Genomic DNA, 72,089 nt, shown 5'->3' with positions numbered 1-72,089 from the left:
GTAGGCTAGCTGGCAGTGGCTGCGTTGTTGACACTACACTAATCAAGTCGTTCCGTCGAGTGTAATAGTTTCTACAGTGCGGCTCTGATCCACCGTGGGGCTCTGATCCACAGTGGGGCTCTGATCCACCGCGGGGCTCTGATCCACAGTGGGGCTCTGATCCACCGTTGGGCTCTGATCCACCGTGGGGCTCTGATCCACCGTGGGGCTCTGATCAACAGTGGGGCTCTGATCCACAGTGGGGCTCTGATCTACCGTGGGGCTCTGATTCACCCCGGGGCTCTGATTCACCCCGGGGCTCTGATCCACAGTGGGGCTCTGATCCACCATGGGGCTCTGATCCACAGTGGGGCTATGATCCACCGTTGGGCTCTGATTCACCGTGGGGCTCTGATCCACCGTGGGGCTCTGGTCCACAGTGGGGCTCTGATCCACAGTGGGGCTCTGATCTACCGTGGGGCTCTGATTCACGCAGGGGCTCTGATTCACCCCGGGGCTCTGATCCACAGTGGGGCTCTGATCCACCACGGGGCTCTGATCCACAGTGGGGCTCTGATCTACCGTGGGGCTCTGATTCACCCAGGGGCTCTGATTCACCCCGGGGCTCTGATCCACAGTGGGGCTCTGATCCACCACCGGGCTCTGATCCACAGTGGGGCTCTGATCCACCGTGGGGCTCTGATCCACAGTGGGGCTCTGATCCACTGCGGGGCTCTGATCCACAGCGGGGCTCTGATCTACCGTGGGGCTCTGATTCACCCAGGGGCTCTGATTCACCCCGGGGCTCTGATCCACAGTGGGGCTCTGATCCACCACGGGGCTCTGATCCACAGTGGGGCTCTGATCCACCGTGGGGCTCTGATCCACAGTGGGGCTCTGATCCACTGCGGGGCTCTGATCCACAGCGGGGCTCTGATCCACAGTGGGGCTCTGATCCACTGTGGGGCTCTGATTCACCGTGGGGCTCTGATCCACAGTGGGGCTCTGGTCCACCGCGGGGCTCTGGTCCACCGCGGGGCTCTGATCCACAGAGGGGCTCTGATCCACCGTGGGGCTCTGATCCACCGCGGGGCTCTGATCCACAGAGGGGCTCTGATCCACCGTTGGGTTCTGATCCACAATGGGGCTCTGGTCCACAGTGGGGCTCTGATCCACAGTGGGGCTCTGATCCACAGTGGGGATCTGATCTACCGTGGGGCTCTGATTCACCCAGGGGCTCTGATTCACCCCGGGGCTCTGATCCACAGTGGGGCTCTGATCCACAGTGGGGCTCTGATCCACAGTGGGGCTCTGATCTACCGTGGGGCTCTGATTCACCCAGGGGCTCTGATTCACCCCGGGGCTCTGATCCACAGTGGGGCTCTGATCCACCACGGGGCTCTGATCCACCGTTGGGCTCTGATCCACAATGGGGCTCTGATCCACAGTGGGGCTCTGATCTACCGTGGGGCTCTGATTCACCCAGGGGCTCTGATTCACCCCGGGGCTCTGATCCACAGTGGGGCTCTGATCCACAGTGGGGCTCTGATCCACAGTGGGGCTCTGATCTACTGTGGGGCTCTGATTCACCCAGGGGCTCTGATTCACCCCGGGGCTCTGATCCACAGTGGGGCTCTGATCCACCACGGGGCTCTGACCCACAGTGGGGCTCTGATCCACCGTGGGGCTCTGATCCACAGTGGGGCTCTGATCCACCGCGGGGCTCTGATCCACAGTTGGTCTCTGCTCCACCGTTGGGCTCTGATCTACCGTGGGGCTCTGATCCACCGTGGGGCTCTGGTCCACAGTGGGGCTCTGATCCACCGCGGGGCTCTGATCCACTGCGGGGCTCTGATCCACAGTGGGGCTCTGATCCACAATGGGGCTCTGATCCACCGCAGGGCTCTGATTCACAGTGGGGCTCTGATCCACAGTGGGGCTCTGATCCACAATGGGGCTCTGGTCCACAGTGGGGCCCTGATCCACCACGGGGCTCTGATCCACAGTGGGGCTCTGATCCACCGCAGGGCTCTGATTCACAGTGGGGCTCTGATCCACAGTGGGGCTCTGATCCACAATGGGGCTCTGGTCCACAGTGGGGCCCTGATCCACCACGGGGCTCTGATCCACAGTGGGGCTCTGATCCACCGCAGGGCTCTGATCCACAGTGGGGCTCTGATCCACTGTGGGGCTCTGATCCACAGTGGGGCTCTGATTCACCCCGGGGCTCTGATCCACAGTGGGGCTCTGGTCCACAGTGGGGCTCTGATCCACCGCGGGGCTCTTATCCACAGCGGGGCTCTGATCCACCGTTGGGCTCTGATCACAGTGGGGCTCTGATCCACAGTGGGGCTCTGATTCACCCCGGGGCTCTGATCCACAGTGGGGCTCTGATCCACAGTGGGGCTCTGATCCACAGTGGGGCTCTGGTCCACAATGGGCCTCTGCCTCCTCAGTCATACTGTGGTGCGATGAAAGAAACATACAGGAACTCAAATCCTTCTGTTCACCTGATTTAGAATTCCTCACAATCAAATGTAGATTGCATTATCTACCATTATCTACCAAGATAATTCTCTTCGATTATAATCACAGCCGTATATATCCCCCCCAAGCAGACACATTGATGGCTCTGAACGAACTTTATTTAACTCTTTGCAAACTGGAAACCATTTATCCGGAGGCTGCATTCATTGTTGCTGGGGATTTTAACAAGGCTAATCTGAAAACAAGACTCCCTAAATTTTATCAGCATATCGATTGCGCAACCAGGGGTGGAAAAACCTTAGATCACTGTTACTCTAACTTCCGCGACGCATATAAGGCCCTGCCCCGCCCCCCTTTCGGAAAAGCTGACCACGACTCCATTTTGCTGATGACTGCCTACAGACAAAAACTAAAACAAGAAGCTCCCACGCTGAGGTCTGTCCAACGCTGGTCCGACCAAGCTGACTCCACACTCCAAGACTGCTTCCATCACGTGGACTGGGACATGTTTCGTATTGCGTCAGATAACAACATTGACGAATACGCTGATTCGGTGTGCGAGTTCATTAGAACGTGCGTTGAAGATGTTGTTCCCATAGCAACGATTAAAACATTCCCTAACCAGACACCGTGGATTGATGGCAGCATTCGCGTGAAACTGAAAACGCGAACCACTGCTTTTAATCAGGGCAAGGTGTCTGGTAACATGACCGAGTACAAACAGTTCAGCTATTTCCTCCGCAAGGCTATCAAACAAGCTAAGCGTCAGTACAGAGACAAAGTAGAATCTCAATTCAACGGCTCAGACACAAGAGGCATGTGGCAGGGTCTACAGTCAATCACGGACTACAGGAAGAAAACCAGCCCAGTCACGGACCAGGATGTCTTGCTCCCAGGCAGACTAAATAACCTTTTTGCCCGCTTTGAGGACAATACAGTGCCACTGACAAGGCCTGCAACGTAAACATGCGGTCTCTCCTTCACTGCAGCCGAGGTGAGTAAAACATTTAAACGTGTTAACCCTCGCAAGGCTGCAGGCCCAGACGGCATCCCCAGCCGCGCCCTCAGAGCATGCGCAGACCAGTTGGCTGGTGTGTTTACGGACATATTCAATCAATCCCTATACCAGTCTGCTGTTCCCACATGCTTCAAGAGGGCCACCATTGTTCCTGTTCCCAAGAAAGCTAAGGTAACTGAGCTAAACGACTACCGCCCCGTAGCACTGACTTCCGTCATCATGAAGTGCTTTGAGAGACTAGTCAAGGACCATATCACCTCCACCCTACCTGACACCCTAGATCCACTCCAATTTGCTTCCCGCCCAAATAGGTCCACAGACAATGCAATCTCAACCACACTGCACACTGCCCTAACCCATCTGGACAAGAGGAATACCTATGTGAGAATGATGTTCATCGACTACAGCTCGGCATTCAACACCATAGTACCCTCCAAGCTCGTCATCAAGCTCGAGACCTTGGGTCTCGACCCCGCCCTGTGCAACTGGGTACTGGACTTCCTGACGGGCCGCCCCCAGGTGGTGAGGGTAGGTAACAACATCTCCTCCCCGCTGATCCTCAACACTGGGGCCCCACAAGGGTGCGTTCTGAGCCCTCTCCTGTACTCCCTGTTCACCCACGACTGCGTGGCCACGCACGCCTCCAACTCAATCATCAAGTTTGCGGACGACACAACAGTGGTAGGCTTGATTACCAACAACGACGAGACGGCCTACAGGGAGGAGGTGAGGGCCCTCGGAGTGTGGTGTCAGGAAAATAACCTCACACTCAACGTCAACAAAACTAAGGAGATGATTGTGGACTTCAGGAAACAGCAGAGGGAACACCCCCTATCCACATCGATGGAACAGTAGTGGAGAGAGTAGCAAGTTTTAAGTTCCTCGGCATACACATCACAGACAAACTGAATTGGTCCACTCACACAGACAGCATCGTGAAGAAGGCGCAGCAGCGCCTCTTCAACCTCAGGAGGCTGAAGAAATTTGGCTTGTCACCAAAAGCACTCACAAACTTCTACAGATGCACAATCGAGAGCATCCTGGCGGGCTGTATCACCGCCTGGTACGGCAACTGCTCCGCCCTCAACCGTAAGGCTCTCCAGAGGGTAGTGAGGTCTGCACAACGCATCACCGGGGGCAAACTACCTGCCCTCTAGGACACCTACACCACCCGATGTTACATGAAGGCCATAAAGATCATCAAGGACACCAACCACCCGAGCCACTGCCTGTTCACCCCGCTATCATCCAGAAGGCGAGGTCAGTACAGGTGCATCAAAGCTGGGACCGAGAGACTGAAAAACAGCTTCTATCTCAAGGCCATCAGACTGTTAAACAGCCACCACTAACATTGAGTGGCTGCTGCCAACACACTGACACTGACTCAACTCCAGCCACTTTAAGAATGGGAATTGATGGGAAATTATGTAAATATATCACTAGCCACTTTAAACAATGCTACCTTATATAATGTTACTTACCCTACATTATTCATCTCATATGCATACGTATATACTGTACTCTATATCATCGACTGCATCCTTATTTAATACATGTATCACTAGCCACTTTAACTATGCCACTTTGTTTACATACTCATCTCATATGTATATACTGTACTCGATACCATCTACTGTATCTTGCCTATGCTGCTCTGTACCATAACTCATTCATATATCCTTATGTACATATTCTTTATCCCCTTACACTGTGTATAAGACAGTAGTTTAGGAATTGTTAGTTAGATTACTTGTTGGTTATTACTGCATTGTCGGAACTAGAAGCACAAGCATTTCGCTACACCAGTCAGTGTGTGGGTAGAGTCCAGTCAGTGTGGGTAGAGTCCAGTCAGTGTGTGGGTAGAGTCCAGTCAGCGTGTGGTTAGAGTCCAGTCAGTGTGTGGGTAGAGTCCAGTCAGTGTGGTTAGAGTCCAGTCAGTGTGTGTGTAGAGTCCAGTCAGTGTGTGGGTAGAGTCCAGTCAGTGTGGGTAGAGTCCAGTCAGTGTGGGTAGAGTCCAGTCAGTGTGGGTAGAGTCCAGTCAGTGTGTGGGTAGAGTCCAGTCAGTGTGTGGGTAGAGTCCAGTCAGTGTGTGGGTAGAGTCCAGTCAGTGTGTGAGTAGAGTCCAGTCAGTGTGTGGGTAGAGTCCAGTCAGTGTGGGTAGAGTCCAGTCAGTGTGTGAGTAGAGTCCAGTTAGTGTGGGTAGAGTCCAGTCAGTGTGGGTAGAGTCCAGTCAGTCTGTGGGTAGAGTCCAGTCAGTGTGTGGGGAGAGTCCAGTCAGTGTGTGGGTAGAGTGCAGTCAGTGTGGGTAGAGTCCAGTCAGTGTGGGTAGAGTCCAGTCAGTGTGTGGGTAGAGTCCAGTCAGTGTGTGGGTAGAGTCCAGTCAGTGTGGGTAGAGTCCAGTCAGTGTGGGTAGAGTCCAGTCGGTGTGGGTAGAGTCCAGTCAGTGTGTGGGTAGAGTCCAGTCAGTGTGTGGGTAGAGTCCAGTCAGTGTGGGTAGAGTCCAGTCAGTGTGTGGGTAGAGTCCAGTCAGTGTGTGGGTAGAGTCCAGTCAGTGTGTGGGTAGAGTCCAGTCAGTGTGTGGGTAGAGTCCAGTCAGTGTGGGTAGAGTCCAGTCAGTGTGGGTAGAGTCCAGTCAGTGTGGGTAGAGTCCAGTCAGTGTGTGGGTAGAGTCCAGTCAGTCAGTGTGTGGATAGAGTCCAGTCAGTGTGTGGGTAGAGTCCAGTCAGTGTGTGGGTAGAGTCCAGTTAGCGTGTGGGTAGAGTCCAGTCAGTGTGGGTAGAGTCCAGTCAGTGTGGGTAGAGTCCAGTCAGCGTGTGGGTAGAGTCCAGTCAGCGTGTGGGTAGAGTCCAGTCAGTGTGTGGGTAGAGTCCAGTCAGTGTGGGTAGAGTCCAGTCAGCGTGTGGGTAGAGTCCAGTCAGTGTGTGGGTAGAGTCCAGTCAGTGTGTGGGTAGAGTCCAGTCAGTGTGGGTAGAGTCCAGTCAGTGTGGGTAGAGTCCAGTCAGTGTGGGTAGAGTCCAGTCAGTGTGGGTAGAGTCCAGTCAGTGTGGGTAGAGTCCAGTCAGCGTGTGGGTAGAGTCCAGTCAGCGTGTGGGCATAGAGCCTGAGCAAATAAAAAGGTTATTAATGTAAATAGAGGGATGGTAAGTCTTATGGCTCCTGAAGGTAGAAGCTGTTCCTGGACCTTTTGGTCCCTGACTTGATGCTCCGGTACCGCTTGCCGTGAGGTTATAGAGAGAACAGTCTATGGTTTGGGTGGCTGGAGTCTATGACAATTTGTCAGGCCTAATTTTTTATGAAACTAACAGTTTGATTTAAATGATTTATGTTGAGTTAAATATGAGTGAACTGCCTGGGGTTGTAGCAGATGCTTTGGGGAACCGGGTACTCTTGCCAGACTGAGCTTTCTCCTGTCCTCTCGCTGTCTCTTTTCGGTTGAATTAAATCTGCCTAATTAGCATAACTGGGACTAGATATAACAGTACAACAGTAGTAGTAGGACGGTGAAACTTGATTCCATAAAGCAAATCCTCTCTCTCTCTCTCTCTCTCTCTCTCTCTCTGTCTCTCTCTCTGTCTCTGTCTCTCTCTCTGTCTCTCTCTCTCTCTCTCTCTCTCTCTCTCTCTCTCTCTCTCTCTCTCTCTCTCTCTCTCTCTCTCTCTATAGGTGTATAGCTCATCTCTTGGCAGTAGTACTGTAGACTACTTTATCACTGACCTCAACCCAGAGTCTCTCAGAGCGTTCACAGTCAGCCCACTGACACCCCTATCAGACCACAACAAAATCACAGTCTACTTAAACAGAGCAATACTCAATCATGAGGCATCAAAGCCAAAGGAACTGAGTAACATTAAGAAATGCTATAGATGGAATGAATGCAGTTTGGAAACCTACCAAAAAACAATTAGGCAACAACAAATTCAATCCCCTTTTGACAATTTCCTTGGTAAAACGTTCCACTGTAATAGTGAAGGTGTAAACTTGGCAGTAGAAAATCTTAACAGTATATTTGACCTCTCAGCTTTCCTATCAAATCTAAAAATCTCAAATCGAAAACCGAAGAAAATTAACAACAATGACAAATGGTTTGATGAAGAATGCAAAAATCTAAGAAAGAAATTGAGAAACCTGTCCAACCAAAAACATAGAGACCCGGAAAACCTGAGTCTACGCCTTCACTATGGTGAATCACTAAAACAATACAGAAATACACTACGGAAAAAGAAGGAACAGCATGTCAGAAATCAGCTCAATGTAATTGAAGAATCCATAGACTAACCACTTCTGGGAAAATTGGAAAACACTAAACAAACAACAACACAAAGAATTATCTATCCAAAATGGAGATGTATGGGTAAACCACTTCTCCAATCTTTTTGGCTCTATAACAAAGAATAAAGAACATATACATGATCTAATACAGATCTTAGAATCAACTATTAAAGACTACCAGAACCCACTGGATTCTCCAATTACATTGAATGAGTTACAGGACAAAATAAAAACCCTCCAACCCAAAAAGGCCTGTGGTGTTGATGGTATCCTCAATGAAATGATCAAATATACAGACAACAAATTCCAATTGGCTATACTAAAACTCTTTAACATCATCCTTAGCTCTGGCATCTTCCCCAATATTTGGGACCAAGGACTGATCACTCCAATCCACAAAAGTGGAGACAAATTTGACCCCAAAACCCTGTGTGAATGTCTTTATTGTTTTGAAACTTCTGTATGTGTAATGTTTACTGTTAATTTTTATTGTTTTTCACTTCATATAATATCTACCTCACTTGCTTTGGCAATGTTAACACATGTTTCCCATGCCAATAAAGCCCTTGAATTGAATTGAATTGAATTGAGAGAGAGAGAGAGAGAGAGAGAGAGAGAGAGAGAGAGAGAGAGAGAGAGAGAGAGAGAGAGAGCTCTGTCTCTCTCTCTCGGCATGAGCCAAAGCAAATTAAATAGATAATAAACAAAAGTGAAATGATCAACAACAAAAATGAACAGTAAACATTACACTCACACGTTTCAATAGAATTATGGCTATGTACAGTGTTATAATGAAGTGCAAAATGGAAAATCTCTCTCTCTCTCTGGCATTGCTGTAAGCACTGAAATAAACTAAACTTTCAGCAGGGGTCAAACCTTTCGACTGCCAGGGTGTTTCGGCAATGCCACAGGATATAGGTGCTCCCGTTTTGACATTGTTGCTTTTGTTTCGGTGGAACTGCCTCATCAGGGGTTTAGCAGTGCCCAGAGAAGAGGGTATACTAGGAAAGCTGCCCTGCGTTTAAAACTTCAATGAAAAGCAGGGACATACACACTGATTGACCTAAAATTATAAATCCCATATTGATCTTTCAGAGTCAGGCCAACCCAGACTAATAGCAGATTAAAAGCAGGCTAATAGCAGGCTAATAGCAGACTAATAGCAGGCTAATAGCAGGCTAATAGCAGACTAATAGCAGACTAATAGCAGGCTAATAGCAGGCTAATAGCAGACAAATAGCAGACTAATAGCAAGCTAATAGCAGGCTAATAGCAGATTAAAAGCAGGCTAATAGCAGGCTAATAGCAGGCTAATAGCAGACTAATAGCAGACTAATAGCAGGCTAATAGCAGGCTAATAGCAGACAAATAGCAGACTAATAGCAAGCTAATAGCAGGCTAATAGCAGACTAATAGCAGGCTAATAGCAGACTAATAGCAGGCTAATAGCAGACTAATAGCAGGCTAATGGAAGACTAATAGCAGACTAATAGCAGGCTAATAGCAGACTAATAGCAGACTAATAGCAGGCTAATAGCAGGCTAATAGCAGACTAATAGCAAGCTAATAGCAGGCTAATGGCAGACTAATAGCAGGCTAATAGCAGACTAATAGCAGACTAATAGCAGGCTAATGGCAGACTAATAGCAGACTAATAGCAGGCTAATAGCAGACTAATAGCAGGCTAATAGCAGGCTAATGGAAGACTAATAGCAGACTAATAGCAGGCTAATGGAAGACTAATAGCAGACTAATAGCAGGCTAATAGCAGACTAATAGCAGACTAATAGCAAGCTAATAGCAGGCTAATAGCAGACTAATAGCAGACTAATAGCAGACTAATAGCAGACTAATAGCAGACTAATAGCAGGCTAATAGCAGACTAATAGCAGGCTAATAGCAGGCTAATGGAAGACTAATAGCAGACTAATAGCAGGCTAATAGCAGACTAATAGCAGACTAATAGCAGACTAATAGCAAGCTAATAGCAGGCTAATAGCAGACTAATAGCAGGCTAATGGCAGACTAATAGCAGACTAATAGCAGGCTAATAGCAGACTAATAGCAGGCTAATAGCAGACTAATAGCAGACTCATAGCAGACTAATAGCAGGCTAATAGCAGGCTAATAGCAGACTAATAGCAGGCTAATGGCAGACTAATAGCAGGCTAATAGCAGGCTAATGGCAGACTAATAGCAGGCTAATAGCAGGCTAATAGCAGACTAATAGCAGACTAATAGCAGGCTAATAGCAGACTAATAGCAGGCTAATAGCAGACTAATAGCAGGCTAATGGCAGACTAATAGCAGACTAATAGCAGGCTAATGGAAGACTAATAGCAGACTAATGGCAGACTAATAGCAGGCTAATAGCAGACTAATAGCAGGCTAATAGCAGACTAATAGCAGGCTAATGGCAGACTAATAGCAGGCTAATGGCAGACTAATAGCAGGCTAATAGCAGACTAATAGCAGATTAATAGCAGACTAATAGCAGACTAATAGCAGACTAATAGCAGGCTAATAGCAGACTAATAGCAGATTAATAGCAGACTAATAGCAGACTAATAGCAGATTAATAGCAGACTAATAGCATACTAATAGCAGATTAATAGCAGACTAATAGCAGACTAATAGCAGACTAATAGCAGATAAATAGTAGGCTAATTGAAATTGGGACGGCAGGGTAGCCTAGTGGTTAGAGCATTGGACTAGTATCCGAAAGGTTGCAAGTTCGAATCCCCGAGCTGACAAGGTACAAATCTGTCATTCTGCCCCTGAACAGGCAGTTAACCCACTGTTCCTAGGCTGTCATTGAAAAAAAGTTTGTTCTTAACTGACTTGCCTGGTAAAATAAAGGTAAAAAAATAAATACATAAATGAGTCTGTCAGATGTGTCAGAAATTCACAGATTTCTGTTCTTATCATTTCTTTTCAGGTTTTCGGTCTCAAAGTTACACTTTTTTAAACATAAAAAAACCCCAAAATAAATGAATGTTCTGAGTCTACAACAATACTTAAACCACAGCAGGAGACAACTTTTGAGGTCTGGGGGGAAAAACACTTTTAATTAAACTGCACAGGCACCAAGCACTGTTTGGTTACCGGGTGTTTTCTAGAAACACACATGAGATGGAGTTTTGCCAAACAACTAAAAGTATCACATCATTCTGCCAGGTAGGTAAAGGCTACTTTATAGTTAGTTAATTAACATATTTAAATAAGTCATTTTTTTAAGCATAGCATTTTCATCTAATGTACCAGAAGACAGTTAGGACATTAGCGTCGCTATATATTTTTCCAGTCCTTTATCGTTTGAAACATGGACGTTTTACTTCGTATTCTGAGGCATGTCTTGCCTTCTTCAAAGTAGTCTATAGCCTCAATCCCACCGTGGCAATGTGTAAGTAATTATTGTTTTATCAAGACTTCCACAGACACTTGATTTACCCACAGTGACATAACTGCCTGATGAATGTAAGGCATCTGAATGACTCTCATGTGGTTTCATCCATTCTTTTCTACACAAATCACATACACATATTTAGCAGATGTTATTGCGGAGTGTAGAGAAATGCTTGTGTTCCGAGCTCCAACAGTGCAGTAGTAACTAACTAAATGCTTGTGTTCCGAGCTCCAACAGTGCAGTAGTATCTAACTAAATGCTTGTGTACCTGGCTCCAACAGTAATATCTAACTAAATGCTTGTGTTCCTAGCTCCAACAGTAATATCTAACTAAATGCTTGTGTTCCTAGCTCCAACAGTAATATCTAACTAAATGCTTGTGTTCCTAGCTCCAACAGTGCAGTAGTATCTAACTAAATGCTTGTGTTCCTAGCTCCAACAGTAATATCTAACTAAATGCTTGTGTTCCTAGCTCCAACAGTGCAGTAGTATCTAACTAAATGCTTGTGTTCCTGGCTCAAACAGTAATATCTAACTAAATGCTTGTGTACCTGGCTCCAACAGTAATATCTAACTAAATGCTTGTGTTCCTAGCTCCAACAGTAATATCTAACTAAATGCTTGTGTTCCTAGCTCCAACAGTAATATCTAACTAAATGCTTGTGTTCCTAGCTCCAACAGTGCAGTAGTATCTAACTAAATGCTTGTGTTCCTAGCTCCAACAGTAATATCTAACTAAATGCTTGTGTTCCTAGCTCCAACAGTGCAGTAGTATCTAACTAAATGCTTGTGTTCCTAGCTCCAACAGTGCAGTAGTAACTAACTAAATGGTTGTGTTCCTAGCTCCAACAGTGCAGTAGTATCTAACTAAATGCTTGTGTTCCTAGCTCCAACAGTGCAGTAATATCTAACTAAATGCTTGTGTTCCTAGCTCCAACAGTAATATCTAACTAAATGCTTGTGTTCCTAGCTCCAACAGTGCAGTAGTATCTAACTAAATGCTTGTGTTCCTAGCTCCAACAGTGCAGTAGTAACTAACTAAATGGTTGTGTTCCTAGCTCCAACAGTGCAGTAGTATCTAACTAAATGCTTGTGTTCCTAGCTCCAACAGTGCAGTAATATCTAACTAAATGCTTGTGTTCCTAGCTCCAACAGTAATATCTAACTAAATGCTTGTGTTCCTAGCTCCAACAGTGCAGTAGTATCTAACTAAATGCTTGTGTTCCTAGCTCCAACAGTGCAGTAATATCTAACTAAATGCTTGTGTTCCTAGCTCCAACAGTAATATCTAACTAAATGATTGTGTTCCTAGCTCCAACAGTGCAGTAGTATCTAACTAAATGCTTGTGTTCCTAGCTCCAACAGTAATATCTAACTAAATGCTTGTGTTCCTAGCTCCAACAGTGCAGTAGTATCTAACTAAATGCTTGTGTTCCTGGCTCCAACAGTGCAGTAATATCTAACTAAATGCTTGTGTTCCTGGCTCCAACAGTGCAGTAATATCTAACTAAATGCTTGTGTTCCTGGCTCCAACAGTGCAGTAATATCTAACTAAATGCTTGTGTTTCTAGCTCCAACAGTAATATCAATCTAAATGCTTGTGTTCCTAGCTCCAACAGTGCAGTAATATCTAACTAAATGCTTGTGTTCCTGGCTCCAACAGTGCAGTAATATCTAACTAAATGCTTGTGTTCCCAGCTCCAACAGTGCAATAGTATCTAACAATTCACAACAATACACAAATCTAAAAGTAAAAGAATGGAATTAATAAATATATAAATATATGGACGAGCAATGTCGGAGTGGCATTGACTAAAATCCAGTATAATAGAATACAGTAGAATAGAATACAGTAGAATAGAATACAGTAGAATAGAATACAGTATATACATATGAGATGAGTAAATACAGTAGAATAGAATACAGTATATACATATGAGATGAGTAAATACAGTAGAATAGAATACAGTATATACATATGAGATGAGTAAATACAGTAGAATAGAATACAGTATATACATATGAGATGAGTAAATACAGTATAATTGAATACAGTATATACATATGAGATGAGTAAATACAGTATAATAGAATACAGTATATACATATGAAATGAGTGAAGCAGTATGTAAACATGATGTAAACATTATTAATGGGACGAGTGTTCCATTATTAAAGTGCCCAGTGATCCCTTGTCTCTGTATATGGGGCAGCAGCCTATAAGGGGCAGGGTTGTGTAACCGGGTGGAAGCTGGCTAGTGATGGCTGTTTAACATTCTGATGGCCATAAAGATAGAAGCTGTTTTTCAGTCTCTTGGTCTCTGCTTTGATGCACCTGTACTGACCTCGCCTTCTGGATGATAGCGGGGTGAACAGGCCGTGGCTTGGTTGGTTGATTTCCTTGATGATTTGGCCTTCCTGTGACATCGAGTGGTGTAGGTTTCCTGGAGGGCAGGCAGAACATGGCCAAGATGTTCAAATGTTCATAAATGACCAGCATGGTCGAATAATAATAAGGCAGAACAGTTGAAACTGGAGCAGCAGCACGGCCAGGTGGACTGGGGACAGCAAGGAGTCCTCATGTCAGGTCGTCCTGGGGCATGGTCCTAGGGCTCAGGTCAGTTGAAACTGGAGCAGCAGCACGGCCAGGTGGACTGGGGACAGCAAGGAGTCATCATGTCAGGTAGTCCTGGGGCATGGTCCTGGGGCATGGTCCTAGGGCTCAAGTCCTCCGAGAGAGAGAAGGAGAGAATTAGAGAACGCACACTTAGATTCACACAGGACACCGAATTGGACAGGAGAAGTACTCCAGATATAACAAACTGACCCTAGCCCCCTGACACATAAACTACTGCAGCATAAATACTGGAGGCTGAGACAGGAGGGGTCAGGAGACACTGTGGCCCCATCCAGGCTATTGGCTAGACAGCACCAACAGATCTTGGATGAGGCTATTGGCTAGACAGCACCAACAGATCTGGGACCAGGCTATTGGCTAGACGGCTAGACAGCACCAACAGATCTGGGACCAGGCTATTGGCTAGACAGCACCAACATATCTAGGACCAGGCTATTGGCTAGACAGCACCAACAGATCTGGGCCCAGGTTAGATAACTTGCAGCTCACACAGAGGAACTGTGTCCTAATGAGTAGAATGCACAGAGGATGCATTCGACCGCACCATAACTCCTATAATGACTTAATCAGAGTCTCGAGATCCTTCCTTAGATAACGCTGAATTCCTGCCCCACCCTCCTATTCAATGCTATTGCTGTGAGCCAGAGGAGAAGCGGAAATAAGCTGAAAACAGGAACTTTTCTCCTGGCTGTAACTTGGGAAACTGGCCTCTGTTTTTACTGAATATGTCTGTATATCATCAAATCAAGCTTTATTTATACAGCACATTTTAAACATATATGAATGCAGAAATATTTAGTACACCACCGACATAAGAGGATAAAAGAAAGAAAGACAATAAAAACTGACTGACGAAAAAGCACCTTTAGGAAAAGCACCTTTAGGAAAAGCACCTTTAGGAAAAGCACCTTCAGGAAAAGCACCTTTAGGAAAAGCACCTTTAGGAAAAGCACCTTTAGGAAAAGCACCTTCAGGAAAAGCACCTTCAGGAAAAGCACCTTTAGGAAAAGCACCTTTAGGAAAAGCACCTTTAGGAAAAGCACCTTCAGGAAAAGCACCTTCAGGAAAAGCACCTTTAGGAAAAGCACCTTCAGGAAAAGCACCTTTAGGAAAAGCACCTTTAGGAAAAGCACCTTTAGGAAAAGCAAAGCTAAAAAGGTGTTTTAAGATCCCTTTTAAATATGTCAACAGTTTCAGACCTCCTCAGGTTCTCTGTCAGGATATTCCAGAGGCTAGGGGCATAGTAACTAAAGGCTGGGGGCATAGTAACTAAAGGCTGGGGGCATCATAACTAAAGACTGGGGGCATAGTAACTAAAGACTGGGGGCATAGTAACTAAAGACTGGGGGCATAGTAACTAAAGACTGGGGGCATGATAACTAAAGGCTGGGGGCATAATAACTAGAGGCTGGGGGCATAGTAACTAAAGGCTGGGGGCATCATAACTAAAGACTGGGGGCATAGTAACTAGAGGCTGGGGGCATAGTAACTAAAGACTGGGGACATAGTAACTAAAGACTGGGGGCATAGTAACTAAAGACTGGGGACATAGTAACTAAAGACTGGGGGCATAATAACTAAAGACTGGGGGCATAGTAACTAAAGACTGGGGGCATAGTAACTAAAGACTGGGGGCATAATAACTAAAGACTGGGGACATAATAACTAAAGGCTGGGGTCATAGTAACTAAAGACTGGGGACATAGTAACTAAAGACTGGGGGCATAGTAACTAAAGACTGGGGGCATAGTAACTAAAGACTGGGGGCATAGTAACTAAAGACTGGGGGCATAATAACTAAAGACTGGGGACATAATAACTAAAGACTGGGGGCATAGTAACTAAAGGCTGGGGGCATAGTAACTAAAGACTGGGGGCATAGTAACTAAAGACTGGGGGCATAGTAACTAGAGGCTGGGGGCATAGTAACTAAAGGCTGGGGGCATAGTGACTAAAGACTGGGGGCATAGTAACTAAAGACTGGGGGCATAGTAACTAAAGACTGGGGGCATAGTAACTAAAGGCTGGGGGCATAGTAACTAGAGGCTGGGGGCATAGTAACTAAAGGCTGGGGGCATAGTAACTAAAGGCTGTGGGCATAGTAACTAAAGACGGGGGGCATAGTAACTAAAGGCTGGGGGCATAGTAACTAAAGGCTGTGGGCATAGTAACTAGAGGCTGGGGGCATAGTAACTAAAGACTGGGGGCATAGTAACTAAAGGCTGGGGGCATAGTAACTAGAGGCTGGGGGCATAGTAACTAAAGGCTGGGGGCATAGTAACTAAAGGCTGTGGGCATAGTAACTAGAGGCTGGGGGCATAGTAACTAAAGACTGGGGGCATAGTAACTAAAGACTGGGGGCATAGTAACTAAAGACTGGGGGCATAGTAACTAAAGACTGGGGGCATAGTAACTAGAGACTGGGGGCATAGTAACTAGAGGCTGTGGGCATAGTAACTAGAGGCTGGGGGCATAGTAACTAAAGGCATAGTAACTAGAGGCTGGGGGCATAGTAACTGAAGGCTGGGGGCATAGTAACTAAAGAATGGGGGCATAGTAACTAGAGGCTGGGGGCATAGTAACTAAAGACTGGGGGCATAGTAACTAAAGGCTGGGAGCATAGTAACTAAAGGCATAGTAACTAAAGGCTGGGGACATAATAACTAAAGGCTGGGGGCATAGTAACTAAAGGATGGGGGCATAGTAACTAGAGGCTGGGGGCATAGTAACTAGAGGCTGGGGGCATAGTAACTAAAGGCTGGGAGCATCATAACTAAAGGCTGGGGGCATAGTAACTAAAGACTGGGGGCATAGTAACTAAAGGCTGGGGGCATAGTAACTAAAGGCTGGGGGCATAGTAACTAAAGGCATAGTAACTAAAGGCTGTGGGCATAGTAACTAAAGGCTGGGAGCATAGTAACTAGAGGCTGGGGGTACAGTAACTAGAGGCTGGGGGTACAGTAACTAAAGGCTGGGGGCATAGTAACTAAAGGCTGGGGGCATAGTAACTAGAGGCTGGGGGTACAGTAACTAAAGGCTGTGGGCATAGTAACTAAAGACTGAGAGCATAGTAACTAAAGGCTGGGGGCATAGTAACTAAAGGCTGGGGGCATAGTAACTAAAGACTGGGGGCATAGTAACTAGAGGCTGGGGGCATAGTAACTAAAGGCTGGGGGCATAGTAACTAAAGGCTGGGGGCATAATAACTAGAGGCTGGGGGCATAGTAACTAAAGGCTGGGGGCATAGTAACTAAAGGCTGGGGGCATAGTAACTAGAGGCTGGGGGTACAGTAACTAAAGGCTGTGGGCATAGTAACTAAAGACTGAGAGCATAGTAACTAAAGACTGGGGGCATAGTAACTAAAGGCTGGGGGCATAGTAACTAAAGACTGGGGGCATAGTAACTAGAGGCTGGGGGCATAATAACTAAAGGCTGGGGGCATAGTAACTAAAGGCTGGGGGCATAATAACTAAAGGATGGGGGCATAGTAACTAAAGGCTGGGGGCATAATAACTAAAGACTGGGGGCATAGTAACTAAAGGCTGGGGACATAGTAACTAAAGACTGGGGGCATAGTAACTAAAGGCTGGGGGCATAATAACTAAAGGATGGGGGCATAGTAACTAGAGGCTGGGGGCATAGTAACTAAAGACTGGGGGCATAGTAACTAAAGGCTGTTTCTTCATGCCTCTTGGTCCCAGGATGGGGGCATAGTAACTAAAGGCTGGGGGCATAGTAACTAAAGGCTGGGGGCATAGTAACTAGAGGCTGGGGGCATAGTAACTAAAGGCTGGGGGCATAATAACTAAAGGCTGGGGGCATAGTAACTAGAGGCTGGGGGCATAGTAACTAAAGGCTGGGGGCATAATAACTAAAGGCTGGGGGCATAATAACTAAAGGCTGGGGGCATAGTAACTAGAGGCTGGGGGCATAGTAACTAAAGGCTGGGGGCATAGTAACTAAAGGCTGGGGGCATAATAACTAAAGGCTGGGGGCATAGTAACTAAAGGCTGGGGGCATAGTAACTAAAGGCTGGGGGCATAGTAACTAAAGGCTGGGGGCATAGTAACTAAAGGCTGGGGGCATAGTAACTAAAGGCTGGGGGCATAATAACTAAAGGCTGGGGGCATAGTAACTAAAGGCTGGGGGCATTGTAACTAGAGGCTGGGGGCATAGTAACTAAAGGCATAGTAACTAGAGGCTGGGGGCATAGTACTAGAGGCTGGGGGCATTGTAACTAGAGGCTGGGGGCTTAGTAACTAAAGGCATAGTAACTAGAGGCTGGGGGCATAGTAACTAGAGGCTGGGGGCATAGTAACTAAAGCCTGGGGGCATAGTAACTAGAGGCTGGGGGCATTGTAACTAGAGGCTGGGGGCATAGTAACTAAAGGCTGCCTCTCCAGGCCTCTTGGTCCTAGACTTCAGGATAGTTAAAAGGCCAGAGGACTTGAGAGACATATTGGGTACATCACTTAAAAGCATGTCTGACATGTATTGGGTTGCACAATTGTGGATTGATTTAAAAACCAATAAAATAATCTTAAAATGAATTCCAAAATTCACAGGCAGCCAGCGCAGAGACCATAAAACCGGTGTAATGTGAGCTCTCCGTCTGGTCTTGGTTAGTACCCGACCAATGTCTTTCTTGGGTAAAACAGACAGGCGAGAATTCTGTAGACCAGACAGTAGAGCATTACAGTAGTCAGGCCCGCTTGTAATAAAAGCATGGATGCGTCTCTCTGTGTCATCCTGAGAGAGAAACGTCCGCACTGTGGCAATGTTTCTCAGGTGGGAAAAAGCTAAACTACATGGCCCAAAGTATGAGGATATTACTTCAAATGAGTGGGATTGGTTGATTTCAGCCAATAAAATCGAGGACACAGCCATGCGATCTCCATAGACAAACATTGTCAGAGCTTAGTGACTTTCAATGTAGCACCGACATAGCATACCACCATTCCAACAAGTCAGTTCCTCAAAAAACTGTGAGCGCTGTTATTGTGAAGTGAAAAATGTCTAGACGCAATAACGGCTCAGTTGCGAAGTGGTCGGCCACAGAAGATCACAAAATGGGTCCGTCAAAGACCTGAAGCACGTAACGTGTAGAAATCATCTGTCCTCTGTTCCAAACTGCCTCTGGAAGCAACGTCAGCACAAGAACTGTTCATCGGGAGCTTCATGAAATGGGTTTCCATGGCTAAGCAGCCGCACACAAGCCTAAGATCACCATGTGTAAAGCTCGCCGCCATTGGACTCTGGAGCAGTGGAAACGTTATCTCTAGAGTGATGAATCACGCTTCACCATCTGGCAGTCCGATGGATGAATCTGGGTTTGGCGGATGCCAGGAGAACACTACCTGCCCCAAAGCATAGTGCCAACTGTAAAGTTTGGTGGTGGAGGAGGAATAATGCTCTGGGGCTGTTTTTCACAGTTCGGGCCCCTTAGTTCATGTGAAGGGAAAGGTAAACGCTACAATGACATTCTAGATGTTTCTTCCAACATTATGGCAACAGTTTGGGGAAGGTCCTTTCCTGTTTCAGCATGACAATATTCTCATCCCAATCCTTTACTGGATTGTGTGTATTCGGTTTTGTTGTGGAATCGTTAGATATTACCTGTTAAATATTGCTGCACTATTGGATCTAGAAGCATAAACATTTCGCTACACTCGCATTAACATCTGCTAACCATGTGTACGTGACTAATAAAAGGTGAATTTATTTAAATCAGACACCTTTGGGAAGAATTGGAACGGCGACTATGAGCCAGGCCTAATACCCAACATTAGTGCCCGACCTCACTAATGCTCTTGTGGCTGAATGGAAGCAAGTCCTCGCAGCAATGTTCCAACATCTAGTTGGAAAACCTTTTTTTTAACCTTTTGAATTAAAATGTGTGGCCAGATTCTCTCTTTGTGTTTTGGCTCCAACAATAAGTACCTCGGTCTTGTCTTGATTTAGCTGGAGGGAGTTGTGAGCCATCTAAGCATTTAAAATCACTAATACAATCTAATAATTGATTTGTGGAGCTAAAAATCCTCTGGTGACACAGAAATGCCAGGGAGTAACAATTGGGTGTACAAACATTACCTCTTAGATTGAAGCTTGGCATTGTTGTGTGTGTGTATGTGTGTGTGTGTGTGTGTGTGTGTGTGTGTGTGTGTGTGTGTGCGTGCGTGTGTGTGTGCGTGTGTGTGTGCGTGTGTGCAAACTCACGTTATCTCTCAATCACACTAGCCCATTTTGTCTCTTTACATCAAACCATTTTTCCTCATCGTCCTGCGCTAGATTTTTCTCTCACCATTTTACCATCTGTCTCTGCAGCTCTCAAACCCCTATTGGCCCATACACCCTCTCTGCCGATGACAAACCCCTATTGGCCCATACACCCTCTCTGCCGATGCCAAACCCCTATTGGCCCATACACCCTCTCTGCCGATGCCAAACCCCTATTGGCCCATACACCCTCTCTGCCGATGCCAAACCCCTATTGGCCCATACACCCTCTCTGCCGATGCCAAACCCCTATTGGCCCATACACCCTCTCTGCCGATGACAAACCCCTATTGGCCCATACACCCTCTCTGCCGATGCCAAACCCCTATTGGCCCATACACCCTCTCTGCCGATGCCAAACCCCTATTGGCCCATACACCCTCTCTGCCGATGCCAAACCCCTATTGGCCCATACACCCTCTCTGCCGATGACAAACCCCTATTGGCCCATACACCCTCTCTGCCGATGCCAAACCCCTATTGGCCCATACACCCTCTCTGCCGATGCCAAACCCCTATTGGCCCATACACCCTCTCTGCCGATGCCAAACCCCTATTGGCCCATACACCCTCTCTGCCGATGCCAAACCCCTATTGGCCCATACACCCTCTCTGCCGATGCCAAACCCCTATTGGCCCATACACCCTCTCTGCCGATGACAAACCCCTATTGGCCCATACACCCTCTCTGCCGATGCCAAACCCCTATTGGCCCATACACCCTCTCTGCCGATGCCAAACCCCTATTGGCCCGTACACCCTCTCTGCCGATGCCAAACCCCTATTGGCCCGTACACCCTCTCTGCCGATGCCAAACCCCTATTGGCCCATACACCCTCTCTGCCGATGCCAAACCCCTATTGGCCCATACACCCTCTCTGCCGATGACAAACCCCTATTGGCCCATACACCCTCTCTGCCGATGCCAAACCCCTATTGGCCCATACACCCTCTCTGCCGATGCCAAACCCCTATTGGCCCATACACCCTCTCTGCAGATGCCAAACCCCTATTGGCCCATACACCCTCTCTGCCGATGCCAAACCCCTATTGGCCCGTACACCCTCTCTGCCGATGCCAAACCCCTATTGGCCCGTACACCCTCTCTGCCGATGCCAAACCCCTATTGGCCCGTACACCCTCTCTGCCGATGCCAAACCCCTATTGGCCCATACACCCTCTCTGCCGATGCCAAACCCCTATTGGCCCATACACCCTCTCTGCCGATGCTAAACCCCTATTGGCCCATACACCCTCTCTGCCGATGCCAAACCCCTATTGGCCCATACACCCTCTCTGCCGATGACAAACCCCTATTGGCCCATACACCCTCTCTGCCGATGCCAAACCCCTATTGGCCCGTACACCCTCTCTGCCGATGCCAAACCCCTATTGGCCCGTACACCCTCTCTGCCGATGCCAAACCCCTATTGGCCCATACACCCTCTCTGCCGATGCCAAACCCCTATTGGCCCATACACCCTCTCTGCCGATGCCAAACCCCTATTGGCCCATACACCCTCTCTGCCGATGCCAAACCCCTATTGGCCCATACACCCTCTCTGCCGATGCCAAACCCCTATTGGACCATACACCCTCTCTGCCGATGCCAAACCCCTATTGGCCCATACACCCTCTCTGCCGATGCCAAACCCCTATTGGCCCATACACCCTCTCTGCCGATGCCAAACCCCTATTGGCCCATACACCCTCTCTGCCGATGCCAAACCCCTATTGGCCCATACACCCTCTCTGCCGATGCCAAACCCCTATTGGCCCATACACCCTCTCTGCCGATGCCAAACCCCTATTGGCCCATACACCCTCTCTGCCGATGACAAACCCCTATTGGCCCATACACCCTCTCTGCCGATGCCAAACCCCTATTGGCCCATACACCCTCTCTGCCGATGCCAAACCCCTATTGGCCCATACACCCTCTCTGCCGATGCCAAACCCCTATTGGCCCATACACCCTCTCTGCCGATGACAAACCCCTATTGGCCCATACACCCTCTCTGCCGATGCCAAACCCCTATTGGCCCATACACCCTCTCTGCCGATGCCAAACCCCTATTGGCCCATACACCCTCTCTGCCGATGCCAAACCCCTATTGGCCCATACACCCTCTCTGCCGATGCCAAACCCCTATTGGCCCATACACCCTCTCTGCCGATGCCAAACCCCTATTGGCCCATACACCCTCTCTGCCGATGCCAAACCCCTATTGGCCCGTACACCCTCTCTGCCGATGCCAAACCCCTATTGGCCCATACACCCTCTCTGCCGATGCTAAACCCCTATTGGCCCATACACCCTCTCTGCCGATGCCAAACCCATATTGGCCCATACACCCTCTCTGCCGATGCCAAACCCCTATTGGCCCATACACCCTCTCTGCCGATGCCAAACCCCTATTGGCCCATACACCCTCTCTGCCGATGCCAAACCCCTATTGGCCCATACACCCTCTCTGCCGATGACAAACCCCTATTGGCCCATACACCCTCTCTGCCGATGCCAAACCCCTATTGGCCCATACACCCTCTCTGCCGATGACAAACCCCTATTGGCCCATACACCCTCTCTGCCGATGCCAAACCCCTATTGGCCCATACACCCTCTCTGCCAATGTCAAACCCCTATTGGCCCATACACCCTCTCTGCCAATCACCAGGACAGCCTTTTTTCCTACTATTGCCAGACTCGATGAAGGCCTCCCAAAACTCACATTAGCGTCAGGAAACAGGAAACAGGAAACAGAGGTGGCGTCCCAAACAGGATCCTATATACTAAACTACTACTTTTAACCAGAGCTCTATTCTGCCCTGCATATCGACGTTGGGCACTTCAATATCTGGGTTTTCAACACCACAATAAATAAATGTCAACCAACATAGTCAGGAAAAATACACATACAGCATATTAATGAAGCTGTTTCAATACACTGTACCCTCATACTATACTATACTACTAAACTAAACTATACTATACAACACTACACTGTACCCTCATACTATACTATACTACTAAACTAAACTATACTATACCACACTACACTATACTCTCATACTATACTATACTATACTACTATACTATACAACACTACACTATATCCTCATACTATACTATACTACTAAACTATACAACACTACACTATACCCTCATACTATACTATACTACTAAACTATACTATACAACACTACACTATACTCTCATACTATACTATACTACTAAACTAAAATATACTATACACCACTACACTGTACCCTCATACTATACGATACTATACTACTATACTATACAACACTACACTATACCCTCATACTATACTATACTATACTACTATACTATACAACACTACACTATACTCTCATACTATACTATACTATACTACTATACTATACAACACTACACTATACCCTCATACTATACAATACTACTATACTACTATACTATACACCACTACACTATACTCTCATACTATACTATGCTATACTATACTACTAAACTATACACCACTACACTATACTCTCATACTATACTATACTATACTACTATACTATACACCACTACACTATACCCTCATACTATACAATACTACTATACTGCTATACTATACACCACTACACTATACCCTCATACTATACAATACTACTATACTACTATACTATACAACACTACACTATACCCTCATACTATACTATACTACTATACTATACAACACTACACTATACTCTCATACTATACTATACTATACTACTAAACTATACAACACTACACTATATCCTCATACTATACTATACTACTAAACTATACAACACTACACTATACCCTCATACTATACTATACTACTAAACTATACTATACAACACTACACTATACTCTCATACTATACTATACTACTAAACTAAAATATACTATACACCACTACACTGTACCCTCATACTATACGATACTATACTACTATACAACACTACACTATACCCTCATACTATACTATACTATACTACTATACTATACAACACTACACTATACTCTCATACTATACTATACTATACTACTATACTATACAACACTACACTATACCCTCATACTATACAATACTACTATACTACTATACTATACACCACTACACTATACTCTCATACTATACTATGCTATACTATACTACTAAACTATACACCACTACACTATACTCTCATACTATACTATACTATACTACTATACTATACAACACTACACTATACCCTCATACTATACAATACTACTATACTGCTATACTATACACCACTACACTATACCCTCATACTATACAATACTACTATACTACTATACTATACAACACTACACTATACCCTCATACTATACAATACTACTATACTACTATACTATACACCACTACACTATACCCTCATACTATACAATACTACTATACTACTATACTATACACCACTACACTATACTCTCATACTATACTATGCTATACTACTATACTATACAACACTACACTATACTCTCATACTATACTATACTATACTACTATACTATACAACGCTACACTATACCCTCATACTATACAATACTACTATACTACTATACTATACACCACTACACTATACCCTCATACTATACAATACTACTATACTATACAATACAACACTACACTATACCCTCATACTATACAATACTACTATACTACTATACTATACAACACTACACTATACTCTCATACTATACTATACTACTTTACTATACTATACAACACTACACTATACTCTCATACTATACTACTAAACTAAACTATACAACACTACACTATACCCGCATACTATACAATACTACTATACTACTATACTATACAACACTACACTATACTCTCATACTATACTATACTATACTACTATACTATACAACACTACACCCTCATACTATACTATACTATACTACAATACTATACACCACTACACTATACCCTCATACTATACTATACTATACTACTATACTATACACCACTACACTGTACCCTCATACTATACAATACTACTATACTGCTCTACCAAACAAAAAGGCAGTAACTGCTTATAGCGTAGAACTGAGAAAAAAGGGCTTTTATTTCCCTTGGTTTCACGGTAACTTTATCCAGTTACTGCTAACATGACCCCCATTGTCTCCTGAACACAATACAATAGTGGCAGGATACTTGTCCACGTGATTAAGCATGTATTTAATGTTGTAAACAGGACATCAACTCATTTTCGACCAAATTAGTAGTTACTGCATTGTTGTTGTTGTTTGCTTTGGTAGGGAATAGGGCCACCAACAGGTACCTCAGCATTCTCACCTTCGTTTTTTCTTCTGGCTTTTTATCGAAAAGGAACTTAAAAACACTGTTTTAATAAAAAAAAGGAAGTCCTCCTTTTAAAGGAAGTCCTCCGTGGTTTTATTGAAGTGGTGCAGCGTGTGTATTGTTAGTGAAGGTGCTACTGAACAAGCATACGACAAGCCTAACAGTATGGAGCTACAGCTAAAGTAGTGCTGGAGTCGCTGTCTCAACTGGTAGCCTGTTGCCTATATAGTACACTACTGTTGACCCGGAGGTCATGGTGAAAAGTAGTGTATTGAGTGTTATTTGGGAGTCACTGCAGTGTTGAAGCCAACCAGACGGCTGCGTTGTTGTAGACAACTGCAGAATGGTCTGACCCGACTTCCTGTGTACCTCAGACCTGGGTTAAAAAAGGAATTGATTTTCTTTCAAATACTTCAGTTGATCTTGATTGAGCTTGCCTGGCACAGGGGAACCAATCGGATGCTCTTAAAAAAGATTTCGAATACTATTTAAACCCGGGTCTTCTGCACTCAGGGCAGACTGAGGCGATATCTACGGCATCTCAGATAGGACATGTCCCAGGAGTACTAGTTCAGATTTTTTTACTGTTTTCACTAACCATGGAAACTGACACCATGACCCTATAGACAAGGAAACGGACACCATGGAAACTGACACCATGACCCTATAGACAAGGAAACTGACACCATGACACTATAGACAAGGAAACTGACACCATGACCCTATAGACAAGGAAACGGACACCAAGGAAACTGACACCATTACCCTATAGACAAGGAAACTGACACCATTACCCTATAGACAAGGAAACGGACACCAAGGAAACTGACACCATTACACTATAGACAAGGAAACGGACACCATGACACTATAGACAAGGAAACTGACACCATGACACTATAGACAAGGAAACTGACACCATGACCCTATAGACAAGGAAACGGACACCAAGGAAACTGACACCATTACACTATAGACAAGGAAACTGACACCATTACCCTATAGACAAGGAAACTGACACCATTACCCTATAGACAAGGAAACGGACACCAAGGAAACTGACACCATGACCCTATAGACAAGGAAACTGACACCATGACACTATAGACAAGGAAACTGACACCATTACCCTCTAGACAAGGAAACTGACACCATTACCCTATAGACAAGGAAACTGACACCATTACCCTATAGACAAGGAAACTGACACCATGACCCTATAGACAAAAAAACTGACACCAAGGCAGTTGACACCATGTCCCTATGGACAAGGAAACTGACACCATTACCCTATAGACAAGGAAACTGACACCATTACCCTATGGACAAGGAAACGGGCACCATTACCCTATAGACAAGGAAACTGACACCAAGGCAGTTGACACCATGTCCCTATGGACAAGGAAACCGACACCATTACCCTATAGACAAGGAAACTGACACCATTACCCTATAGACAAGGAAACTGACACCAAGGAAGCTGACACCATGTGTGACTTTTACAGGCCTCTGTTTCTGATAACAGCACAAAAACATCACAGTCAACCACTTTCCTTATTAAAGAAGACATCCAACACTTGCATGTGCAGTTTATTTTGTATTATTCTGTGGAGTTAATTCAGCTGGGATGTGATGGAGCTTGCTTTCCACCAGGAAACAGAGTCTGGTCTGTTTTCAATTACAGTCTGTACTGTTGGGACTCTGCTGCCCTTTGATGCGATAATGCAGTTAGCAGATCTAGGATCAGTCTGGGACCTGAACGCTAGCCTCAGAGAGGGAACCCTGGACATGGAGTTAGCAGATCTAGGATCAGTCTGGGAACTGAACGCTAGCCTCAGAGAGGGAACCCTGGACATGGAGTTAGCAGATCTAGGATCAGTCTGGGACCTGAACGCTAGCCTCAGAGAGGGACCCTGGACATGGAGTTAGCAGATCTCGGATCAGTCTAGGAACTGAACGCTAGCCTCAGAGAGGGAACCCTGGACATGGAGTTAGCAGATCTAGGATCAGTCTGGGACCTGAACGCTAGCCTCAGAGAGGGAACCCTGGACATGGAGTTAGCAGATCTAGGATCAGTCTGGGACCTGAACGCTAGCCTCAGAGAGGGACCATGCCAAGACTCAGAGCGAGCAGACCCAGGAGCCCAGGGTTGTATTCATTTTGGCACGCCATAGCAAAACGTTTTTTTTTTTTGCAATGGAAAACGGAACACAAGCATTTCTGATTGGACAAGTTCAGGTAGTCTGTCCGTTTCCTTACTTTTCACTGTGTTCATGTTACAATCCAAACGGTAGGCAATAGTATCGAGCCAGACACTGTATTCATACAGTAAGTAGGGCATCTCTGTTCTTCTAAAAAATACATTTTCTTCAATGTTTTTTCTTTAGACATGCCTAAAATAAATAGTTGATTTATTGCGATGGTGTATATTAAATTGATTTATTAGAATGTAGATGTTCCAAAGATCAGCAGCTTATATGGACGTCTGGAGATGTTAATTACGGGGCTATTTAAATTCTTTAATTACGGGACTCTGAAATTCTTGAAGAGTCCTGTGTAGTATTTTTGTATAGAGAGAGAGGAGATGGTCAGTGGTCCTGGAGAGAGAGGAGGGAGAGGAGAGGGTCAGTAGTCCTGGAGGGAGAGGAGGGAGAGGAGACGGTCAGTGGTCCTGGAGAGAGAGGAGAGAGAGGAGACAGTCAGTGGTCCTGGAGAGAGAGGAGAGAGAGGAGAGGGTCAGTAGTCCTGGAGGGAGAGGAGACGGTTATTGCTCCTGGAGAAGGAGGAGAGGGTCAGTGGTCCTGGAGAGAGGGGAGGGAGAGGAGAGGGTCAGTGCTCCTAGAGAAGGAGGAGAGGGTCAGTGGTCCTGGAGAGAGAGGAGAGAGAGAGGAGATGGTCAGTGGTCCTGGAGAGAGAGAGGAGGGAGAGGAGATGATCAGTGCTCCTAGAGAAGGAGGAGATAGAGAGGAGATGGTCAGTGGTCCTGGAGAGAGAGGAGGGAGAGGAGAGGGTCAGTGGTCCTGGAGAGAGAGGAGGGAGAGGAGAGGGTCAGTGGTCCTGGAGAGAGAGGAGAGAGAGAGGAGAGGGTCAGTGGTCCTGGAGAGAGAGAGGAGGGAGAGGAGATGATCAGTGCTCCTAGAGAAGGAGGAGAGAGAGAGGAGAGGGTCAGTGGTCCTGGAGAGAGAGAGGAGGGAGAGGAGATGATCAGTGCTCCTAGAGAAGGAGGAGAGAGAGAGGAGAGGGTCAGTGGTCCTGGAGAGAGAGGAGAGAGAGGAGAGGGTCAGTGGTCCTGGAGAGAGAGGAGGGAGAGGAGAGGGTCAGTGGTCCTGGAGAGAGAGGAGGGAGAGGAGAGGGTCAGTGGTCCTGGAGAGAGAGGAGGGAGAGGAGAGGGTCAGTGGTCCTGGAGAGAGAGGAGGGAGAGGAGAGGGTCAGTGGTCCTGGAGAGAGAGGAGGGAGAGGAGACGGTCAGTGGTCCTGGAGAGAGAGGAGGGAGAGGGTCAGTGGTCCTGGAGAGAGAGGAGGGACAGGAGAGGGTCAGTGGTCCTGGAGAGAGAGGAGGGAGAGGAGAGGGTCAGTGGTCCTGGAGAGAGAGGAGGGAGAGGAGAGGGTCAGTGGTCCTGGAGAGAGAGGAGGGAGAGGGTCAGTGGTCCTGGAGAGAGAGGAGGGAGAGGAGACGGTCAGTGGTCCTGGAGAGAGAGGAGGGAGAGGGTCAGTGGTCCTGGAGAGAGAGGAGGGACAGGAGAGGGTCAGTGGTCCTGGAGAGAGAGGAGGGAGAGGAGACTGTCAGTGGTCCTGGAGAGAGAGGAGGGAGAGGAGTGGGTCAGTGGTCCTGGAGAGAGAGGAGGGAGAGGAGAGGGTCAGTGGTCCTGGAGAGAGAGGAGGGAGAGGAGACAGTCAGTGGTCCTGGAGAGAGAGGAGGGAGAGGAGAGGGTCAGTGGTCCTGGAGAGAGAGGAGGGAGAGGGTCAGTGGTCCTGGAGAGAGAGGAGGGAGAGGAGACAGTCAGTGGTCCTGGAGAGAGAGGAGGGAGAGGAGAGGGTCAGTGGTCCTGGAGAGAGAGGAGGGAGAGGAGAGGGTCAGTGGTCCTGGAGAGAGAGGAGGGAGAGGAGAGGGTCAGTGGTCCTGGAGAGAGAGGAGGGAGAGGAGAGGGTCAGTGGTCCTGGAGAGAGAGGAGGGACAGGAGAGGGTCAGTGGTCCTGGAGAGAGAGGAGGGACAGGAGAGGGTCAGTGGTCCTGGAGAGAGAGGAGGGAGAGGAGACGGTCAGTGGTCCTGGAGAGAGAGGAGGGAGAGGGTCAGTGGTCTTGGAGAGAGAGGAGGGAGAGGAGACTGTCAGTGGTCCTGGAGAGAGAGGAGGGAGAGGAGACAGTCAGTGGTCCTGGAGAGAGAGGAGGGAGAGGAGACTGTCAGTGGTCCTGGAGAGAGAGGAGGGAGAGGAGTGGGTCAGTGGTCCTGGAGAGAGAGGAGGGAGAGGAGAGGGTCAGTGGTCCTGGAGAGAGAGGAGGGAGAGGAGACAGTCAGTGGTCCTGGAGAGAGAGGAGGGAGAGGAGAGGGTCAGTGGTCCTGGAGAGAGAGGAGGGAGAGGAGAGGGTCAGTGGTCCTGGAGAGAGAGGAGGGAGAGGGTCAGTGGTCCTGGAGAGAGAGGAGGGAGAGGAGAGGGTCAGTGGTCCTGGAGAGAGAGGAGGGAGAGGAGACGGTCAGTGGTCCTGGAGAGAGAGGAGGGAGAGGAGACAGTCAGTGGTCCTGGAGAGAGAGGAGGGAGAGGGTCAGTGGTCCTGGAGAGAGAGGAGGGAGAGGAGAGGGTCAGTGGTCCTGGAGAGAGAGGAGGGAGAGGAGACGGTCAGTGGTCCTGGAGAGAGAGGAGGGAGAGGGTCAGTGGTCCTGGAGAGAGAGGAGGGACAGGAGAGGGTCAGTGGTCCTGGAGAGAGAGGAGGGAGAGGAGAGGGTCAGTGGTCCTGGAGAGAGAGGAGGGAGAGGAGACAGTCAGTGGTCCTGGAGAGAGAGGAGGTAGAGGAGAGGGTCAGTGGTCCTGGAGAGAGAGGAAGGAGAGGAGATGGTCAGTGGTCCTGGAGAGAGAGGAGGGAGAGGAGACAGTCAGTGGTCCTGGAGAGAGAGGAGGGAGAGGAGACAGTCAGTGGTCCTGGAGAGAGAGGAGGGAGAGGAGACAGTCAGTGGTCCTGGAGAGAGAGGAGGGAGAGGAGAGGGTCAGTGGTCCTGGAGAGAGAGGAGGGAGAGGAGACAGTCAGTGGTCCTGGAGAGAGAGGAGGGAGAGGAGAGGGTCAGTGGTCCTGGAGAGAGAGGAGGGAGAGGAGAGGGTCAGTGGTCCTGGAGAGAGAGGAGGGAGAGGAGACAGTCAGTGGTCCTGGAGAGAGAGGAGGGAGAGGAGACTGTCAGTGGTCCTGGAGAGAGAGGAGGGAGAGGAGAGGGTCAGTGGTCCTGGAGAGAGAGGAGGGAGAGGAGACAGTCAGTGGTCCTGGAGAGAGAGGAGGGAGAGGAGAGGGTCAGTGGTCCTGGAGAGAGAGGAGGGAGAGGAGACAGTCAGTGGTCCTGGAGAGAGAGGAGGGAGAGGAGAGGGTCAGTGGTCCTGGAGAGAGAGGAGGGAGGGGGAGAGGAGAGGGTCAGTGGTCCTGGAGAGAGAGGAGGGAGAGGAGAGGGTCAGTGGTCCTGGAGAGAGAGGAGGGAGAGGAGAGGGTCAGTGGTCCTGGAGAGAGAGGAGGGAGAGGAGACAGTCAGTGGTCCTGGAGAGAGAGGAGGGAGAGGAGAGGGTCAGTGGTCCTGGAGAGAGAGGAGGGAGAGGAGAGGGTCAGTGGTCCTGGAGAGAGAGGAGGGAGAGGAGACAGTCAGTGGTCCTGAGAGAGAGGAGGGAGAGGAGAGGGTCAGTAGTCCTGGAGAGAGAGGAGGGAGAGGAGAGGGTCAGTGGTCCTGGAGAGAGAGGAGAGAGAGGAGAGGGTCAGTGGTCCTGGAGAGAGAGGAGGGAGAGGAGAGGGTCAGTGGGCCTGGAGAGAGAGGAGGGAGAGGAGACAGTCAGTGGTCCTGGAGAGAGAGGAGGGAGAGGAGAGGGTCAGTGGTCCTGGAGAGAGAGGAGGGAGAGGAGAGGGTCAGTGGTCCTGGAGAGAGAGGAGGGAGAGGAGACGATCAGTGGTCCTGGAGAGAGAGGAGGGAGAGGAGACAGTCAGTGGTCCTGGAGAGAGAGGAGGGAGAGGAGAGGGTCAGTGGTCCTGGAGAGAGAGGAGGGAGAGGAGAGGGTCAGTGGTCCTGGAGAGAGAGGAGGGAGAGGAGAGGGTCAGTGGTCCTGGAGAGAGAGGAGGGAGAGGAGAGGGTCAGTGGTCCTGGAGAGAGAGGAGGGAGAGGAGACAGTCAGTGGTCCTGGAGAGAGAGGAGGGAGAGGAGAGGGTCAGTGGTCCTGGAGAGAGAGGAGGGAGAGGAGAGGGTCAGTGGTCCTGGAGAGAGAGGAGGGAGAGGAGACAGTCAGTGGTCCTGGAGCGAGAGGAGGGAGAGGAGATGGTCAGTGGTCCTGGAGAGAGAGGAGAGAGAGGAGATGGTCAGTGGTCCTGGAGAGAGAGGAGGGAGAGGAGACAGTCAGTGGTCCTGGAGAGAGAGGAGGGAGAGGAGAGGGTCAGTGGTCCTGGAGAGAGAGGAGGGAGAGTAGACAGTCAGTGGTCCTGGAGAGAGAGGAGAGAGAGAGGAGAGGGTCAGTGGTCCTGGAGAGAGAGGAGGGAGAGGAGAGGGTCAGTGGTCCTGGAGAGAGAGGAGGGAGAGGAGATGGTCAGTGGTCCTGGAGAGAGAGGAGGGAGAGGAGAGGGTCAGTGGTCCTGGAGAGAGAGGAGGGAGAGGAGACAGTCAGTGGTCCTGGAGAGAGAGGAGGGAGAGGAGATGGTCAGTGGTCCTGGAGAGAGAGGAGGGAGAGGAGACAGTCAGTGGTCCTGGAGAGAGAGGAGGGAGAGGAGAGGGTCAGTGGTCCTGGAGAGAGAGGAGGGAGAGGAGACAGTCAGTGGTCCTGGAGAGAGAGGAGGGAGAGGAGACAGTCAGTGGTCCTGGAGAGAGAGGAGGGAGAGGAGATGGTCAGTGGTCCTGGAGAGAGAGGAGGGAGAGGACGGTCAGTGGTCCTGGAGAGAGAGGAGGGAGAGGAGACGGTCAGTGGTCCTGGAGAGAGAGGAGGGAGAGGAGAGGGTCAGTGGTCCTGGAGAGAGAGGAGGGAGAGGAGATGGTCAGTGGTCCTGGAGAGAGAGGAGGGAGAGGAGACGGTCAGTGGTCCTGGAGAGAAAGGAGGGAGAGGAGAGGGTCAGTGGTCCTGGAGAGAGAGGAGGGAGAGGAGACGGTCAGTGGTCCTGGAGAGAGAGGAGGGAGAGGAGAGGGTCAGTGGTCCTGGAGAGAGAGGAGGGAGAGGAGAGGGTCAGGGATGTTTTACTGGAGTCAATGGAAGGACAGCACTTCTGGCAAAAGCAACTTGATACGTCCATTATGTGACCACCAGGTAAGTCAGTTGAGAGCAAGTTCACATACACAGAGTGTATAAAACCTTCCTAACATTGAGTTGTATCCCCTTTTCCCCCAGAACAGCTTCAATTGGTCGGGTCATGGACTCTACAAGGGGTTGAATGCTCTCCTTAGGGATGCTGGCCCATGTTGACTCCAATGCTTCTCACAGTTTTGTCAAATTGTCTTGATGTCCTTTGGGTGTTGGATCATTCTTGATAAACACAGGAAACTGTTGAGCGTGAAAAAAACCCAGCAGCGTTGCAGTTCTTGACATATTCAAACCGGCGCACCTGGGAACTACAACCACACCCCGTTCAAAATCCTTCTTTAACCAGGTCTCCTCCCCTTCTTCTATACTGATTGAAGTGGATATAACAAGTGACCTCAATAAGGGATCATATCTGATCATCTGGATTCACCTGGTCAGTCATGGAAATGTTTTGTACACTCATTGCATGTGTAAACTTACAATAAACCTCTTCATCACCGATGAGATCATGGTCGATGTAAAACTTGGCTCGATGGCCAAGTGCTCGACCCAAAAATAGGCTCCAGATTCCTGGCCGATCTGTTCCCATCGGCCAGAGAACGCTGTCTGCTCTGTTTGTGCTGATGAGAAGCCTGTGTTTGTATGAGAATGGTTCCCGAACAGGGAACTGGAGCTAAAAATACCAATTATGGTCTGGATCCCCACGTTATGGGGTTAAAAGCTGTGGAGTACAGTATCTGCATGGCTCAATAAAAGTTATTTACAAACACTAAATATAACGCTGAGTTTTTGGGGCCTTGCCACAGGCAATGAGAACAAGAGAATGTGAAGAGGAACCGAGAAAAATGTAGAACAGCACAAATAGTTTTCTGTTTGATACTTTAGGTCAGATATTGTTAAACATGCATAAGCAATGCTTCTTCATCGTTTCACAAACAAACTACTAGGTGTAAAGCTAATCAAGCATCACTATGAATATTAGGTGATTTAAACAATATGGCTAAACAAGATGTTATTTACAAGTTATGTCTTCTGGAATGTAGAATGAAATGTATTTATTTAACCTTTATTTAGTCAGTAAAGAACTAATTCTTATTTTCATTGATGGCTTAGGAACAGTGGGTTAACTGGTCTAGGAACAGAGGGTTAACTGGTCTAGGAACAGAGGGTTAACTGGTCTAGGAACAGAGGGTTAACTGGTCTAGGAACAGTGGGTTAACTGGTCTAGGAACAGTGGGTTAACTGGTCTAGGAACAGTGGGTTAACTGGTCTAGGAACAGTGGGTTAACTGGTCTAGGAACAGAGGGTTAACTGGTCTAGGAACAGTGGGTTAACTGGTCTAGGAACAGTGGGTTAACTGGTCTAGGAACAGTGGGTTAACTGGTCTAGGAACAGTGGGTTAACTGGTCTAGGAACAGTGGGTTAACTGGTCTAGGAACAGTGGGTTAACTGGTCTAGGAACAGTGGGTTAACTGGTCTAGGAACAGTGGGTTAACTGACCTAGGAACAGTGGGTTAACTGGTCTAGGAACAGTGGGTTAACTGGTGGAGTGGGTTAACTGGTCTAGGAACAGTGGGTTAAGTAGTCCAAGAACAGTGGGTTAACTGGTCTAGGAACAGTGGGTTAACTTGTCTAGGACCAGTGGGTTAAGTAGTCCAAGACCGGTGGGTTAACTGGTCTAGGAACAGTGGTTAACTGGTCTAGGAACAGTGGGTTAACTTGTCTAGGAACAGTGGGTTAACTGGTCTAGGAACAGTGGGTTAACTGGTCTAGGAACAGTGGGTTACCTAACTGGTCTAGGAACAGTGGGTTAACTGCCTTGTTCTGGGGGCAGAATGACATATTTTTTCCTTGTCAGCTGAAATCGATGCCAAGCAGCGTTGGTTCCCATGATTCAGGCTCACGATTTCACCTCTCATTGCCTAAAACTGTCTGTGACGGTTGTGTTAACTCAGTTTCTCAGTCCACCCAACAACCAACCACAACACTGACAGACCAGAACACAATACGACACTAACGGAAGACTTCCTGTCTGTTAGAAAAGCCAACACGCTCCCACATCTTTCTCTGCTCTGATACACAGTACCCAACATCCCTCACTCTTTACCAAGTCAAGTGCTATGATAACCCTTCTCTCTCCCTAACCCTACACTCTCCTTAACCCCTCTCTCTCCTTAACCCCACTCTATCTCCTTAACCCCACTCTCTCTCCTTAACCCTGCTCTCTCATTAGCCCTACACTCTCTCTCCTTAACCCCTCTCTCTCCTTAACCCCACTCTCCCTCCTTAACCCCACTCTCCTTCCTTAACCCCACTCTCCCTCCTTAACCCCACTCTCCCTCCTTAACCCCACTCTCCCTCCTAAACCCCACTCTCTCCCTCCTTAACCCCACTCTCCCCCTCCTTAACCCCACTCTCCCTCCTTAACCCCACTCTCTCTCTCCTTAACCCCACTCCTTACTAAACCCCACTCTCCCTCCTTAACCCCACTCTCCCTCCTTAACCCCACTCTCCCTCCTTAACCCCACTCTCCCTCCTTAACCCCACCCTCCCTCCTTAACCCCACCCTCCCTCCTTAACCCCACTCTCTCTCCTAAACCCCACTATCCCTCCTTAACCCCACTCTCTCTCCTTAACCCCACTCTCCCTCCTAAACCCCACTCTCTCTCCTTAACCCCACTCTCTCTCCTTAACCCCACTCTCTCTCCTTAACCTCACTCTCTCTCCTTAACCCCACTCTCTCTCCTTAACCTCACTCTTTCCTTAACCTCACTCTTTCCTTAACCCCACTCTCTCCTTAACTTCACTCTCTCCCTCCTTAACCCCTCTCTCCCTCCTTAACCCCACTCTCTCCCTCATTAACCCCACTCTCTCCCTCAACCCCACTCTCTCCCTCCTTAACCCCTCTCTCTCCCTCCTTAACCCCTCTCTCTCCCACCTTAACCCCTCTCTCTCCCTCCTTAACCCCTCTCTCTCCCTCCTTAACCCCACTCTCTCCCTCCTTAACCCCACTCTCTCCCTCCTTAACCCCTCTCTCTCCCTCCTTAAACCCACTCTCCCTCATTAACCCCTCTCTCCCTCCTTAACCCCTCTCTCCCTCCTTAACCCCTCTCTCCCTCCTTAACCCCACCCTCCCTCCTTAACCCCACTCTCTCTCCTAAACCCCACTATCCCTCCTTAACCCCACTCTCTCTCCTTAACCCCACTCTCCCTCCTAAACCCCACTCTCTCTCCTTAACCCCACTCTCTCTCCTTAACCCCACTCTCTCTCCTTAACCTCACTCTCTCTCCTTAACCCCACTCTCTCTCCTTAACCTCACTCTTTCCTTAACCTCACTCTTTCCTTAACCCCACTCTCTCCTTAACTTCACTCTCTCCCTCCTTAACCCCTCTCTCCCTCCTTAACCCCACTCTCTCCCTCATTAACCCCACTCTCTCCCTCAACCCCACTCTCTCCCTCCTTAACCCCTCTCTCTCCCTCCTTAACCCCTCTCTCTCCCTCCTTAACCCCTCTCTCTCCCTCCTTAACCCCACTCTCTCCCTCCTTAACCCCACTCTCTCCCTCCTTAACCCCTCTCTCTCCCTCCTTAAACCCACTCTCCCTCATTAACCCCTCTCTCCCTCCTTAACCCCTCTCTCCCTCCTTAACCCCTCTCTCCCTCCTTAACCCCACTCTCCCTCCTTAACCCCACTCTCTCCCTCCTTAACCCCTCTCTCTCCCTCCTTAACCCCACTCTCTCCCTCCTTAACCTCACTCTCTCTCCTTAACCCCACTCTCTCTCCTTAACCCCACTCTCCCTCCTTAAACCCACTCTCCCTCCTTAACCCCTCTCTCCCTCCTTAACCCCACTCTCCCTCCTTAACCCCACTCTCTCTCCTTAACCCCACTCTCCCTCCTTAAACCCACTCTCCCTCCTTAACCCCACTCTCCCTCCTTATCCCCACTCTCTCTCCTTAACCCCACTCTCTCTCCTTAACCCCACTCTCTCTCCTTAACCCCACTCTCTCTCCTTAACCTCACTCTTTCCTTAACCCCACTCTCTCCCTCCTTAACCCCTCTCTCCCTCCTTAACCCCACTCTCTCCCTCAACCCCACTCTCTCCCTCCTTAACCCCTCTCTCCCCCTCCTTAACCCCACTCTCTCCCTCCTTAACCCCACTCTCTCCCTCCTTAACCCCACTCTCTCCCTCCTTAACCCCACTCTCTCCCTCCTTAACCACTCTCTCCCTCATTAACCCCACTCTCCCTCATTAACCCCACTCTCTCCCTCTAGACTGTTGCAGTTCTGGTACACTCTAGTTGAGAACTAAATCTAACCACATACTCTCAGGCTGAGTAATCATTTCCATTGAAGACGTGTGTTGAACGCGCTGTGGTTGAGTGTGTCCTCATCTAAAATGAGGTGGGGTCTGATGTGTGACAAGCCGCGGTAAGAAATGTCTCAAGTTACCATGTTTAGGACATCCTTAACATTTAGGCCTAACTAGAGACTGTTTGATAGCAATCCTTCAGGGAGGTTTGATTTGTCCGACCTACTGCTAGTGACGCTGTTCTTGCTCTCTGTTCTGTAAACAGGGCGGAAGCATTAGTTTAGGACTACATCAATAACTGGGGAGAATGTAGAAGATTCAGGAGAGACACATGGATGTTCGTCAGCTGTGTGGGATAGTTGACACGGGTCAAGGTTTGCACAATTTCAAAAACTTTAAAAGACCGGATATAAAGACCGAATAAGTGTAATTTACACATCTCCGTCTGGCTTTCGGGGTTCACCTTATTATTGTTTTTAAAAATTGTAAAGATAAATGTATGTGTTTTTTTTCAGGTGCAGAGTATTAAAACTCTTCTGTATTGTGTCTTTAAACCAGAGAACCAGAGAGCTCTCTCACATTCATTCTCCCTCTCCATCAGTCCCATTTAAATTGCATCCAAAATAGATAATCGTGTTACAGATTGATATATAGCCCTAAACTGTGTGTGTGTGTGTGTATACAGTACCAGTCAAACGTTGGACACACCTACTCATTACTCATTCAAGGGGTTTTTCTTTATTTTTTGTTGTTGCAATTTTCTACATTGTAGAATAATAGTGAAGACATCAACACTATGAAATAACACAAATGGAATCATGTAATAACCCCCCCCCCCCCCCAAAAAAAAGTGTTAAACAAATCCAAATATAATTTAGATTTGAGATTTTTCAAAGTAGCCACCCTTTGCTAATGACAGCTAATCAATCTCATGTTTGACGCTCTAACCTACTATACCAACCCTGTTAAAAACAGAGAATCTGTCAACTCAAGTCCCTTTTATCCACCAAACATGGCTTCAGGAAACTATCTTGGTTTCTCTGTCTTTTTCTCACCGTGGATTGTATTGCTGTCAGGCAGTTGACTGTAATGTCGATGATTGTCTAAATAAGCAAGGTCAAGGGTCAGATCTGGAACCATCTAGACCTATTAGGGGGGCCGGATCTGAGATCTGGACCAATCAGAAAGTGCCCGATCAGATCTAAACCAATCAGGGGTGTCCCTCCCACCCCTCTCTCCTCTAAGCGTTGTCATACTTCTGCAGGGCCTCCTCCAGCTTTCCGGTGATCTTCTGGAAGAAGCCAATCTGCTCGGTTAGATACTGCTGCATCTGGGCCTTGAAGTCCCTCACCCGGACCTGGTGGAAGTGCTGCATCTCTGCCAGCGTGGCGAAGGAGATGATGTTACAGCGCTCGTTGACTCCGTCCGCCTGACGAGCGTCCATCTTGCCTTCCTCAACGTGCTTCTGGGACTCCTTCACCTTGTTAAGTGCTCCTGGAGAAGGAGGAGAGAGGAGAGGGTCAGTGCTCCTGGAGAAGGAGGAGAGAGGAGAGGGTCAGTGCTCCTGGAGAAGGAGGAGAGAGGAGAGGGTCAGTGCTCCTGGAGAAGGAGGAGAGAGGAGAGGGTCAGTGGTCCTGGACAAGGTGGAGAGAGGAGAGGGTCAGTGCTCCTGGAGAAGGAGGAGAGAGGAGAGGGTCAGTGCTCCTGGACAAGGTGGAGAGAGGAGAGGGTCAGTGCTCCTGGAGAAGGAGGAGAGAGGAGAGGGTCAGTGCTCCTGGAGAAGGAGGAGAGGGTCAGTGCTCCTGGAGAAGGAGGAGAGAGGAGAGGGTCAGTGCTCCTGGACAGAGAGGACAGAGAGGAGACTGGTTTCATGAGAAGTATCCGAATCTTGATTTTTGCTGCCTAAAACAAATGAGGGATTTCTGTAACATAACTTTTCAGTCCGAGAAACAACAAGTAAGAAATTCAAACAAAAATGGCTGTATTTAGGAAGCATCTTCGGCAACACAGACATCACAAAACACACTGTTGCTACTGCCTGTGCCTACTAACTTGCAGCTGAGAGAGAGAGAGAGAGAGAGAGAGAGAGAGAGAGAGAGAGAGAGAGAGAGAGAGAGAGAGAGAGAGAGAGAGAGAGAGAGAGAGAGAGAGAGAGAGAGAGAGAGAGAGAGAGACGGAGACAGAGAGAGACAGAGAGAGACAGAGAGAGACAGAGAGAGAGAGAGGCAAGCTGCACCAGTCACATGCTGTCATTTCTATTTACAGAGTGGCAATTCTGAGACAGAAGTTCAGACAGGAAATAACTATAGTAAGAGTGTATGTAGGGTCACGGGTGATAGACTGACTGGCTTTCCTGGCAAACCCTGTGTCATTTTCCATTGTTTTCAGGCTTTATACAGTGTCCGATAGGTCATGTACCACAGTGACTGCAAACACACACACACACACTACCAGTTGTGGAAAAACACACAACGCGTCAGTCAAACCACATGCTGCCTCTGTGACTTGAGCAATCAAATGAAACGTGTGTGTGTGTGTGTGTGTGTGTATGTATGTATACAGTGGGGCAAAAAAGTATTTAGTCAGCCACCAATTGTGCAAGTTCTCCCAGTTAAAAAGATGAGAGAGGCCTGTAATTTTCATCATAGGTACACTTCAACTATGACAGACAAAATGAGAAACAAAAAATTGTAGACCTGCACCAGGCTGGGAAGACTGAATCTGCAATAGGTAAGCAGCTTGGTTTGAAGAAATCAACTGTGGGAGCCATTATTAGGAAATGGAAGACATACAAGACCACTGATAATCTCCCTCGATCTGGGACTCCACGTAAGATCACACCCCGTGGGGTCAAAATGATCACAAGAACGGTGAGCAAAAATCCCAGAACCACACGGGGGGACCTAGTGAATGACCTGCAGAGAGCTGGGACCAAAGTAACAAAGCCTACCATCAGTAACACACGACGCCGCCAGGGACTCAAATCCTGCAGTGCCAGACGTGTCCCCCTGCTTAAGCCAGTACATGTCCAGGCCCGTCTAAAGTTTGCTAGAGAGCATTTGGATGATCCAGAAGATTGGGAGAATGTCATATGGTCAGATGAAACCAAATAATAACTTTTTGGTAAAAACTCAACTCATCTTTGGAGGACAAAGAATGCTGAGTTGCAACCAAAGAACACCATACCCACTGTGAAGCATGGGGGTGGACACATCATGCTTTGGGGCTGTTTTTCTGCAAAGGGACTAGGACCACTGATTCATGTGAAGGAAAGAATGAATGGGGCCATGTATCGTGAGATTTTGAGTGAAAACCTCCTTCCATCAGCAAGGGCATTGAAGATGAAACGTGGATGGGTCTTTCAGCATGACAATGATCCCAAACACACCGCCCGGGCAACGAAGGAGTGGCTTCGTAAGAAGCATTTCAAGGTCCTGGAGTGGCCTAGCCAGTGGCTGACTAAATACTTTTTTGCCCCACTGGAAGTTGCGTGGTGTGGGTCAATATCTCAATGAAAACATTTCCTATTTCTCATGCAAAACTAAGTCCAGTCCCCTCCCTCTCTAAAAGACAACAGGCTTTTCACCTCCGTAACTGAATTTACAAGCTGCATCAATCAGGAATGATCAATCAATCAGATAATAGTGATCATTCAATGATTGACAGCCCAGGGTCATGGGTCACAAAGAGGATGCAAATAGTAATGTGATCACTTGGATGAATCGAAAAACTGTGATCAAAAAAATAAACAGTGTGACGGTCCTGATAGACTTGGCGTGTGACGGTCCTGATAGACTTGGCGTGTGACGGTCCTGATAGACTTGGCGTGTGACGGTCCTGATAGACTTGGCGTGTGACGGTCCTGATAGACTTGGCGTGTGACGGTCCTGATAGACTTGGCGTGTGACGGTCCTGATAGACTTGGCGTGTGACGGTCTGGTCCTGATAGACTTGGCGTGTGACGGTCCTGATTGACTTGGCGTGTGACGGTCCTGATTGACTTGGCGTGTGACGGTCCTGATTGACTTGGCGTGTGACGGTCTGGTCCTGACAGACTTGGCGTGTGACGGTCCTAATAGACTTGGCGTGTGGCGGTACTGATAGACTTGGCGTGTGACGGTCCTAATAGACTTGGCGTGTGACGGTCCTGATAGACTTGGCGTGTGACGGTCTGGTCCTGATGGACTTGGCGTGTGACGGTCCTGATAGACTTGGCGTGTGACGGTCTGGTACTGATGGACTTGGCGTGTGACGGTCCTGATGGACTTGGCGTGTGACGGTCCTGATTGACTTGGCGTGTGACGGTCTGGTCCTGACAGACTTGGCGTGTGACGGTCCTGATAGACTTGGCGTGTGACGGTCCTGATTGACTTGGCGTGTGACGGTCTGGTACTGATGGACTTGGCGTGTGACGGTCCTGATTGACTTGGCGTGTGACGGTCTGGTCCTGACAGACTTGGCGTGTGACGGTCCTGATAGACTTGGCGTGTGACGGTCCTGATTGACTTGGCGTGTGACGGTCTGGTCCTGACAGACTTGGCGTGTGACGGTCCTGATAGACTTGGCGTGTGACGGTCCTGATTGACTTGGCGTGTGACGGTCTGGTCCTGACAGACTTGGCGTGTGACGGTCCTGATAGACTTGGCGTGTGACGGTCCTGATAGACTTGGCGTGTGACGGTCCTGATAGACTTGGCGTGTGACGGTCCTGATAGACTTGGCGTGTGACGGTCCTGATAGACTTGGCGTGTGACGGTCCTGATAGACTTGGCGTGTGACGGTCCTGATAGACTTGGCGTGTGACGGTCCTGATGGACTTGGCGTGTGACGGTCCTGATGGACTTGGCGTGTGACGGTCCTGATGGACTTGGCGTGTGACGGTCTAGTCCTGACAGACTTGGCGTGTGACGGTCTGGTCCTGATGGACTTGGCGTGTGACGGTCCTGATAGACTTGGCGTGTGACGGTCCTGATAGACTTGGCGTGTGACGGTCCTGATAGACTTGGCGTGTGACGGTCCTGATAGACTTGGCGTGTGACGGTCCTGATAGACTTGGCGTGTGACGGTCCTGATAGACTTGGCGTGTGACGGTCCTGATAGACTTGGCGTGTGACGGTCCTGATAGACTTGGCGTGTGACGGTCCTGATGGACTTGGCGTGTGACGGTCTAGTCCTGACAGACTTGGCGTGTGACGGTCATGATGGACTTGGCGTGTGACGGTCCTGATGGACTTGGCGTGTGACGGTCTGGTCCTAATAGACTTGGCGTGTGACGGTCTGGTCCTGATAGACTTGGCGTGTGACGGTCCTGATAGACTTGGCGTGTGACGGTCCTGATAGACTTGGCGTGTGACGGTCCTGATAGACTTGGCGTGTGACGGTCCTGATAGACTTGGCGTGTGACGGTCCTGACAGACTTGGCGTGTGACGGTCTGGTCCTGATAGACTTGGCGTGTGACGGTCCTGATAGACTTGGCGTGTGACGGTCCTGATAGACTTGGCGTGTGACGGTCTGGTCCTAATAGACTTGGCGTGTGACGGTCTGGTCCTGATAGACTTGGCGTGTGACGGTCCTGATAGACTTGGCGTGTGACGGTCCTGATAGACTTGGCGTGTGACGGTCCTGATAGACTTGGCGTGTGACGGTCCTGATGGACTTGGCGTGTGACGGTCCTGATAGACTTGGCGTGTGACGGTCTAGTCCTGACAGACTTGGCGTGTGACGGTCCTGATGGACTTGGCGTGTGACGGTCCTGATAGACTTGGCGTGTGACGGTCCTGATAGACTTGGCGTGTGACGGTCTGGTCCTGATAGACTTGGCGTGTGACGGTCCTGATAGACTTGGCGTGTGACGGTCCTGATAGACTTGGCGTGTGACGGTCCTGACAGACTTGGCGTGTGACGGTCCTGATAGACTTGGCGTGTGACGGTCCTGATAGACTTGGCGTGTGACGGTCCTAATAGACTTGGCGTGTGACGGTCTGGTCCTGATAGACTTGGCGTGTGACGGTCCTGATAGACTTGGCGTGTGACGGTCCTGATAGACTTGGCGTGTGACGGTCTGGTCCTAATAGACTTGGCGTGTGACGGTCCTGATAGACTTGGCGTGTGACGGTCTGGTCCTAATAGACTTGGCGTGTGACGGTCTGGTCCTGATAGACTTGGCGTGTGACGGTCCTGATAGACTTGGCGTGTGACGGTCCTGATAGACTTGGCGTGTGACGGTCCTGATAGACTTGGCGTGTGACGGTCCTGATAGACTTGGCGTGTGACGGTCCTGATAGACTTGGCGTGTGACGGTCCTGATGGACTTGGCGTGTGACGGTCTGGTCCTGATAGACTTGGCGTGTGACGGTCCTGATAGACTTGGCGTGTGACGGTCCTGATGGACTTGGCGTGTGACGGTCTAGTCCTGACAGACTTGGCGTGTGACGGTCCTGATGGACTTGGCGTGTGACGGTCCTGATAGACTTGGCGTGTGACGGTCTGGTCCTGATAGACTTGGCGTGTGACGGTCCTGATAGACTTGGCGTGTGACGGTCCTGACAGACTTGGCGTGTGACGGTCCTGATAGACTTGGCGTGTGACGGTCTGGTCCTAGTAGACTTGGCGTGTGACGGTCTGGTCCTAATGGACTTGGCGTGTGACGGTCCTGATAGACTTGGCGTGTGACGGTCTGGTCCTAGTAGACTTGGCGTGTGACGGTGTGGTCCTGATAGACTTGGCGTGTGACGGTCCTGATAGACTTGGCGTGTGACGGTCCTGATAGACTTGGCGTGTGACGGTCCTGATAGACTTGGCGTGTGACGGTCCTGATAGACTTGGCGTGTGACGGTCCTGATAGACTTGGCGTGTGACGGTCCTGATAGACTTGGCGTGTGACGGTCCTGATAGACTTGGCGTGTGACGGTCTAGTCCTGACAGACTTGGCGTGTGACGGTCCTGATGGACTTGGCGTGTGACGGTCCTGATAGACTTGGCGTGTGACGGTCCTGATAGACTTGGCGTGTGACGGTCTGGTACTGATGGACTTGGCGTGTGACGGTCCTGACAGACTTGGCGTGTGACGGTCCTGATAGACTTGGCGTGTGACGGTCTGGTCCTGATAGACTTGGCGTGTGACGGTCCTGATAGACTTGGCGTGTGACGGTCCTAATGGACTTGGCGTGTGACGGTCCTGATAGACTTGGCGTGTGACGGTCTGGTCCTGATAGACTTGGCGTGTGACGGTCTGGTACTGATGGACTTGGCGTGTGACGGTCCTGATAGACTTGGCGTGTGACGGTCCTGATAGACTTGGCGTGTGACGGTCTAGTCCTGACAGACTTGGCGTGTGACAGTCCTGATAGACTTGGCGTGTGACGGTCCTGATAGACTTGGCGTGTGACGGTCCTGATAGACTTGGCGTGTGACGGTCCTGATAGACTTGGCGTGTGACGGTCTGGTCCTGATAGACTTGGCGTGTGACGGTCCTGATAGACTTGGCGTGTGACGGTCCTGATAGACTTGGCGTGTGACGGTCCTGATAGACTTGGCGTGTGACGGTCCTGACAGACTTGGCGTGTGACGGTCCTGATAGACTTGGCGTGTGACGGTCCTGATAGACTTGGCGTGTGACGGTCCTGATAGACTTGGCGTGTGACGGTCCTGATAGACTTGGCGTGTGACGGTCTAGTCCTGACAGACTTGGCGTGTGACGGTCCTGATAGACTTGGCGTGTGACGGTCCTGATAGACTTGGCGTGTGACGGTCCTGATAGACTTGGCGTGTGACGGTCTAGTCCTGACAGACTTGGCGTGTGACGGTCCTGATGGACTTGGCGTGTGACGGTCCTGATAGACTTGGCGTGTGACGGTCCTGATAGACTTGGCGTGTGACGGTCCTGATAGACTTGGCGTGTGACGGTCTGGTACTGATGGACTTGGCGTGTGACGGTCCTGACAGACTTGGCGTGTGACGGTCCTGATTGACTTGGCGTGTGACGGTCTAGTCCTGACAGACTTGGCGTGTGACGGTCCTGATGGACTTGGCGTTTGACGGTCCTGATGGACTTGGCGTGTGACGGTCCTGATAGACTTGGCGTGTGACGGTCTGGTCCTGATAGACTTGGCGTGTGACGGTCTGGTCCTGATGGACTTGGCGTGTGACGGTCCTGATAGACTTGGCGTGTGACGGTCCTGATAGACTTGGCGTGTGACGGTCCTGATAGACTTGGCGTGTGACGGTCTAGTCCTGACAGACTTGGCGTGTGACGGTCCTGATGGACTTGGCGTTTGACGGTCCTGATGGACTTGGCGTGTGACGGTCCTGATAGACTTGGCGTGTGACGGTCTGGTACTGATGGACTTGGCGTGTGACGGTCCTGACAGACTTGGCGTGTGACGGTCTAGTTCTGATGGACTTGGCGTGTGACGGTCCTGACAGACTTGGCGTGTGACGGTCTAGTACTGATAGACTTGGCGTGTGACGGTCCTGACAGACTTGGCGTGTGACGGTCTAGTACTGATAGACTTGGCGTGTGACGGTCCTGATAGACTTGGCGTGTGACGGTCCTGATGGACTTGGCGTGTGACGGTCTAGTTCTGATGGACTTGGCGTGTGACGGTCCTGATAGACTTGGCGTGTGACGGTCTAGTACTGATAGACTTGGCGTGTGACGGTCCTGATAGACTTGGCGTGTGACGGTCCTGATGGACTTGGCGTGTGACGGTCTAGTTCTGATGGACTTGGCGTGTGACTGTGACGTAGACCTGAGCCTAACAGTATGATGACATGTGCAGGTGTATTCATCTACCTGGCCAAGGCTTTCGACTTTCTTATCGGCAGACTCAAAATCCTTGGTTTCTCAAATGATTGCCTCTCGCCTGGTTCACCAACTACTTATCTGATAGAGTTCAGTGTGTCAAATCGGACGGCCTGTTGTCCAGACCTCTGGCAGTCTATGGGTGTGCCACAGGGTTCAATTCTCGGGCCTACTCTTTTCTCTGTATACATCAATGATGTCGCTCATGCTGCTGGTGATTCTCTGATCCACTTCTACGCAGACGATACCATTCTGTATACATCTGGCCCTTCTTTGGACACTGTGTTAACTCATTTCTAAAAAAGCTCCAATGCCATACAACTCTCCTTCCGCCTCCAACTGCTCTTAAATGCAAGTAAAACTAAATGCATGCTCTTCAACCAATCACTGCCCGCACCTGCCCGCCCATCCAGCATCACTACTCTGGACGGTTCTGACTTAGAATATATGTGGACAACTACAAATACCTAGGTGTCTGGCTAGACTGTAAACTCTCCTTCCAGACTCACATTAAACATCTCCAATCCAAAGTTAAATCTAGAATAGGCTTCCTATTTAGCATCCTTCGCTCATGCGGCCAAACAAACCCTCGTAAAACTGACCATCCAACCAATCCTTGACTTCGGTGATGTCATCTATAAAGTAGACTCCAACACTCTACTCAACAAACTGGATGCAGTCTATCACAGTGCCATCCGTTTTGTCACCAAAGCCCCAACAACTACCCATCACTGCGACCTGGATGCTCTCGTTGGTTGGCCCTCGCTTCATAATCGTCGTCAAACCCACTGGCTCCAGGTCATCTATAAGTCTTTGCTAGGTAAAGCCCCGCACTGGTTACCATAGCAGCACCCAACCGTAGCATGCGCTCCAGCATGTATATCTCACTTGTCACCTCCAAAGCCAATTCCTCCTTTGGCCGCTTTCCTTCCAGTTCTCCGGTGCCAATGATTGGAACAAATTGCAAAAATCACTGAAGCTGGAGACTCATTCCTCCCTCACTAACTTTAAGCACCAGTTGTCAGAGCAGCTCACCGATCACTGCACCTGTACATAGCTCATCTGTAAATAGCCCAATCCAACTACCTCATCCCACTGTTATTTATTTTTGTTCCTTTGCACCCCAGTATCTCTACTTGCACATTCATCATATGCACATCTATCACTCCTGTGTTCAATTGCTAAATTGTAATTATTTCGCCACTATGGCCTATTTATTGCCTCACCTCTCTTATCCTACCTCATTTGCACACACTGTATATATACTTTTCTATTGTATTATTGACTGTACGTTTGTTTATTCCATGTTTAACTCTGTGTTATTGTCTGTGTCACACCTGGTTAAATAAAGGTGATTTAAAAAAAATAAAAAATAAATAATGTTCCTTTCTGTACGTGGATGATCTCAGGGTAGTATAAGGACATTACCTATTCTGTACCGTGGATGATGTCAGGGTAGTGTGGTTTCTGTACCGTGGATGATGTCAGGGTAGTATGGTTTCTGTATGTGGATGATGTCAGGGTAGTATAAGGACATTACCTATTCTGTACCGTGGATGATGTCAGGGTAGTGTGGTTTCTGTACCGTGGATGATGTCAGGGTAGTATGAGGACATTACCTTTCTGTATGTGGATGATGTCAGGGTAGTGTGGTTTCTGTACGTGGATGATGTCAGGGTAGTATGGTTTCTGTATGTGGATGATGTCAGGGTAGTCTGGTTTCTGTATGTGGATGATGTCAGGGTAGTGTGGTTTCTGTACGTGGATGATGTCAGGGTAGTGTGGTTTCTGTACGTGGATGATGTCAGGGTAGTGTGGTTTCTGTACGTGGATGATGTCAGGGTAGTGCGGTTTCTGTACGTGGATGATGTCAGGGTAGTGCGGTTTCTGTACGTGGATGATGTCAGGGTAGTGCGGTTTCTGTACGTGGATGATGTCAGGGTAGTGCGGTTTCTGTACGTGGATGATGTCAGGGTAGTGCGGTTTCTGTACGTGGATGATGTCAGGGTAGTGCGGTTTCTGTACGTGGATGATGTCAGGGTAGTGTGGTTTCTGTACGTGGATGATGTCAGGGTAGTGTGGTTTCTGTACGTGGATGATGTCAGGGTAGTGTGGTTTCTGTACGTGGATGATGTCAGGGTAGTGTGGTTTCTGTACGTGGATGATGTCAGGGTAGTGTGGTTTCTGTACGTGGATGATGTCAGGGTAGTGTGGTTTCTGTACGTGGATGATGTCAGGGTAGTGTGGTTTCTGTACGTGGATGATGTCAGGGTAGTATGGTTTCTGTACGTGGATGATGTCAGGGTAGTATGGTTTCTGTATGTGGATGATGTCAGGGTAGTATGGTTTCTGTATGTGGATGATGTCAGGGTAGTGTGGTTTCTGTACGTGGATGATGTCAGGGTAGTATGGTTTCTGTATGTGGATGATGTCAGGGTAGTATGGTTTCTGTATGTGGATGATGTCAGGGTAGTATGAGGACATGACCTTTCTGTATGTGGATGATGTCAGGGTAGTATGAGGACATGACCTTTCTGTATGTGGATGATGTCAGGGTAGTGTGGTTTCTGTACGTGGATGATGTCAGGGTAGTATGGTTTCTGTACGTGGATGATGTCAGGGTAGTATGAGGTCATGACCTTTCTGTATGTGGATGATGTCAGGGTAGTATGGTTTCTGTATGTGGATGATGTCAGGGTAGTATGAGGACACTACCTTTCTGTACGTGGATGATGTCAGGGTAGTATGAGGACATTACCTTTCTGTACGTGGATGATGTCAGGGTAGTATGAGGACATTACCTTTCTGTACAGTGGATGATGTCAGGGTAGTATGAGGACATTACCATTCTGTACAGTGGATTATGTCAGGCTAGTATGGTTTCTGTACGTGGATGATGTCAGGGTAGTATGGTTTCTGTACGTGGATGATGTCAGGGTAGTATGGTTTCGGTACAGTGGATGATGTCAGGGTAGTATGAGGACATTACCTTTCTGTACGTGGATGATGTCAGGGTAGTTAGCCAGATGTCCCTGGTACAGCTGTAACAAATCCATTAAAGGGTCCACATCATGTCTTGGCTGCTCGGCAAAGTAGTCTCCGATAGCATCGTATGCCTCTCCTGTATACGCTATGGCCTGGTTCAACCCTACTGAATACGCCTGCTGGTCCTGCTCAAACGCCTGTCCCAGGACATTAAACGCCTGGCCCACTTTCTGGTACTCCTTCTTAAACCCTGTGATCTGTTTCCGGGCGAATTCGTTGGTGGTGGCGTTGACTTGGACCACGCTGTCGTCCATTTTCTTAGTGAAAGCTTTGAAGCCGTCAATCTTGGACTCGACCTCGACCAGGTCCAGGGGGGGTCCGGAGGGCGTGGAGATAGTGAGGAAGAAGTTAGCCCCCACCATCTCGTCCTTCTCCGCCTTCCTCTTCCCCTGCTTCCATGACTTCTGGTCCATGCTGTTGAATAGAACACAATAATAAAAGTTAGAGCCCTTACAGGACCGCCCGGTAGAGTCAGGACTCATTGGACACCGAGGCTACTGTGCTGTTGTCTGATTGGACACCAAGGCTACTGTACTGTTGTCTGATTGGACACCAAGGCTACTGTGCTGTTGTCTGATTGGAGACCAAGGCTACTGTGCGCAGTTGTGAGGGATAGTCTATTGAGAAACACTCAACGCTCTTCCTATGAATTATTCTGAATATAATGACATAGCTCAGTGGGCTTAATCCCAATATGATCTGGTAATGAAATAACATGACAAATACATTTTGTTTTCCGTGCTACACAATACAAGGGGCTTGAAGTAGCCTACTTAGAATAGGCCTACAAGGGGCTTGAAGTAGCCTACTTAGAATAGGTCTTCAAGGGGCTTGAAGTTGACTACTTACAATAGGCCTACAAGGGGCTTAAAGTAGGCTACTTAGAATAGGCCTACCAGATGCTTGAAGTAGCCTACTTAGAATAGGTCTTCAAGGGGCTTGAAGTAGACTACTTAGAATAGGTCTACAAGGGGGCTTAAAGTAGGCTACTTAGAATAGGTCTACATTGAAATGCATACCTTTCTAAAGCTCTCGTGTTGCTTTTTAATTTCCCGTGATTTCATTTTTGATCCGCTTTTCTTGTTGCCGTTGTGAGAGATGTGGCCACTTCCGTTTGTTTCCCACCACTTCAATTGACAGGTATTCGGTTGAGGTAAAATCCGGGTCAGAATGAGAACGACGACATTTAAAAAAGGTTGGTTTCAACTTGGCGCGTAAACATAATGCTAACAACAATGGTACCGCGATTCACGGCTTTTATTACGTGTTCCTGCATCAGACACGTCGCCATGACGACATCCATTCTATTTAGTCAGGCAATGTCCTCACTATTCTCACACATTTTACAATGTAACACTAATATGAATACCAATGCATTGACAAAGGGCAAACTAAAAAATATATATATATATATATATATATATATATATATATATATATATATATTCTTAAAGTGGTTATGACCACCTTAAATTTTTTTTTTTTTTTTAATTATATATATTTTGGGGGGGTTCTATATTTTTTTGTGGGGGGGTGTTCTACACTGGCTATACACAAAAAGTATGTGGACACCCCTTCAAAATTTGGATTTGGATATTTCAGTCACATCCGTTGCGGACAGGTGTATAAAATTGAGCACACCGCCATGCAATCTCCATAGACAAACATTGTCTTTAGAACGGCACGTACTGAGGAGCTCAGTGACATTCAACCTGGCGCCGTCGTAGGATGCTGCCTTTCCAACAAGTCAGTTGGTCAAATGTCTGCCCTGCTAGAGCTGCCCCCCCGGTCAACTCTTAAATGCTTTTATTGTGAAGTGGAAACGTTTAGGAGCAAAAATGTCTCAGTCATGAAGTGGTAGTCTACAAGCTCACGGAACGGGACCGCCGAGTGCCGAAGCGCGTAAAAATCGTCTGTCCTCAGTTGCAACACTCACTCCTGAGTTCCAAACTGCCTCTGGAAGCAATGTCAGCACAACAACTGTTCGTCTGGAGCTTCATGAAATGGGTTTCAAATCAAACATTGTATTTTATTTTATCTTTATTTAACTAGGCAAGTCAGTTAAGAACAAATTCTTATTTGCAATGATGGCCTAGGAACAGTGGGTTAACTGCCTGTTCAGGGGCAGACCTTGTCAGCTCGGGGATTTGAACTTGCAACCTTCCGGTTACTAGTCCAACGCTCTAACCACTAGGCTACCCTGCCGCCCCATGTGCTGAATGCAACAAGTGTAAGACCTTACCGTGAAATGCTTTACCTAACAAGCCCTTAAAATCAACAGCGCAGTTCAAGAAGAGTTAAGAAAATATTTACCAAATAACCTAAAGTAAAAAAATTATAAAAAGTAACAAAAAAATAACAATAACGAGGCTTTATACAGGGAACCGGTACAGGGTCAATGTGGAGGCTATATACAGGGGGTACCGGTACAGAGTCAATGTGGAGGCTATATACAGGGGGTACTGGTACAGAGTCAATGTGGAGGCTATATACAGGGGGTACCGGTACAGAGTCAATGTGGAGGTTATATACAGGGGGTACCGGTACAGAGTCAATGTGGAGGTTATATACAGGGGGTACCGGTACAGAGTCAATGTGGAGGTTATATACAGGGGGTACCGGTACAGAGTCAATGTGGAGGCTATATACAGGGGTACCGGTACAGAGTCAATGTGGAGGCTATATACAGGGGGTACCGGTACAGAGTCAATGTGGAGGCTATATACAGGGGGTACCGGTACAGAGTCAATGTGGAGGCTATATACAGGGGGTACCGGTACAGAGTCAAAGTGGAGGCTATATACAGGGGGTACTGGTACAGAGTCAATGTGGAGGCTATATACAGGTTGTTACGGTACAGAGTCAATGTGGAGACTATATACAGGGTGTTACGGTACAGAGTCAATGTGGAGACTATATACAGGTTGTTACGGTACAGAGTCAATGTGGAGACTATATACAGGGTGTTACGGTACAGAGTCAATGTGGAGGCTATATACAGGGGGTACCGGTACAGAGTCAATGTGGAGGCTATATACAGGGGGTACCGGTACAGAGTCAATGTGGAGGCTATATACAGGGGGTACCGGTACAGAGTCAATGTGGAGGCTATATACAGGGGGTACCGGTACAGAGTCAATGTGGAGGCTATATACAGGGGGTACCGGTACAGAGTCAAAGTGGAGGCTATATACAGGGGGTACCGGTACAGAGTCAATGTGGAGGCTATATACAGGTTGTTACGGTACAGAGTCAATGTGGAGACTATATACAGGGTGTTACGGTACAGAGTCAATGTGGAGACTATATACAGGTTGTTACGGTACAGAGTCAATGTGGAGACTATATACAGGGTGTTACGGTACAGAGTCAATGTGGAGGCTATATACAGGGGGTACCGGTACAGAGTCAATGTGGAGGCTATATACAGGGGGTACCGGTACAGAGTCAATGTGGAGGCTATATACAGGGGGTACCGGTACAGAGTCAATGTGGAGGCTATATACAGGGGTACCGGTACAGAGTCAATGTGGAGGCTATATACAGGGGGTACCGGTACAGAGTCAATGTGGAGGCTATATACAGGGGGTACCGGTACAGAGTCAATGTGGAGGCTATATACAGGGGGTACCGGTACAGAGTCAAAGTGGAGGCTATATACAGGGGGTACTGGTACAGAGTCAATGTGGAGGCTATATACAGGTTGTTACGGTACAGAGTCAATGTGGAGACTATATACAGGGTGTTACGGTAGAGTCAATGTGGAGGTTATATACAGGGGGTACCAGTACAGAGTCAATGTGGAGACTATATACAGGGTGTTACGGTACAGAGTCAATGTGGAGGTTATATACAGGGGGTACCGGTACAGAGTCAATGTGGAGGCTATTTACAGGTTGTTACGGTACAGAGTCAATGTGGAGACTATATACAGGTTGTTACGGTACAGAGTCAATGTGGAGACTATATACAGGGTGTTACGGTACAGAGTCAATGTGGAGGCTATATACAGGGGGTACCGGTACAGAGTCAACGTGGAGGCTATATACAGGGGGTACCGGTACAGAGTCAACGTGGAGGCTATATACAGGGGGTACCGGTACAGAGTCAACGTGGAGGCTATATACAGGGGGTACCGGTACAGAGTCAATGTGGAGGCTATATACAGGGGGTACCGGTACAGAGTCAAAGTGGAGGCTATATACAGGGGGTACCGGTACAGAGTCAATGTGGAGGCTATATACAGGGGGTACCGGTACCGAGTCAATGTGGTGGCTATATACAGGGAAGTACCTATATACAGGGAAGTACCTATATACAGGGAGTACCTATATACAGGGAAGTACCTATATACAGGGAAGTACCTATATACAGGGAAGTACCTATATACAGGGAAGTACCTATATACAGGGAAGTACCTATATACAGGGAAGTACCTATATACAGGGAAGTACCTATATACAGGGAAGTACCTATATACAGGGAAGTACCTATATACAGGGAAGTACCTATATACAGGGAAGTACCTATATACAGGGAAGTACCTATATACAGGGAAGTACCTATATACAGGGAAGTACCTATATACAGGGAAGTACCTATATACAGGGAAGTACCTATATACAGGGAAGTACCTATATACAGGGAGTACCTATATACAGGGAGTACCTATATACAGGGAAGTACCTATATACAGGGAAGTACCTATATACAGGGAAGTACCTATATACAGGGAGTACCTATATACAGGGAAGTACCGGTACCGAGTCAATGTGCAGGGTTACAGGTTAGTTGAGGTCATGTGTACACGTAGGTGGGGGTACAGTGACTGTTCATAGATAATAAACAGTAGTACAGGTTAGTTGAGGTAATCTGTACATGTAGGTGAGGATACAGTGACTGTACATAGATAATAAACAGAGTAGCAGCAGTGTAAAAACAAATGGGGGGGGGGGTCAATGTAAATTCTCCGGGTGGCCATTTGATGGCCGTGCAGCAGCACACAAGCCTAAGATCACCATGTGCAATGCCAAGCGTCGACTGGAGTGGTTTGAAGTTCGCCGCCATTGGACTCTGGAGCAGTTGAAACACGTTTTCTAGAGTGATGAATCACTTCACCATCTGGCAGTCCAACGGACGGATCTGGGTTTGGCAGATGCCAGGAGAACGCTACCTGCCCCAATGCATAGTGCCAACTGTAAAGTTTGGTGGCGGAGGAATAATGGTGTGGGGCTGTTTTTCATGGTTCAGGCCCCTTAGTTTAGTGAAGGGAAATCTTAACACTACAGGATACAATGACATTCTACACGATTCTGTGCTTCCAACTTTGTTGCAAAAGTTTGGAGAAGGTCCTTTCCCGTTTCAGCGTGACAGTGCCCCGTGCACAAAGCGAAGTCCATACAGAAATGGTTTGTCGATATCGGTGTGGAAGAACTTCACTCGCCTGCACTGAGCCCTGACCTCAACCCTGTCGAACACCTTTGGAATGAATTGGAACGCCAACTGTGAGCCAGCAGCAATGTTCCAACATCTAGTGGAAAGCCTTCCCAGAAGAGTGGAGGCTGTTATAGCAGCAATGTTCCAACATCTAGTGGAAAGCCTTCCCAGAAGAGTGGAGGCTGTTATAGCAGCAATGTTCCAACATCTAGTGGAAAGCCTTCCCAGAACAGTGGAGGCTGTTATAGCAGCAATGTTCCAACATCTAGTGGAAAGCCTTCCCAGAAGAGTGGAGGCTGTTATGGCAGCAATGTTCCAACATCTAGTAGAAAGCCTTCCCAGAAGAGTGGAGGCTGTTATAGCAGCAATGTTCCACCATCTAGTGGAAAGCCTTCCCAGAAGAGTGGAGGCTGTTATAGCAGCAATGTTCCAACATCTAGTGGAAAGCCTTCCCAGAAGAGTGGAGGCTGTTATGGCAGCAATGTTCCAACATCTAGTAGAAAGCCTTCCCAGAAGAGTGGAGGCTGTTATAGCAGCAATGTTCCAACATCTAGTGGAAAGCCTTCCCAGAAGAGTGGAGGCTGTTATAGCAGCAATGTTCCAACATCTAGTGGAAAGCCTTCCCAGAAGAGTGGAGGCTGTTATAGCAGCAATGTTCCAACATGTGGTGGAAAGCCTTCCCAGAAGAGTGGAGGCTGTTATAGCAGCAATGTTCCAACATCTAGTGGAAAGCCTTCCCAGAAGAGTGGAGGCTGTTACAGCAGCAATGTTCCAACATCTAGTGGAAAGCCTTCCCAGAAGAGTGGAGGCTGTTATCGCAGCTAAGGACCAACTCCATATTGGAGTGGAGGCTGTTATCGCAGCAAAGGGAGGACCAACTCCATATTAATGCCCATGATTTTGCGATGAGATGTTTGACGAGCAGGTGTCCACATACGTTCGGTCAAGTAGTGTATCTTACAAGGATAGACCATTACATTTTAAAATGTTAATAAAACACAGTTTCACCGTTTTTATGAGTGCGGTTCCATAAAAACAGATGTACCGGTGTCGCTGGTTGTTATTGTCGACCAATCACAGCGGCGCTACAGACACAGAGGCTCAATGCGCAGCAGAGTGATTTCTAAATCAATGATGAATTACAATTAAAGAATGAAGTTGGCTAAATGAGAGTAGGCTGTTGTTTTTATATGAATGGAGTTGTTGTAGACATTGGACAGGAAGTGCAGCAAAACAGCCTCAATTAGCCTTGTTACTTTAGCTACTCTAGCTAACTTAGCTGGCTACTGTAGCTAGGCTAACTTAGCTGGCTACTGTAGCTTGGCTAACTGAGCTAGGCTAACTGAGCTAGGCTACTGTAGCTAGGCTAACTTAGCTGGCTACTGTAGCTACATTTACATTTAAGTCATTTGGCAGACGCTCTTATAAACTTACAAATTGGTGAATTCACCTTATGACATCCAGTGGAACAGCCACTTTACAATAGTGCAGGCTAACTAGCTGGCTACTGCAGCTAGGCTAACTTAGCTGGCTACTGCAGCTAGGCTAACTTAGCTGGCTACTGCAGCTAGGCTAACTTAGCTGGCTACTGCAGCTAGGCTAACTTAGCTGGCAACTGTAGCTAGGCTAACTTAGCTAGGCTAACTCTTTACAACAATTTGATACAGTCAAGACAGACACTACCAGGTGGTATGATGGATAACCTTTGGCAGCAACACGTTTTTCTAACTTGCACAGGTCGGTTTGGCTACTCCCCCCCCCTCTGTGCCACCCACACACTGTCACACACCCTGGCCCCTGCTCATCTCTCCCTCCTCTCTCTCTCCCTCTGTCACACACACTGTCCCCTGCTCATCTCCCCCTCCTCTCTCTCTCTCGCTCTGTCACACACACTGGCCCCTGCTCATCTCTCCCTCCTCTCTCTCTCCCTCTGTCACACACACTGGCCCCTGCTCCTCTCTCCCAAACAACCTTGGCCTTATTTTTAGCTACAGTTGAAGTCGGAGGTTTACATACACCATAGCCAACTATATCTAAACTCCGTTTTCACAAATCCTGACATTTAATCCTAGTAAAAATTCCTTGTCTTAGGTTAGATAGGATCACCACTTTATTTTAAAAATGTGAAATGTCAGAATAATAGTGGAGAGAATGATTTATTTCAGCTTTCATAGTATTTGGTAGCATTGCCTTTAAATTGTTTAACTGTTCCGGGAGGCCTTCCACAAGCTTCCCACAATAAGTTGGGTGAATTTTGGCTCATTCCTCCTGACAGAGCTGGTGTAACGGAGTCAGGTTTGTAGGCCTCCTTGCTCGCACACACTTTTTCAGTTCTGCCCACACATTTTCTATGGGATTGAGGTCAGGGCTTTGTGATGGCCACTCCAATACCTTGACTTTGTTGTCCTTAAGCCATTTTGCTACAACTGAAGTATGCTTGAGGTCATTGTTCATTTGGAAGACCCATTTGCAACCAAGCTTTAATTTCCTGACTGATGTCTTGAGATGTTGCTTCAATATATCAACATACTTTTCCTGCCTCATGATGCCATCTATTTTGTGAAGTGCACCAGTCCCTCCTGCAGCAAAGCACCTCCACAACATGATGCTGCCACCCTCGTGCTTCCCGGTTGGGATGGTGTTCTTCGGCTTGCAAGCCTCCCCCTTTTTCCTCCAAACACAACGATGGTCATTATGGCCTAATAGTTCTATTTTTATTTCATCAGACCAGAGGACATTTCTCCAAAACGTGTGCAGTTGCAAACTGTAGTCTGGCTTTTTTTATGGTGGTTTTGGAGCAGTGGCTTCTTCCTTGTTGAGCGGCCTTTCAGGTTGTGTCGATATAGAACTCGTTTTACTGTGGATATAGATACTTTTGTACCTGTTTCCTCCAGCATTTTCACAAGGTCCTTTGCTGTTGTTCTGGGATTGATTTGCACTTCTCGCACCAAAGTATGTTCATCTCTAAGATACTGAACGCGTCTCCTTCCTGAGCGGTATGACAGCTGTGTGGTCCCATGTTGTTTATACTTGCGTACTATTGTTAGTACACATGAACGTGGAACCTTCAGGCGTTTGGAAATTGCTCCCAAGGATGAACCAGACTTGTGGAGGTCTACAATTTTTTTCTGAGGTCTTGGCTGATTTCTTTTGATTTTCCCATGATGTCAAGCAAAGAGGCACAGAGTTTGAAGGTAGGCCTTGAAATACATCCACAGGTACACCTCCAATTGACTCAAAATATGTCAATTAGCCTATCAGAAGCTTCCAAAGCCATGACATACATTTCCGGGATTTTCCAAGCTGTTTAAAGCCACAGTCAACGTAGAGTATGTAAACTTCTGACCCACTTGACTTGTGATACACTGAATTAAAAGTGAAATAACCTGTCTGTAAACAATTGTTTAAAAAAATGACTTGTGTCATGGACAAAGTAGATGCCCTAAACAACTTGCCAAAACTTTAGTTTGTTAACAAGAAATGTGTGGAGTGGTTGAAGAACAAGTTTAATGACTCCAACCTAAGTGCATGTAAACTTCCAACTTCAACTGTAAATGTTGCAATTGCGATTTGAATTGCGATTTAGAGCAAAACATTTGGGCAAACTGTTGGAATGATGGAAACAGAATGAATATTCTAATTCTATAGTTAGTTAGAATATAATAGTGGGTTTGCGACATTATTTAAATATTTCAGAAAAAGTGGGAGAAAACACCTGCATCTTATCCAGAACGCTGCAGCCCACCTGGTTTTAACCTGCCCAAGTTCTCCCATCCCGCTCCTCCTCCACACGCTCCAGTTGAAGCTCAAACCAAGCATTCCGTTCTGCCACCTCTGGTCTCCTGGCCCTCCCTCCCCTACGGGAGGTCAGCTCCTGCTCAGCCCAGTCCTACCTCTTCTCTGTGACAGCTCCTGCTCAGCCCAGTCCTAGCTCTTCTCTGTCCCCCCACCCCTACGGGAGGTCAGCTCCTGCTCAGCCCAGTCCTACCTCTTCTCTGTGACAGCTCCTGCTCGGCCCAGTCCTAACTTTTCTCTGTCCTCCCACCCCTACGGGAGGACAGCTCCCGCTCAGCCCAGTCCTAGCTTTTCTCTGTCCTCCCACCCCTACGGGAGGACAGCTCTCGCTCAGCCTAGTCCTAGCTCTTCTCTGTCCCCCCACCACTACGGGAGGACAGCTCCCTCTCAGCCGAGTCCAAGCCCTTCTCTGTCCTCCCACCCCTACGGGAGGACAGCTCCCACTCAGCCCAGTCCAAGCCCTTCTCTGTCCTCCCACCCCTACGGGAGGGCAGCTCCCTCTCAGCCCAGTCCAAGCCCTTCTCTGTCCTCCCACCCCTACGGGAGGGCAGCTCCCTCTCAGCCCAGTCCAAGCCCTTCTCTGTCCTCCCACCCCTACGGGAGGACAGCTCCCTCTCAGCCGAGTCCAAGCCCTTCTCTGTCCTCCCACCCCTACGGGAGGACAGCTCCCTCTCAGCCGAGTCCAAGCCCTTCTCTGTCCTCCCACCCCTACGGGAGGGCAGCTCCCTCTCAGCCCTGTCCTGGCAACCCAATGGTTGAACCAGCTTCCACCTGAAGCTAGGACAGCACAGTCCCTGCCCATCTTCAAACAGTATATTAAATAATCCTCGTCCACGGTATGGTTTTCAATACTGTGAGTACCATTTTTTTTTTTATATATATAAAAAAAAGTAAATACCATCAGTCAACTAGTGTAATACATTAGCAGACAATGTTCTTCATTTCACCTGTCATATAATTTTTCATTATGAAGTTTACTGGTAGTCCCCAGGCACATGGGGTTTGTTAACAAGCACATAACAACGAGAGACCAGAGCCTTGTGAGTCACCCACTGTGGTGTAGCATGCGCCAGATGATCTATTGTAGTTACAGTATGGAATTCACAACTAAATGTTTGCCAGCTAGACATCTTATAATTATTAAGTCTAAAATGTGTTAAATGCTCCGCAGTTGTGCAATTAGTCTGCTAATTTAGTAGGCATCTAGCTAGTTAGCTAGTTAGCTTCTTGTAAAAATCTAGCTTCTCCTGGATCAAGAGCCTTGCTGTCTAAAATTTGTTTTGCTCGTGCATCAAACTGCGAGTAACATTTTTTGAGTTACATGTATAATGTTATGAGCTGGAATGTCTGACCTGCAAATAGTTTGTCAGAGACTGTCATTTGCTATGAGATTTACATTACATTAGAATTGCTAATCTTCTAGATTACAGAGGCTCTAGTGTTCAGCGCCGATATTACCCAAACATCCAGGGATGGCACAAGGTCGTTAAATGAAGGTGTGACAATCTGGATAGCATTCAAACCTAACGTACAAGCAACACTTTTCTCCAATCCTATCGAAATTATAATGTTATTAAGTCATACACAAGTTTTACTGCGCGTGAAGTTTCAAACGCAAATATTTAAATCAGTTGTCTTCCTCAAAATTGAAGCGGATGATGAAGCAATATTTGCGAGAAGGAGGGAATCTAATTTCATTGGTCCTCCAACTCACAGCTCAGAGACTTTTTAATTCAGGATAAATGGAGTTATCCCTGAGTTAGCCTGCCTGAGAACAGGTTAGTTCTGAAGGATTCATTGCCATTGGAAAATGTACCTACCTGGCTAAAAAGGTGAGTCACTTTCACTGTACCTCTTATCCAGAGTTGAACTCAATCGTTGATCAAAGTTAGCTTGCTAATTTTCTCCAATGTAGTATAAGGGTTCTGGCCAACTCATTGTCATGTTTTATAGGACAAGAGAATAGAAACATACAGGCGAGGAGAGAAACTTACCTGTTGCAGGAGAGGAAGTGCTGGAACACATCACATCTGGACAGGACCGGGTGACTAGTCATGTGATTCATCCACCATATCAACCCTTTCCTCCTTTTAGAGATGAAGTCCTCCTCAAACCGCCCCGTGGCCTGTTTCTCTGGGATGTGGGGCACCGAGATGACAGGGAACTTCTCCACCAGCCTGGCGTAGAGCCAGTCAAAGTGTTTATACCTCCTGTTTACCTGGGTCTGTGTGTGGGTGGGCGTCAGCTTGTAGGCAATGTAACTCTTCATCCCTTTGAACTTGGTCTGCTTGGTGGGGTCGTCTATGGTACAGGAGAATGGGTATGGGTTTTCCTGCCATTCTGGACCGTATTGTCCCGTTACAACACAGATCTTATCCCCATCTTTCACAAACCCAGCTGCCTCACCTAACACGAACGCTTCCCCTCCTGATTTCACAAATGTTGAAAACCTATTGAGGTTTCTACTGACCGTAGCAGAGCTCTTGGCTTGTTGAGCGTTGCCACTTCTGGACATAGATGTTGACACGCTATATGTAGACGATCCGTTGCCATCAAAGTCCCCTTGGTGACTACCACCAACAACCCCGGGCTCGTCAGCCACTGTCGAGGTGTCATCCCAGTCTTCATCCCAGTCTTCATCGCTGCCCTGGCTGGCTTGGTAACCGTGCTGCTGCTGCTCCGCTGGGGCAAGCGGCGAGGACGCTGTAAACTCAGACGATATTATTGACGTTTTGGACAAGTTTTCAATTTGATTTAATGTTTTATTTGAGGCGTCCCCGAAACCTCCGGTTGGAATATTGGCGTATCGGGATCCCCGGTAAGTATCCTCTGATGTGCTGTTATTATTAAACGTGGACGCGGTATCGTTCTTCAGGATCTCGACGTAGGACGCGGGGAAGAGACCTCTCTCGCCTTTGCTGTTGGATCCTTCTAGCCAGCCTTCAATGTCCTGTTCGCTGTACAAACTCACTATTTCATGTTCCTTTAATGATATCTCCCCTGTGTTTTCGGAATTGAACTCGTACAAAGCCCTCGCCTTGAGCGCCATAGTTCAACAAATTACTGTCTGGCGCCCCCGCAAAACAAATAACCAGCAAACTCTTATTAACGGTCTAGCCTATACAAACTACACTAGTTCTGAAGGCACACTCCCTCCTAAATGCCCCTTCTTATGCGATCTACCTCTCAATCCAGTTGTCTTTTGATACTGTAATAAAAAATAAAATAATAAGTGCAATAAAATCCCGTTACTTCGTCCGAGTCTTTTGCCGTTTAAAGTTGAAGGGACGAGTTGCAGCGGTGGCCCCCGCCTCTCTCATCACACACTCCCCTTTTCGCACTCAACAACCATACGTAATCAGTCAGAGTAATGGAGGGTGGTATGAGCCAGAAGTAAGTCTAGGCAACCGTACCACCCTGTGGCTGTCGCCTACTATTGAACGTCTGACTGACATCAGTCACCATGTCTGTGTGACGCCTGCGTGTTAATTAATGAAAGTTATAAGGTGTGTATTTTTTTTATTTTTTTTTATTATTAATTCGATCTCAATCATAAATGTTAGAAATAAATGTTTTTCCCGTGTAATGTACAGTTTTTCCTGTGTAAAAACAACCGGAAGGGTATTTTCCCCATTAAAGTAATGGAGTTAGGCTAGGTTGCTAATGGTTTTACTTGTAAGAGATGGTTATAAAAAAATGGCGTTCAAACTTTCTGTACTTTTTTTTCAACAACATTTTTAGATCCAATTTTTTTTTTTTTATCAACAAAGGCTCAGATTAGTTCAGGTAATATATGTAAATAGGTGATGTCACAATAACATGTGTTTGTGTTAATGTTTGTACGAAAATAGCGTTTAACAGTTCGCTAGCTTGATGATAACCAAATGTAGTTTGGCCCCCAGTAATTTAGATTTAGTAATTATTATTATTATTATTTTTTAGAAATTCACACTACAGTATAGGCAATAATTTATACACAATTGCATTGCTTACCTCAATAAACAGTTGCGCCTCCCGTCTGAAAAAGTAGGTTAACTGAGGTAAGCAATGCAATTGTGTATAAATGATTGCCTATACTGTAGAGTATGGGGGAGTATTCTGGAGGCCTGGACTTGAGTTGTATGTAATGTGAATGTGTAGATGTATGGTGACTCCAGATTTGGATTAACGGACCAACGGGTTCTGCCATGGGCAAGGTGGAAGGGACAATCTGAAAGTATTTATCTTTGCACACAAGAGCAGCATCCAGGCCTCCAGAATACTCCCCCTATCACCTGCTGTACGGACCACCCGATGTCCTCCATTATCAACCACCCTCCAACTTTTCATTACATCAGCTACTGTTATTGTCATGTTGCCATTATCTGCTAAGAAAGAGCAAGACAACTATCATACTGGGCACATAATGTGTGATCCACAGATGAACTAAAAACACCTGCACTGCAAAGACTGACTGCCTGTTGAAAACCAAGTGAAAGGTCGAACCTCCCATCCACACAGCACCTCCAGAATACTCCCCCTATCACCTGCTGTACAGCACCCACCCCCTCTCTATTCCACACACCAGAATTCAGTATCCCAGTCTATGATGCTATGTGAGCGTACAAAATAATCAAAGTAAATTGACACACATGTACCAACAACGACAAAAATATCAACGTTTATACATTTAAATCTAAAATACTTTCTCCATATTTTCTCCATATTACCGAGTGAAGGAATACATTCCTTGTAAAAATTCCTTGTAAATGGTACCACATTCTGCCTGTTGTCATCCTTACTCACACCTACAGTCCATACCTCTTTCACTTCATGGGGAGTTTAGTTGTAGCCGGGTGTTGAGTTCCCTCTTCGTAGAGGCGTGCCTTTAATAAAATGTATATATATTTTCCTGAGGCTGTGCAAGACCTTCGATAGGCTGGTAGATAATCCTGGAGTTAATCATTGTTATGGCCTTACTGTTGTTATTATCCTTATCCTTGCTAGCTGCCTAGATCACTTTATATAATATGGACTTATTTTATTCTAAGGCTAAACAAACACGGGGTAGCATATGCTTTTTGCCTGTCTCAACAAGGGTTAGGCCTGTATCCTCACATACCCCCTCAATTCGACCTCTGCATTTAAACATCAGACATCTCCATAGAAATGTAAAGCATGCTGACAGTGATTATGTCTGGTAAACTGGGAACTCGGGGGGGGGACTTTTTGGTCAAATCATGACATCAGTGATTATGTCTGGTAAACTGGGAACTCAGGGGGGGGGGGGGGGAGCTCGGGGGGGGGAGGGGGGACTTTTTGGTCATATCATGACATCAGTGATTATGTCTGGTAAACTGGGAACTCGGGGGGGGGACTTTTGGTCATATCATGACAACAGTGATTATGTCTGGTAAACTGGGAACTCGGGGGACTTTTTGGTCATATCATGACATCAGTGATTTTCAGGTCAGAGAAAGATACCAGCGTTTCTGAATTGGAGTAGGATGACCGGTCAAAACAAACAATAATCCCAGTCTGAGCTCGTTTTCTTCCCGAATTCCAAGTTGTCTTGAACGCAGTGAAGTCGGAAGTCAGAGATTGCCGAGTTCCGAGGTATTTTGAATGCTCCGCTAGATACCTACCTCTTATTTCTGAATAGGACTACCTCCAACAAAGAAGCCCTTATCTCCATTGACAGTCCATGTTAATTCATGGAGGTATTTTATGGCGCTAGGAAGACATTAGGTGACTTTGTGAAAGGTATCAGTAGCTTCACGAGGCTTCATTCTGGCACTTATCACCCCCTATAGGTGCGTATTGATGTGAGAAATAGGCATATCTACACAGCGATGGTGGCTGGCTGCGATATCAACTAGCCTAATAATTATTGTATTGAGGTGCCTATTTGAGCTAAATCGACAAATTAAATTGATTAGATTACTCTGGCAATCATACATCTTTTTTTACAAAATCATGTACATTTGTACAAACGTCACGTTTGAAAGGTGTTCATGGTAAGATCATTCCTAATAAATTTACAAGCAAACTGACACGTGACGTGTCTGTGTCACGTTGCATGACGTGAAAACTATGTCTACATGACGTATGTGTCACGTGACATAAACGTGACCTGAACGCGTCGGCAAGTTTGATGGAAAAAAACTTGTCTCCATTGACAGTCCATGTTAATTCATGGCGGTATTTTATGGCGCTAGGAAGACGTTAGGTGACTTTGTGAAAGGTATCAGTAGCTTCACGAGGCTTAATTCTGGCACTTATCACCCCCTATAGGTGTAGCTAGGGAGATTAACAATCTAATGGGCAACACCAATCAAACACTGGCCGCTTTAGTTGAGTGGTTGAGTGGTGTGATTGATTTTTATCAGAATGTAACATGGGTGTAAACAATCCGTAACAATGTAACATCTTTTTTTATTTTAATTTTATTTAACCTTAATTTAATTAGGCAAGTCAGTTAAGAACAAATTCTCATTTACAATGACGGCCTACTTGTAAAGCTCCCCCCCGGCCGGGATCAAACCAGGGTCTGTAGTGACAGGTGTAGTGACACCTCTAGCACTGCGATGCAGAGCCTTAGACCTATAACATCTGATAACAATATTTCTTGTTCTATCACATTTTTAAGTCTCTTCTTTGAACAGTGAACAATTTTTAAACAATCTCATAAAATTTGTTACTGTAAAAACAACATCGTCACTGATGCTGAAAGCCTCATGCTTAGCATTCCCATTTATGTCATAAATATCAGACGTTTTCAATGACTGGAGAGGAACTTCCCTCTGTCCGTTTACCAAATTAAATATACAATATAATATAATATTAAATATTCATATTTGTTCAAATTAAACGCATATTGTTTTAATGGAGGTGAGAGGAGCTGGAGTAACATTTCAAAGCGAGGAGAAAAAAAAAACGTATTTTAAGAAAATAGATTTTAAATATATCATTACTGCTGTTATATAATTCAATAACGTTAGCACCAACAGCTTTTTATAGCAAAGTAGCGTCAGATAGAAATCTAACAATAACAATGTTTAGAGAAATATTTGACAAATTAACTTCACACGAAAATAACAGACACAATGAATGAATCAATCACTCATGTTAGTGGTACTGTAGCAGCTGATCTGACCTCATCTTTACCTGATCAATACAGTAATAATCAAAAATCAATCATCAACAGTCAATAATCAATAGTCAATAATCAACAGTCAATAATCAACAGTCAATAATCAACAGTCAATAATCAAGAGTCAATAATCAATAGTCAATAATCAATAGTCAATAATCAACAGTCAATAATCAAGAGTCAATAATCAATAGTCAACAGTCAATAATCAAGAGTCAATAATCAATAGTCAACAGTCAATAATCAATAGTCAATAATCAATAATCAACAGTCAACAATCAATAGTCAATAATCAACAGTCAATAATCAACAGTCAATAATCAACAGTCAATAATCAACAGTCAATAATCAACAGTCAATAATCAACAGTCAATAATCAACAGTCAATAATCGATAGTTAATAATCAACAGTCAATAATCAATAGTCAATAATCAACAGTCAATAATCAACAGTCAATAATCAATAGTCAATAATCAACAGTCAATAATCAACAGTCAATAATCAACAGTCAATAATCAATAGGGGTCCTCCTCACTGTGTTGTATCCTAACAGGTGTTCTCTGTTTGGATTCCACCACCAGTATCCCATCATGACATAGCAGAGCCCTCAGACCCCCCGCCTGCTGTAGTTTCTCAGGCAGTGGGTACTGACGGGTGAAGCTTCGGGTAACAAACCCGTGTTCATCCATTCTGGCTCCATGCTGAGCCTTGATCAAGAGCCATCCTTCAAACACCTGAATCATGATATCCTCAGGTCTGAACTGGGACACGTCCAGAAGCACCTGGTAAACAGGCTCAGTCCGCTGGGGTTGGGTTGTGGTAGTACCGTCGCAGACCCCTTCTAGCTTCACTACCCCGGGGTCGGGCCTCACTACCTCAGGGTCGGGCCTCACTACCCCAGGGTCGGGGAAGGCAGGCCCGGGCAGGGCGAACAGGTCATGGTCCTCAACACAGTCGTCCAAGTCCCTTCCTTGGAACAGGGCCTGGTGGCGGACTGGGCTGTTCACCCAGTGGGTTATAGACAGTCCCTCCATGGTTCTGCCTTCCTCCCAATCCATGTCCCAGAAAGCCTCTTGTGTTGCTGCTGTGTGGCAGAGAGGAGTGATCTTCACAGTCGCACAAATAAAATCAAGGAAAGAAAATAAACTGCAGTCGCTACTTCTCTTTCAAACTAAGGTGCATATGAACAACTGAATATGAGAAGATATCCAGCCAGCCAATAGTCATTCAGAAATACTTTTCTATTGTTAAACCCCAGTGCTAATCAGTCAGAAATGATTTTTTCTTTTATCGCCATGGCAAAGCAGAGGATTGCGATTGGCGGGTGTGTGATCGTGTCGCTTGCAGTCTCTCAGTCTGAAAACCTCTTGTAGTATATCGCTGTGGCACTGAGTCACTGAGTTTGACCGTCGGTCAGATGAAATCAAGACGGGCCATGGCCTATATTTAGGACTGCATGTGATAGGTGCTCTATCAGACTCCCATGTTGCTGTGGCAGAGGAGTGAGCCTGACGGACAGTTGGCTGAAATCAAGGCAAACTATGTCTATATTAAGGACAGCATGTTATTCTGGTGGGTGGTGGTTCTGGGGGTGGTGGTTTCTGGGGGGTGGGCCTCTCAAGTCCTAATAGCGGTGGGAAGGGATCAGACCTGGGTTCAAATTTCTATTTAAAATGTTTCAAATACTTTTCATTTGCTTTAGCCTGCCTGGAGTACCAGATGGGTTTGCACTTTTTCAGCTATTTTATTTTGGTTCCATTGACCAGGCAAGATCAATCAAGCCCAGATAACAAATTAATTTCAAATACTTTTTGAACCCAGGTCTGGATAGAAGAAGGGTGTTTTTAGAGCTGGTAGATACGCAGCAGAAGCTAAGATTGCATATTTTATTTAACCTTTATTTAACCAGGCAAGTCAGTTAAGAACAAATGATTATTTTCAATGACGGCCTGGGAACAGTGGGTTAACTGGTCTAGTGGGTTAACTGGTCCAGGAACAGTGGGTTAAACTGCCTGTTCAGGGGCAGAACCATCCATTTTTATTTTTTTTACCTTGTCAGCTCAGGGATTCGATCTTGCAACCTTTCGGTTACTTGGCCAACGGGCTAATGCCTCATATGTTTCCTTACACACTTAATATAATAATAAAATGACCATGGTACTTTTCTGAGAGATATGGGGATATACACAGAGTATACCAAATATTAGGAACACCTTCCTAAAGCCTAATGTGAGTTTTTAAAGCATTTGTTGAACTTGCAGCATATTATTGTTTTGCCAAATCAAATATTTTTTGGGGGTGAAGAATGTACTTGTTTATGTTAATGGAAGCAGCAACATGAGTGTAGATAAAACCCATAAAACCATCTCTCTGGTGCCATTTTAGTTAGAGTTCAACTTTAGGTCATTCACACCTTTGGCCCGGACCATTCTGATTGGTTGCCAAGGGTGGTTACTAGGGGGTGGAGTTTTAAGAGCCCTCTAGAAAGTGTAAGTCCCTCAGTCAATTCAATTAAAATAGATTTATTGGCGTAGGAAACATGTTTACGTTGCCAAAGCAAATGGAATAAATAATAAATAAAAGTGAAATAAACAATCAGAAATGAACAGTAAACATGAAAGACAAAGAGACATTTCAAATGTTAGATTATGGCTATGTACAGTGTTGCAACAATGAGCAAATAGTTTAAGTACAAAAGGGAAAATAAATCTACATAAATATAGGTTGTATTTATAATGATGTGTGTGTTCTTCACTGGTTGCCCTTTTCTTGCGGCAAAAGGTCACAAATCATTCTGCTGTGATGACACACTGTGGTTTTTCCCCTCGTAGATATGGGAGTTTATCAAGATTGGATTTGTTTTCAAATTCTTTGTGGGTCTGTGTAATCTGAGGGAAATATGTGTTTCTAATATGGTCATACAGTTGGCAGGAGGAAGTGCAGCTCAGTTTCCGTGTAACAACTATCTTGTTTTTTATTCATTTTGAGGGTTAACATCTCACGCCCGTGTTCTGGGCATACTACTTTGTCCTGTTTATCTGACCCTTATGGTATAGTTCAGGCCATGAGGTCAAATCTCTCCCCCCATTACACTCTATGGGTCAAACTGGCTACCAGCAAGTCATTGTTATGGCCTCTGATGTCGTCGTGTCATCTCCCAAGATGGCTGCCCCCATGGCCTTACTATTGTTATTATCCTTATCCTTGCTAGCCACTAACTGTATAGCTTTTAAATTGTTTACCAATAGGCCAAGAGCCTGTGGCCTTCTAACATGCTAGCCTGCCTCTGTACATGAAGAGTTTGATTTCAAAACACTACAGTATATATCAATTTTCAGAAATGTTGGTAGATTAGATTTGACTGTAGATTGGTGTATTTTTTCACAATTTTTTTTTAAACCACACAAGTCAGTTTTAAGAACAAATTCTTATTTTCAATGATGGCCTAGGAACAGTGGGTTAACTGCCTGTTCAGGGGCAGAACGACAGATTTGTACCTTGTCAGCTCAGGGACTGGATCTTGCAACCTTTAAGGTTACTAGTCCAACGCTCCAACCACTAGGCTACCCTGCCGCTTCTACACTCTAACCACTAGGCTACCCTGCCGTCTCTACACTCTAACCACTAGGCTACCTGCCTCCCCCTCTAACCACTAGACTACCTGCCTCCCCCCTCTAACCACTAGGCTACCTGCCTCCCCCCTCTAACCACTAGACTACCTGCCTCCCCCCTCTAACCACTAGACTACCTGCCTCCCCACTCTAACCACTAGGCTACCTGCCTCCCCCTCTAACCACTAGACTACCTGCCTCCCCCCTCTAACCACTAGGCTACCTGCCTCCCCCTCCAACCACTAGGCCACCTGCCACCTGCCTCCCCCTCTAACCACTAGACTACCTGCCTCCCCCTCTAACCACTAGACTACCTGCCTCCCCCTCTAACCACTAGGCTACCTGCCTCCCCCTCTAACCACTAGGCTACCTGCCTCCCCCCTCTAACCACTAGACTACCTGCCTCCCCCTCTAACCACTAGGCTACCTGCCTCCCCCTCTAACCACTAGACTACCTGCCTCCCCTCTAACCACTAGACTACCTGCCTCCCCCTCTAACCACTAGGCTACCTGCCTCCCCCTCTAACCACTAGACTACCTGCCTCCCCCTCTAACCACTAGACTACCTGCCTCCCCCTCTAACCACTAGACTACCAGCCTCCCCTCTAACCACTAGACTACCTGCATCCCCCTCTAACCACTAGGCTACCTGCCTCCCCCTCTAACCACTAGACTACCTGCCTCCCCCTCTAACCACTAGACTACCTGCCTCCCCCTCTAACCACTAGGCTACCTGCCTCCCCCTCTAACCACTAGGCTACCTGCCTCCCCCTCTAACCACTAGACTACCTGCCTCCCCCTCTAACCACTAGACTACCTGCCTCCCCCTCTAACCACTAGACTACCAGCCTCCCCCTCTAACCACTAGACTACCTGCCTCCCCCTCTAACCACTAGGCTACCTGCCTCCCCCTCTAACCACTAGACTACCTGCCTCCCCCCTCTAACCACTAGGCTACCTGCCTCCCCCTCTAACCACTAGACTACCTGCCTCCCCCTCTAACCACTAGGCTACCTGCCTCCCCCCTCTAACCACTAGACTACCTGCCTCCCCCTCTAACCACTAGACTACCTGCCTCCCCCCTCTAACCACTAGACTACCAGCCTCCCCCTCTAACCACTAGACTACCTGCCTCCCCCTCTAACCACTAGACTACCTGCCTCCCCCTCTAACCACTAGACTACCTGCCTCCCCCTCTAACCACTAGGCTACGCTGCCGTCCCAACAATGGGGTTGTTCAATGACAGACATGTATTTGTTTAAAATCTATCACTTCATGGTTTCATTTCAGACAGATAAATACTCATTTTTTTCTAAATTGTACAAATTATAAACTTGCAACAATATTTAATGAAAAAAAATACAATACACTAATATGAGATCTGTATGTAAAACCTTTACATTTGAAATGTTTGTAATTAGCAGATGCTCTTATCCAGAGCGACTTACATTAAGTCCATTTCTCTTAAAGGAAAACTCCGCCCAAAAAACATATTTTAATATATGTTTCATTAGTCCATTGCTGATATAGTCCCAAAATATTTTGCATGTCAGCAATCAAGTTTTCAAGATACACTAAATGACCAAGAGTATATGGACACCTGCTCATCGAATATCTCATTCCAAAATCATGGACATTAATATGGAGTTGTTTCCCCCTTTGCTGCTATAACAGCCTCCACTCTTCTGGGAAGGCTTTCCACTAGATGTTGGAACATTGCTGCTATAACAGCCTCCACTCTTCTGGGAAGGCTTTCCACTAGATGTTGGAACATTGCTGCTATAACAGCCTCCACTCTTCTGGGAAGACTTTCCACTAGATGTTGGAACATTGCTGCTATAACAGCCTCCACTCTTCTGGGAAGGCTTTCCACTAGATGTTGGAACATTGCTGCTATAGCAGCCTTCTCTCTTCTGGGAAGGCTTTCCTCTAGATGTTGGAACATTGCTGCTATAACATCCTCCACTCTTCTGGGAAGACTTTCCACTAGATGTTGGAACATTGCTGCTATAAAAGCCTCCACTCTTCTGGGAAGGCTTTCCACTAGATGTAGGAACATTGCTGTGATAACAGCCTCCACTCTAATATGAAGTTGGTCCTTTGCTGTTGGAACATTGCTGAGGGGACTTGCTTCCCCTCAGCCACAAGAGCATTAGTGAGGTCGGACACTGATGTTGGGAAATTAGGCCTGGCTCATAGTCAGCGTTCCAATTCATCCCAACGGTGTTCGATGTGGGGTTGAGGTCAGGGTTTTGTGCATGTGAGCCAAGTTCAACCACACCGATATTGACAAACCATTAATGTATGGACCTCACTTTGTGCACGGGGCATTGTCATGCTGAAACAGAAAAGGGCCTTCTCCAAACTTTTGCAACAAAGTTGGAAGCACAGAATCATCTAGAATGTCATTGTATGTTGTAGCGTTAAGATTTCCCTTCACTAAACTAGGTGGCCTGAACCATGAAAAACAGCCCCACACCATTATTCCTCATCCACCAAACTTTACAGTTGGCACTATGCATTGGGGCAGGTAGTGTTCTCCTGGCATCTGCCAAACCCAGAATTGCTCGTAGGAGAACCAGACGGTGAAGCGTGATTCATCACTCCAAAGAACACGATTCCACTGCACCAGAGCCCAATGGCGATGAGCTTTACACAACTTGAGCAGGCACTAGGAATTGCTTATGGTACCTTGTGCTCGGCCATGGAAACCAAATTCATGAAGTTCCCGTCGAACAGTTATTGCTGACGTTGCTTCCAGAGGCAATTTGGAACTCGGGAGTGAGTGTTGCAACAATCAGGACAGATTCATTTTACGCACTATGCTCTTCAGTCGCCAGTCCCTTCTGTGATCTTCTGTGGCCTACCACTTCGCAGCTGAGCCGTTGTTGCTCCGAGACATTTCCACTTCACAGTAACAGCACTTACAGTTGACCGGGGCAGCTCTAGCAAAATACACATCTGAGCTGTATGATACATTTTGCTTCAGAAGAAAAAGCAGTAGTAGTATTAGTAGTAATAGTAGTAGTGGTAGTAGTATTAGTAGTAGTAGCAGTATTAGTAGTA

General features: G+C 47.3%; 2 protein-coding genes across 2 annotated transcripts; both read right to left on the bottom strand.

Moving 5' to 3' along the window:
• Window positions 1-37,916: 37,916 nt before the first annotated feature.
• On the bottom strand, window positions 37,917-61,611 carry LOC135509323 (sorting nexin-18-like). The gene is made up of 3 exons (XM_064929916.1): window positions 60,273-61,611; window positions 48,992-49,461; window positions 37,917-38,693 (listed from the first exon to the last, which is right to left on the bottom strand). Exons 1-3 carry the CDS (start codon window positions 61,325-61,327, stop codon window positions 38,440-38,442), a joined length of 1,779 nt encoding a protein of 592 aa, XP_064785988.1. The 5' UTR covers window positions 61,328-61,611; the 3' UTR covers window positions 37,917-38,439.
• A 4,315-nt stretch (window positions 61,612-65,926) lies between these two features.
• Window positions 65,927-66,778, bottom strand: hspb3 (heat shock protein, alpha-crystallin-related, b3). Its single transcript, XM_064924881.1, has one exon. The coding sequence runs from the start codon at window positions 66,467-66,469 to the stop codon at window positions 65,927-65,929; it is 543 nt and encodes a 180-aa protein (XP_064780953.1). The 5' UTR covers window positions 66,470-66,778.
• Window positions 66,779-72,089: the final 5,311 nt, after the last annotated feature.

The sequence above is a fragment of the Oncorhynchus masou genome, chromosome 1, assembly GCF_036934945.1.
Source record: "Oncorhynchus masou masou isolate Uvic2021 chromosome 1, UVic_Omas_1.1, whole genome shotgun sequence".
In the NCBI taxonomy this organism is placed as follows: domain Eukaryota; kingdom Metazoa; phylum Chordata; class Actinopteri; order Salmoniformes; family Salmonidae; genus Oncorhynchus; species Oncorhynchus masou.
Note: the sequence above shows the minus strand (reverse complement) of the source record. Positions and strands in the feature narration are given on the sequence as shown.

What these genes read in the sequence shown, in the direction of transcription:
- LOC135509323 (XM_064929916.1), bottom strand. Translation starts at nt 61,327, where the DNA reads ATGGCGCTCAAGGCGAGGGCTTTGTACGAGTTCAATTCCGAAAACACA. An exon ending in CACTTCCTCTCCTGCAACAG is followed by an intron (nt 49,462 to 60,272) that starts GTAAGTTTCTCT and finishes TCTATTCAACAG; the next exon opens with CATGGACCAGAAGTCATGGA. An exon ending in CATCATCCACGTACAGAAAG is followed by an intron (nt 38,694 to 48,991) that starts GTAATGTCCTCA and finishes CTCCTTCTCCAG; the next exon opens with GAGCACTTAACAAGGTGAAG.
- hspb3 (XM_064924881.1), bottom strand. Translation starts at nt 66,469, where the DNA reads ATGGATTGGGAGGAAGGCAGAACCATGGAGGGACTGTCTATAACCCAC.